Source organism: Pinus tabuliformis, chromosome 9, assembly GCF_031772625.1.
Source record: "Pinus tabuliformis cultivar Carrire ecotype Pingquan chromosome 9, CPIR1, whole genome shotgun sequence".
NCBI lineage: Eukaryota > Viridiplantae > Streptophyta > Pinopsida > Pinales > Pinaceae > Pinus > Pinus tabuliformis.
Genome location: NC_142307.1, coordinates 910,340,905 through 910,412,993, shown reverse-complemented (window position 1 = coordinate 910,412,993; position 72,089 = coordinate 910,340,905).

Genomic DNA, 72,089 nt, shown 5'->3' with positions numbered 1-72,089 from the left:
TTGTTCATTAATCTGATGTGTTTTGTTATTTTACATCACAGCTCTGTTATATTTACAATATCATTCTCTGTGACAGGAATGTCGTATTGTTCATTCTGACCTTGTAACACATTGTTGTTCTTTTAATCATTGATGTAACATTACTATTCCTTACAGAATGCTATTGCTGTTCAATTACAGAGTAATCGGGCTGTAACATTCCTAAGTTGGTATTACTGTATCCATCTATGGTTTATACTTAATCACAATTGTTGTTCAATTGAAATTGTTGTTCCATTACGAATTGCGATCGTTATCCTTTGTAACTGAGATTAATATTTGTGGTATCAGAGTCAGATTACTGTTTCTCTTCATATCAAGGTGTGTTGTGTGTGTTATTTATTTTTCTTTACTATACATTCACAATGGGCTCTAAGTGTTGTTCTATATTTCATTTCTAATCAGTTGTCGTTCTATTTCCATTTGTTGTCTGATTTATTCTTAGAGTAAGGATTACTATCTGATTTCTATAGGATACGATTGCTGCCTTTATCTTCGTAGAATAAGGTTTCGTTGTTTATAGTAACTAGTTGTTGTTCCATTTCCTAGTTGTTGTTTCAATTATAGTTGTTGTTCCATTTCCTGTTATTCGCATTGCCATTGCTTTAAATAATTTGAAACTGTAGTGAGCATTGACATTTGTTGTCTAGTTCCTAGGTTCATGATTTGTTCCTTGATTATCTTCAGTTACATCAGTTTACAGAGGGATGATTTACTATTACTGTACCCTTGACTGATAATTTACTTAGTTTTCTAGATGAATGATTTAAGTCTTAAAGTGTTTTGCTGTAAGTAGATCTTGTTTTAAGCATCCGTTTACTCTTGTATTTTGAGCACTATACTACTAGCATTACTCTAACAAATGACCGCCTCAAACTGAGTACACTCTTTGAGATAAAAAAATCGTTCCTGGATTGAAAAGTTAATGTGGGGTAAATAGAGGTGAAAAAGAACCTTCTTACGACTCGACATTTTGGCAACGTTGCCGAGGAAGAGTGTAGCCATTTGTTTCTTTTTCAAAGTAGTGTAAGAACCTGTTAGGAAATAACTGGGTTTTAAAAATGAAAGGTAAGAACCCGCTTGTGAAGTATGTAATAGCCTTGCTGCCCTACCCTCTTTCCTGCAGATTTGTTGCTATTTTGGGTAGAACTTAGCAGTTGATTTGAGTGCATGACTAAGTAAAAAAAGCCTAAAAAGAATCCCAAACCTCTACCCAAGCCCGATAAAGCTAAGGGGCTGGTGACCATTGGCTGATCGACCTTTATAGAAGAAATATTTAAAAAAGAAGAATCTCAGCCTTAAGTAGGACCTAGAAAAGTTACTTCTAGATAGCCTACTAGTTCCCTTCATGCCACAGGATCACGATCTGTAGTCTTTGCTAAGGTGCATAGTCAAACCGAAGAGTAATATTTTCAAGTAATTGAAAATTCTAGCCCAAAATCATTGCGAGAAGGGAACCTTAGCAATCTTTGTGAAGGAAGAGGAGAAACATGAGAAACTAAAGAACCAAAATCTCCTCTTGGGGTAATGCAGCCATTAAGCAGCCCAGATAAGGGAAGTGCTACAAAAATCATTTATCACGAAGTTGAAGAAACTCGAGAACCTAAACCTCCCAGACATTAGACACTCTCATCATCCCATATAAAGGAAGTGCTATTAAGGCCATTACTGTTAGGGCCATTCCTCCTCGACAACCTAGGAATACCCTCCTAGACATCCCAGAAGGTTATTGGCATATATTTGACCAAATGACCGAGAACCAGCCAAACACCCAAACCTCTACAATACAATATCCCATTTTGGATACTACAGCTAATGCACCTATGAAAGGAATTCCTCTATAGCATATCCCTACATTCCATGGCCTTACATCAAAAGATCTAGATGCATTCTTATTCGAATTTGACGTGCTATGTAGAGGATATGACTATACCACTGACCCCTAGAAACTGAAACTATTTCCCTTCCCATTAAAAGGGGCTGATCTAAGATGGTTTATGGGATTAGGTGGTGGTGTTATAAATAATTGGGACCAAATGAAAGAGTCTTTTCTAAAAAAATATCAGGACTATTGCAGGTCTAGAGAGTTAAAAGATGAAATATTTCAGATGGTAGCTAGACCAAATGAAACATTAGAAGAATATGTTGAACGTTTCCAGTATAATCTTCAAAGATCTCCTTATGCATCATTACCATTACCTAATAATGTATTAAAAACAACATTAATTAGGGGAATGAAGGAACAATGGATTGAAACACTAAATATTATGGGAAAAGGAGATATTTATCAGGAAAATTTTGCTGACATTATTAATCTATGTATCAGGAGCTCGAGAGGCAAGACAAGACTAAAACCAGTAGAACATGATCGGTTTGCAAGAGATAACAAAACTTCAGCAGAAGGAGTAACTCGTGCAAAAATTGTAAATTTATTAGAAAATTTTAAAACTGACATATTGGGGAAACTGACAACACAAATTGATATAATGCAAGCCAAACAAAAGCAAGCAGAAGCAGAACAGAATTTGGCAATCTTCTGTCCCAGATGCAGAAAGAAACACAGCCATAAGGAGTGTCCATTAGATGCAGTCCAAGTTTGCACCATTTGTACAAAAGACCACTCCACAGAGAGCTTCCCCTCACTTCCTGGATTGAAAGCAGTATACAAGGAAGCAGAAGAAGAGCCAGAATCAGTGTATCTACTTAATCAGCGCCGTCAATGGTAGCCATGACAATCAAGTATGTTTTCAGACCCAGTTCCTTCTTTTTAGTCTCCATGATATCATGCTCAACAATATAATACAATGTGGAAAACTCAAACTCCCTTCCCGAATTGGTCACAACAATCATTTCCTTCATCATCTCCATGGCCAAATCAAGCAGGCCAACCCAATTGGCCAAATTTTCCCTATACCCCACCATATTGGCAAAACAATGCATATCCAGCACAATGGACTCCTCGTACTTCACAAAGTCAAGCCTGGTAGACAAACTCGCAAAGACTGATGAACCAGCCAGTAGGAACCATCCCGCTCCCTCAACCTACACTGCCAGCATTACAACAAAACCCCTAGCCTAACTTAAGACTGCAACTCCTAGCCCAACCCAACCCTAATCCAAATAATAGACCGCTCCAATCGATTCAAATAATTAAGACACCAGAGATAGGAACCGATGTAAGGGAGTTTAATGACCTTCAATTAAGATCTAGGTGTATCATCAAAATAGAGGGAGATAAAACAGCTCAAGTTGAAAATTAATTACTTATGGAACAACCGCCACAAGAAGAGGACGTGATCAGACAAAAAATTCATGATCCAGCAACCACATCCTCTCCTCCATTCCCAGAATGCTTAATTATACCTCGACCTATACAATACCCTGATTTTGACATTCTGGGAGAACTACAAAATCTGTATATAAAAATCCCACTCCTCCAAGTCATTCAAGACATTCTGATATATGCAAAGACTATCAAAGAGCTATGTATAAAGAAACCAAGGAGGAAAATAACAAACAACCCAAAAGTCCAAGTAGTTGGCACTCTATCCGACTTATTATCAGGGAAAGAAACACCCGTTAAATATGAAGACCCAGTAAATCCAACAGTAACCATACAAATCAATGGACAAACCTTCTCAAATGCCTTAGTTGATCTAGGAGCTGCAATTAATATCTTAACAACCACCACTTTCCAAAAACTGGGCATTACATCAGTAGAACTGACCTCCACTTATTAGAACTAGCTGACCGATCTGTGGTTCGGCTAAAAGGAACACTACATGATGTCATGGTATCCGTTGACTCCTAGGAGTGTCCAATCGATTTTCTAATAATAAACCCAAAAAACCTACTTGATGGGCATCCATTGATTCTAGGCAGACCTTGGCTTGCAACTGCCAATACTTATATTGGCTGCCGACAAGGCAATATGACCATAACTAGGGGGGAAATATCAAGAATCTAGCTTTATATCCCCCAGCGCAGCCAAGTGTCACAATAATAAAAACTAACAAGCATCCTATATCATACCTCATCGAAAATATTAGATCTCCATTAACCATAGAAGAGGCCCTCGATTTCAAAAACCAAACAGAAGACGATGCCATTAACAATTTCATTAGCCAAACTAAACCCAGATCCCGCATACAATGTCACATGATAGAAGCAACATTTGATAATGAATTAGAAGAAGATCCTCTTAAAGATACACATGATCAAACAATACCTACTACCTCTGTCTCAAATAGTAAAATTGTAGAAATTGACCCAGGAAAGACTTTAAACATTAATGCCAACCTGACTTTTGAACAAGAAGAGAAGCTCATCCAGCTACTGAAGAAATACAAAGAAGCATTTGCATGGGACTATCTTGATATGAAAGGAATTGATCCCCAGTTATGTACACACCACATTTACATAGAAAAAGATGTGAGACTTGTTTTCCAACCACAAAGGAGGCTTAATCCTCATCTACAAGACATTGTAAAAGTTGAACTTCAAAAAATTTTAGATGTGAACTTCATCTACCCTATCTCTAATAGTAAATGGGTCTCTCCACTTGTGGTGGTAGCAAAGAAGAATGGGAAGTGCAGAATTTGTGTAGATTATAGAGAACTAAATAAAGCAACACAAAAAGACCTCTTTCCCCTTCCATTCATTGACCAAGTATTAGACACTCTAGCAGGAAATAAATTCTTTTCTTTCTTAGATGGCTTCAGTGGATACAATCATATTCAAATTGCCCCTGAAGACCAAGACAAAACCACTTTTACTTGTCCTTGGGGAACATTTTCCTACAGAGTTCTACCTTTTGGCTTATGCAATGCTCCTGCCACATTTCAAAGGGCTATCCTCAGCATCTTTTCAGATTTAATAAATGAAGGACTTGAAGTATACATGGATGATTTTACACCATACAGAGACAATTTTAACCCAGCATTGGACACACTGGAAAAAGATCTGCATGGCTGCATTACCAGTAGCCTCTGTTTGAGCCATGAAAAATGCTATATGATGATGACTGAAGGACTTATTCTAGGCCATTATATCTCAGCAGCTAGCATACAGGTAGACCTAGCCAAAGTTCAAATAATTTTGCTAATTTCCACTCCCACCACTCAAATAGAGGTACACAGTTTTCTTGGATTTTCTGGTTACTATAGAAGATTTATAGAACATTTTTTGCATATTGTTGCACCTCTATATGCATTGACAGGTAATGTTGACTTTCTTTGGTCAGAAAAATGTGACCATGTTTTCCAGGATCTGAAGAGGCTTGTGTCAACAACCCCAGTCCTTAGAGGTCCAAATTGGGACCTTCCATTTCAAATTTCATCAGATGCCTCAGATACAGCTATTGGAGCAGTCCTTGGGCAAGAAGAAGATAAAAATCCATATGCAATTTATTATATTAGCAAGAATTTATCCCTTGTTGAATTGAATTACACTGTTACTGAAAAGGAATTTCTAGTTGTAATACATGCTGTCAATAATTTTTGGCATTACATTACTAGATATTCTGTTATCTTGTATACAGATCATTTTGCCATAAAATATTTAGCAAATAAACCAATGACAAATGGTAGAATAACCAAATGGCTGATTTTATTGTAGGAATTTGATCCTATAGCTGACTTTCTCTCGCGAATGCCCAAACCAGTAGATGCAGCAGCAGTTGAAGATCAATTTCTAGATGAGCATCTATTTGCTGTCACTATTAAAACACCCTGGTATGCTGATGTTGCGAATTACTTAGTAGTAGGAAAATTATCGAAACATCTTATCCCCAATGACCAAAAACATATTGTCCAGCGAAGTGCTCGATTTTCTTGGATTGGGGGCTACCTGTTCCATACAGGAGCAGATATGCACATCAGGAGATGCATCTAGGAGGATGAAATTTTTGACATTTTTAAAGCTTGTCACGATGGACCATGTGGCAGACAGTTTGCCGATCGGAGAACTAGACATAAGGTGCTGCAAACAGGGTATTATTGGCCCACGAAATTCAAAGATGCAAAGAAGTTCGTTCAAGCTTGTGATAGTTGCCAAAGAGTAGGACGACCTGGTCAGTCTGATGAAATGTCCCTGAATCCACAACTGGTTATTGAACCATTCGAGTGATGGACACTCAATTTCATTGGTCCAATTAACCCATCCTCGAACCAGAAAACATATACTCTGGTAGCAATATAATATGTCACCAAATGGATTGAAGCAGAGGCATTGCCGAGAGCTACAGAGGATTCTGTCACACATTTCCTATTCCATATATTTGTGCGATATGGGCTTCCAAGAGACATAATTACTGATGGTGGACCATAGTTTGTTGGTAACTAGATTGCTGCAACAGTAAAGAACTATCATATCTAGCATAAAATTACTACTCCATACCACCCACATGCAAACGGTCAAGTAGAAAGCAGCAATAAAGTAATAGAAGCAATTTTAACAAAAAACCATTGCGTCACATAGACGCGATTGGGCTGCAAAATTACCAGAAGCCTTGTGGGCTTACAGAACAACATGGAGAAGCACTACTGGCTATTCACCATACCAATTGGTATTTGGAAAGGAACCCATTTTTCCCATAGAATTCAAAATCCAAACACTGCAAACAACACAAATAGTTGGTCTAGATCTAAACGAGGCACATATTAATAGATTACAGCAGATCAATGAGTTAGATGAGATCAGGCTTTCTGCCCTTCAACACACTGCATTAATCGAACAACGGCGAGCTAAATGGCATGACGCTCTCATTAAAAAGAAAGTCTTCCATGAAGGATACTGGGCACTCTTATATGATTCCAGGTTTCAGGATTTTCCCGGGAAGCTTCAGACTCATTGGTTGGGGCCATATGAAATCCAAAAGGTACATGATAATGGCACCCTTACCCTAATCACCATTGACAGATCTGGACATACCTTCAAGGCAAACGGCCACCAAGTTTGACTATACCGCAAACCACTTACTTGGGAATCCTTCTACCAGCAACTCCGTGAAGACTCCGACATGCAAATTTTGGTGGAGGAAGAGAAATCTTCCTCACCTCTGGTTCATTAAAGTGATTCAACTGTTCTTACATTTTGTACATAATTCTTTTTCTTTGTTAGTATAAATTATTCTCTGTACATTTTTTATTTTTTTTGCACTTTGTTGTTCCTTTTCGAAGAATCAACAATTCTATTGTTTTTGTTGTTCCTTTTAGAAGGAACAGCACCTTCACTATCTTGCTGATTCCTTTCTTTCAAAAAGAAAAGCTTGCATTTTTTTGTTGTTCCTTTTTCAAAAGGAACAACACTATTTTTTGTTGTTCCTTTTCTGAAGGAACAACATTTGTGTGCACTTTTGTTTTTTTGGTTGTTCCTTTTCCAAAGGAATAGCACTTTCGTTTTGTTGTTCCTCTTCCAAAGGAACAACACTTTTTGTATTAGCCATTCCTTTTTCACTTTGCTGTTCCTTTTCCAAAGGAACGACACTTGCGTTTTTTGTTGTTCCTTTTCCAAAGGAACAACACTTTTGGTTTTTGTTGTTCCTTTTCCAAAGGAACAGCACTTGCATTTTTTATTGTTCCTTTTCCAAAGGAATAGCACTTTCGTTTTTTGCTGTTCCTTTTCCAAAGGAACAACACTTTTGGTTTTTGTTGTTCCTTCTCCAAAGGAATGACACTTGCGGTTTTTGCTGTTCCTTTTCCAACGGAACAACACTTTTGGTTTTTGTTGTTCCTTTTCGAAAGGAACAACACTTGCGCATTTTTTTCTGTTCCTTTTCCAAAGGAATAGCACTTTTGAGGTTTGTTGTTCCTTCTCCAAAGGAACGACACTTGTGTTTTTTGTTATTCCTTTTCCCAAGGAACAACACTTGTACTTTTTTTTCTCTTCCTTTTTGAAATAACAACATTGTCGTATTCCTTTTATTTATGCTTGTTCTCTTTGCTATTCCAATCAAAGGATAACTATTGTTCTTCTCAATATATAATAATTTCGAGTCTTTTGGAGCACAGCTATACACTTATGCAATGGATACAAAACTAGAGAATACTAAAATCAATAAATTATATAGAATCGCTATTTTTACAAGAAATTGCTTTGAATTGATAAAAGGAAAGAGGAAAGGACACAATTATCCATCACTTGGCTGTCATTATCCTACTAATACTCATATGATTGGTTATCTTTATCATGGTGGTTCCTTTTTTTTAAATTCCCATAATCTTCTTTCATTTTTATTAAGGAATAAGAACAAAGGGTATATTTTTATATTAATATGTTAAGACTTCTTCCACCATCTACTCTTAAGGAGTGTTGAACCACCCTTTGTGTATACATAGGAAAGTACTTTATAAAAAAGAAAAAAAAGAGAAAAATGTTTATATAACTTATGGGTTGTCAAATGCAGGATAGGGGCTCTCATCAAGAGCCAACCTACCATTATCATAAGGAAGAAAGTGAAGTGGCATTCCCACTATGGCCACCACACCAGGGATATGATCCAAGAGGCACATCAGAAAAAATAAAGAGTCCTTGGAACAGGAGGTCTCATCACGAGCCGGCCTACCCACCTTTCACTCCTTCCTGGTGAATGGCATTATGGTTTAATGGTTACCAAGCCAGCATAATGGCCTCCATTTTGACATTTTATAGCACTTCCTAAGCATACAAAAAGGATCATGGTTCCATGGGTGAAACAAACAACTCTATCAAGGTTATGGACACCTGTCGGTAGTAGAGCTCTGCTAATGGTATTGAAGTCACATTCCTTATACACCAATAGTAATCATCAACACCCTTCTTTGTCTTATACCTTTGTAATATTTCACATAATATTATGTATATCATTTCCCCGAACCATTAAACACATGAAAATCTATTACAGCCAATCATGATGGAAAAATTTGATAATGACCGCATCGAACTTTTTATGCACGTCAGCTGTCCTATCCTCCCAGCCTCGCATCATATCATTACATTCTCTTATTTGTTAAGCGATCCTACTATAAACCTCGATTTCAGCAATCTAATCCTTTTGTAAAACATGGAATTTCGGCATACGTTGTTCCTTTTTGACTCTGTACTATGGAAATTTGACACATCGCTACCTCATTTGACGACCGAGGATGACTTATAACATTGCAGGGGGGAGGCAAGTGACCTCATAATTTGCTGGTATACGTGTCAGACTATTATTCAAAAAATTGTTTACTTGGAAATAGCAAGGCTCAATGGTATATTGTTTTTCAATTTGCATGGTTTGTTGTTCCTAATCCATTTCCATATTATGCTCTGTAGCAATTAGTAAGTGATCCAGGATTTGAACGAGCCCGACTGTTTCGTTATTTTCTCTGTATTTCTAACAGTTTGAACAGCTTGTTGTTCCATTGCACCTCTACGTTTTTACAGTGAGATAAAGCATGGGAGGAAGATCAATTCGGAGAGAACCACAGGTATTGACAGTTTCTTATGCTGCACGGGAAATCCTAGCAAGGGCAAGATAGCTAGTTTATCTTTACAGTTTACAGGAATCCAACGAGACCGTAGCAATAGAATTCGTGCAGAACTTGCAAGAATATCACTCCACAGTAAGGGGAGACACATAGCAGTCACCAATGACATAATTGCAGAGGTCTCGGCATTGCCAGTCACTAGACCTATGTGGACTCTAAAGAAGGAGAGACTGTAAAAGATCATAAAAATCTTCCAAGATGAAAGCCAGAACCTGACAGTCAGAGGAAAGGGAGTCCTACCAGCAGAATTGGGGGAGCCGTGGGAAGAACTGGCAAAGATCATCTAGAGCTACATCACCTGTGAAGGTAGGAAAGACGTGGTAAGACCATGACACCTTAAACTCTTAGCCGTATTAAAACAGAAATGCTCTTTGAACTTACCTGCATTTTTAAATTCATTACTTCATGATGTTGCCCGAAGTATGAAAAAATCGCAACATGTAGAATCGGTAGTAAGTCACCATGGGATGATACAACTAATAGTTAGCCATAGTCTTGCTCAGCAACAGAGCAGCTAGGAAGAGCTAATTGCCATGATAAATGGGGGACTGACTATGCCAGCCCCAAAACGTAACCATGCTACTAGTACACAAAATAGACCATTGAAATAGAGGAAATCAGTCAGATTGGAAGGGATTAGAGGGAGGCTCGAAAATTCCCAAGGGAATACTAGCCAACCAGTAGAGATAGATGACTCAGGGGATGAGCAATCCCCGCAATTAGAAGGAGAAGAGAATGAGAAAGGATTGGAAGGAAATGAGGAAGGAGAAACGGAGGAAGAGACCGAGCAGCTTGGGCAGGAGGAGGAAGAAACAGAGCAATGCAAAGAGAGCCCATTGCAAAATCCATTACAAGAGGACGAATTGGCCCAAATTCTGGCCAATATGGGCGAATATGCCCAACCTCTCAGCTCGCTATGCCTCCAGATTGAATAAGAACCAAAACATCATTCTGCGCAGGACAAAAATGCACTCGAGGAATTACATGACGAGGAAGTAGAAGAAGAGAATCACCCTATTCATGATGAAAGTATGACAGGAAAGAAAAGTGATGCAAAAGAGGAACAATCTGTTCCCAGCCAGACTACACTGAAAGAATTCGAGGAAGAAGAAGGGGTGGAAAAATAAGTCACCCAGGAAATAACACAACCAGCTAAGGTTTTTACTCCTAAGCAACCTGAACAGAGCAACAAAGGAGCACCCCAAGAAGAAAACTAGGGAATTGGCCAAGGTGATAGTCCAAGCCCGAGTAAATGGACAACTGTTCTTTCTAAGAAAATAGAAGAAATTAACAGACTACGAAAAGAACAACAAAGGTTTCTAAATGTGATAGCATGACTTCGACAACAAATCAGGGTTTTGAAGATAAGAAAGAGAGAAAAAATGACTTCAGGGGTAATACATGCAACCACTTCGGTGAGACCCCCCAAGAAAAAGGTTCGAAGGACTCACATCCAGCCTGCTGTTCAAAACCCTGTTGAGGAGCAGTATGTTGTTCAAAACCCTATTGAAGAGAAATCTGCCGTTCAAAGCCCTGTTGAAGTGAAGATTGTCGTTCAAAAACAAAAGGAACAACATTCAACTGTTGCCCACGTTGAAGTGCAAATAGATGATATATCGATTTGTGACAAAGAAGTTCAGACAGAGGCACAGTCCTCTGAAGGAACGCAAACCATAAACACGAGGCGACACAATAAGAAGATTCAAGTAAATCTTCCACTTGCCACGACTACGTGGGACAATGATCTGAGGATAGTAATCCTAGGAGAGGGTTTGATACAAGCTCAACAAGCAGTAGAAAAACTCACAAAACAAACAGTTTCTCGAGAAAAGTATGAAGAATTACAACAACAGCTAAGGGATGTCAATTTATCTAAAAGCCAGGCTTTTGAAGGATGGTGAAAGGAGGAAGAGAAAGTCGCAAAGGTAACCCATAGGCTAGATGTAGTTATCAAGCAGATGGATGCCTTATGCTCTTTGTACACTGACGCCCTAGCATGTAGAGCCCCTGCTAAGAATTATGCCTTGTTTTTAATGGAACGATATTTGCAATTGAAAATTAAGGCTGTCAAATTAGGAGCCCCTATACAAATTAATACTATTGATGATTTTATAAATTGTTGTAAGCACTATGGAGTAAAGGTTCAAAGATTATTGTGTGAATTATATCTGCATAACCTCATGTTAGATCAAGAGACAGAGCAGAACCCTGGCCCTTTCGTTGGGGATATCCAACTGCAGGTATTTGTTTCGTTTGGAGTTAATCAAATAAAATGGCTTAAAGCCTATAATTCCTTCCAAAGACAAGAAAATAGATTAGACTTATGGGTAAGAGCTGATCCTAGAGATCCATTACAGTTGTGGAATAAACATAGGAATCTCATGAGGACTCCGGGTGTGATTGAAGCATTAGGACCCATTCATACAGCAATCAATCAGCAAGGGATAAAACACTTATTTACCATAAAGGACCTTGCCGTTGCAGCTACTAAATTTCGATATCAGACCTCTAATCTGAATATCCAACTCAGGGAACCATTTAAATATGAAAACTTTAAGTTAGCCGCTGATCACTTGAGCCTCTATTGTCAACTTATCTTGAGGGCAGGGCCATCTTGGTTAGGATATAGGTTCAGGAGTCCGATTATTTGGCACCCTGCACCTGGGTACCAAGCCCTATATGAGATGCCTGAGGGTCAGACAGGCCATCTTTTTGAACACCTAGTTAGGCATCATGGCTGTAGACCACCACATGAGATCCTGTCTTCGGCTTACTCTCTCACTGCCTTACATGTCAACTACAACATTTTCATGAAGGCATGAAAAAGGGTAAGTAGGGGGGTCTATGGAGTACTGAAGAAGCTATGTTTTATTGATTATTTTGTCATCTTTTCTTTAAAAACTCATAATCCCTTTGCATCATGAACTAGGTAAATAATAAGAAATTATGGCAAAATCTATGAGATTTGTATGTAACACAAAACAACTAATAATCGCCATTTTCTTATGTAGAAAAAGGGAAAAACGAAAGATTGTTGGACCTATGGCAGGAAACCATATGCAGACAAGGCAATCCAAGTTGAAGCATATTAGCCAAGGAAAGGAAAAGGAGATATCGAATCGGCGCAGGAGAACAAAGGGATAACTTGAATTAACAGTTTGGTGAATCCCTCAGGATCCTTTGATCTTGAGGGATTGAAATCTTAACTATTTTTGCATCATTGATATCTCCGCTCGGCTGTTATAAAAAGGGGCAGCACTGCTAGCCTGGGGGAGACCTGTTGTTATTCTGATGTAATTTCTCTTTGTATTAGAAACTTTGATCATTGACTCTCGTTGAGAAGTGATCCACTATAATTCTGCTTGGATGCTTTAATATAAATCTGGTTGTTGTTCAATCTTTGATCCTGGAATAATCTCAAGCAGTGTCTCCTTGGAGGCTAAGGGCCCGGCCCTGGTGGAACACTTGCTCCCGTACCATTATCTTTAATTCGTGTGTGGTTTTCATTATCAACTTTGTTCAGTAATATGATGTGTTTCATTATTTTACATCACAGCTCTGTTATATTTACAATATCGTTCTCTATGACAGGAATGTCATATTATTCATTCTAACCTTGTAACGCATTGTTGTTCTTTTAATCGTTGATGTAACATTACTATTCCTTACAGAATGCTATTGCTGTTGAATTACAAACTAACCAGGGTGTAACATTATTAACTTGGTATTATTGTATTCATCTATGGTTTATACTTAATCATGATTGTTGTTCAATTGACATTGTTGTTCCATTACAAATTGCGATCGTTATCCTTTGTAACTAAGATTAATAGTTGTGGTATTGGAGTCGGATCACTGTTTCTCTTCATATCAAGGTGTGCTGTGTGTGTTATTTATTTTGGTTTACTGTACATTCACAATTGGCTCTAAGTGTTGTTCTATTTCATTGCTAATCAGTTGTCGTTCTATTTCCATTTGTTGTCTGATTTATTCCTAGAGTAAGGATTACTATCTGATTTCTGTAGGATATGATTTCTGCCTTTATCTCTGTATAATAAGGTTTCGCTGTTTATAAGAACTAGTTGTTGTTCCATTTATTATTATTCACATTTCCATTGCTTTGAACAATCTGAAACTGTAGTGAGCGTTGACATTTGTTGTCTAGTTCCCAAGTTGATGATCTGTTCCTTGATTATCTTTAGTTACATCAGTTTACAGCGGGATGAGTTACTGTTATTGTACCCTTGACTGATAATTTAATTAGTTTTCTAGATGAATGATTTAAGTGTTAAAGTTTTTTGCTGTAAGTAGATCTTATTTTAAGCATCCGTTTACTTTGTATTTTGAGCACTATACTACTAGCATTACTCTAACAAATGACCACTTGAAACTGAGTAGACTCTTTGAGATAACAAATTGTTCATGGATTGATAAGTTAATGTGGGGTAAATAGAGGTGAAAAAGACCCTTTTTACGACTCGACAGTGATGGTGGAATAAACTTTCTCAGGTGATGAGCCTCATCATTGGATAATTATATGGACCTTAATACACCTCCAAGATTATTAAAATCAACTTTTGTCATAATTCCTTACATATTTTAATCATATTTTTCTTAATGAGATGAGTAAAAGTAAGATGTTATGTCCAGTGGTCTAATGTGCATTGATTGTAGGATTTTGAGAACAAATCATGGCAATTTTGGCTAATTAAGGGCAGAAAATCGAATGAGACAAGGAGGAGAGATTGTAGGAGATAGATCCTCCTCATTTAATCCTCACTCATTCGATAATTCCTCCATCAAATCACACTAGCTGGGAGTTGCAAGTAGACGAGTCAAGAAGATCAAAAGGCAGCTGAGCCAGTGACAGTTAAAAGCCAGTTCATCTTGAGTTTGGGAGCCAAGACTGCCTAGATTTAAGGAAGTCACTAGATACTTCAGTTGTATAAATAAGAAGGCCTGGAGCCTCATTAGGATTTAGATTTTTTATGTAAGAGCACTAAGCATTTTTGAGTTCAAAACTTGTGGAAGAAATTGTTATGTAATTCTTCTAATATGATAATGACAATGAGAATTTCCTTGATCCAACACTAAGTTGACTTAGAGGTCTGAAACTCTTGGGTTAGGGCCCAACCCTAGTAGCAAAGGCTCCTCTTCTTGTACTTGTATGCTTAGTTGATTTCATAGATTAATGGTTGAATTGGTTTTAGCATTATTTCATTGCAAGTAGTTGTGAATTTGGATTAGTTTTCTTCCATTTGTGCTTTACTTTGGCAGTATCTTAGAAAGATAAAGGAATAACAAAATGTTGTTAGAAGGTGGACTTGGCCTCACTCCTCCCTTCAGGGACCATGGTTTGAGGAAAGAACTCCTATGCAACCCCAAAAAGATAGAATTCTGATTTCTCATGGAATTTAGGGTTTTCTGCTACTTAGGCGAGCATATTTTCAGTTTTCAAGAATAGTATTCAATTTTCATATCTGATATCTTCATACTTGTATTAGATGTCATAGTGTTTCACATTATTCTGCAAGTATTTCCATGCATGATCTAGTCAACTAGACAATGATCTAGGAAATGCCAGTGATTGATTCAGTGAAGGAGTTCCAATAGTGTAGGGAGATCTCATGACCAGCAACCACATCCTAACCTCATTCATCCATGATCATCACTTTTTTCACTAAGTCCCTCAAACGATTCATCCTTCCATAAGAACAACTTTCTGGGTTTGTTGAGAAAATCCAACCATCTTACAAACTCTATTTCGAGATCTGAAGAAGTCTTAGTCACTCCCTTGCCTTATTTCTCCCACCATTCACCTTCCCTAAACCCTACACCACCTTCCAATTCACTCCTATTTCTCTCGGTTGGATCCTATAGGAATACAGGGGATCTTGTAGGAAGCATTAGGACATCATGTAGGATGACCTGTACTGGCCTATTTTGAGGCCGCATTGTAAAAAAGGATCCAGGAAGACAGGAGAACACCCCTACTTGCCTCCCAAGCCATCTGACCTTTCACCACCATCTCTAACCTACTTGCCACATCACCAAGAGGATTTAGCATTCATATTTTTCACACAAAAAGGACAAAAAGGAAAAAGGAGTTATAATGTTCATTTACATGCACCGCAGTAGAGTGTTTGGTTATTTTATCATGCATGCCTAGGATAGTAGGATTACATATATGTTAACTTAGAATTATTTTGAAGAAAAGCCTCTTAGAAATTAGCTACATGAGTGGTGTGTTTAAGCATTTGATTTCAGTCTTTCCTTACTATAGTAGACAAGATTTCAGTTAGTGAAAATTTCCCCTTTTCTCATTGGTAATCAAGATTCTTCTGAATCAATAGATAGCTAGTTTGAGAAACCATAGTGGTCTATCACTAGCTTAACAATGACAAAGAGTGGACCCATCACATCTTCTTGTGTATATAGCACTATCACCTCGAAGTCTGTATGAACCCTCAGTTGATAAAGTAAAGTTGGTAGCCCTAGGAGTTGCAACATTCTTGTTTCAATACTGGTGCTCATTACTTTTTGGCACCATTGTTGGGGAGGTTTCTGAGTAATATGTGATTTCTACTTTATTTCTTCCATTTCTTATCTCTGACATTCTGCTACTAGCTTCATTTCTACAAAAGTAATTTTAGGTTGGTTTGATTTCTTCTCTATTTTTGAAGTGAGATTTCATTCATCAGTTAGTTTCCATTCAGTTTGTTATTTCAATTCTACAATTAGTCTCAAAGCTTGAAAAAACCATAAAATAAAACAAAAACACTTCTTTCATGCCTCATAGGAATAGGGATAACTTAGGAAAATTTCTACCAAATACCCCCACCACTTTAAACAACCAACCTTCCCTTTGAACCTAGGGAGAGTGAGGAGGAAGGAGAGGAAATCTTGCCTAGGGTGAATCCACCACCCTTTCCTGAGAGATTAACTCATATAGTTCAGCCTACCCCAGAAGAGAATGAAATTCTTGGTGAATTGAAAAATTAGTGTGTCAAAATTTCACTTCTCCAAGCCATCAAGGACGTACCTATTTACAACAAATTGATTAAAGATAAGTATTTCAAACATCCAGGGAGGTGAAAAAGAGACACCCCTACCATTAATGTCATTGGATAGTTGTCCGACTTAATGTTGGACCAGGTAATTTTCCCAAAGTATTTGGACCCTAGAATCCCTGTAGTAGATGTGCACATCAATGGCGCCATTGTCCCACACAACTTGATTGATCTTGGGGCTACCATTAATGTAATGACTAAGGACACCATGCTCAAGCTCAATCTCCAGGGTTCATTGAGAAACACCACAACAATCTTGCAACTTGGAGACGATTCCACAGTAGCCCCTGAGGGGATTGTTGAGGATGTGTGTTGGGTCCCTATAATAATAGTGATTACCCCATTACTATTGTAGTTATACCCCTTATTTATATTTTTGTGCCCCTATTACCCCCATATTGTTATTTCTGTGCCCCATAGAATCCATCTATTGTTATTTTTGTGGCTTTATATTATTATTGTGACTCCTTATACTCCTATATATAGAAAGGAGGTTTTGTCATTTGTATCATCCAAGAATTGTTCATTTATGTAATGTAAAGGAGGTTGCCCCCTCGAAGAGGCTGAATTCTAAGGCGTTGATCTATCTTTTTTATCTTTTCTTGAGCTGGTTTCATAACATTTGGTATCAGAGCTTTGGAATTCTAGGGTTTCGCTGCTCCAAACAGGTCATCGTGGAATTTTCGCTATAACTTTTTTTTCTGTGATGTTTCAGAAGTCGCAAAAAAAAACCCATTTGAGAAGAATTGGCGCTGAACCTTGGGTCTGAATTTTAGAGCTTTTTGCGTGATATTTTTGAAGATATGATCTGAGGAAGTTGACCTATTTGCAGACTCCTGAATTACATTCAAAACAGGTGATCTGGGGAAAATCGTCATAACTCTCTCTCTGAGGATCGGATTGAAATTTCGTAAAAAGGTACAGAAAGAGGACGGATTGTAGTTTCTGGTGTGTTTGTTTTAGATTCAAAGGTTGAAACAGTGACTCGTGGCACGTCGTACAAGTTTGCTCTACTAAACCAGTCTAAAAGCAAGTCACTGTGGGAGATTTCACATAACTCTTCCTTGGAGAATCCAATTTGGCTCAGACTTGTGGCATTGGAAAGAGGACGCAGAAGGCTACTACAGGTAGCAATTTCAGAACTGGATGATTCGAAATTACAGAGATACATTAGATTCAATATCAGGCTTCTATAAAGTGAAAAAAGGTGTGTAGTTTTTTTTTAAATTTTTGTGTAAGCTTGGTTTAACAGAATTCAAAGGGCATAGTAAAGCATTATTATCGGTAACTGATGCCCCGAGGAAAGAAAATGCAAACACCTAGTAAGGAACCTGAAAGCTCTAGCATGACCCATGAAGAAGAGGAAGAAATGCTACATGATATATCAAAATTACAAGAACAAGTGCAACAAATGTCACGCTCACAAAAGCTAACAGAAGCTAAGATAAGTGGCGTGGAATCTAAGATAAATGGCGTGGAATCTAAGATAAAGGGCATGGAAGCTAAGATGGATGATTCGAAGACAGACTTGAAGAGAGACATGGTAGATTTGAAGATAGATATGAAGACAGACATGGAAGAATTGAAGAAGTTGCTACAAGAAAGGGTCACTAATGGTGAACAGGTAGTAAAGGAAACTCATGATGAAAACAAAAGAAATTTTAATCATGATACCATAGATGCTAATGTTGGATCGAAGAATCACCATATTCCAAAAATCGATATGAGGAAGTTTGATGGCAAGGATCCCGCTACATGGATATTACAGATGGAGCAATTCTTCGATCTCAATAATGTGCAAAACACACAAAAGGTACGTATGGCAACTGTATATTTGGAACCAAATCAGTTTGTATGGTATCAATGGCTTTGCTCTCGTAAATAATATATCACTTGGGCAATTTTTACGGAAGAATTGATAGCACATTATGAAGATACAAAAAACAACACTTTTTTTAGCCAATTGATAAGTCTCAAACAAAAGGGTTCAGTAATGGAGCACATTGAGGAGTTCCAAAAATTGAACATAAGGGTAAAAGATATTCCAAAGGAGCATAGGGTTGATGTGTTCATAGGGTCTTTAAAGGATAATATCCAACATGATGTTCGCCTTTGGGAACCGAATTCATTAGAGAAGGCATTCAGGTTAGCAAGAAAAATGGAAAGCAAAATTATGGCAACCAGGAAGCATAGCACGCACAACTATAAAGACGGAAGTGTTGTTGCCCCTAGTCTTCCACAACCTATAAGTTTGACACCACAACAGTTGGAAGAAAAAAGAGCAAAAGGGCTTTGTTACAGTTGTGATAGCAAATACACTAAAGGTCATAAGTGTGCTGAGAAGAAATTATTCTACATAGATTGTGAAGAGGAAGAAGAAAAGGAGCAAGAAAGGTTAAAATAAGAAGATATAATCCAGGAACAAAGCCTAGATGAAGAACAAATAAATCTGACCATATCTTGTAATGCATTGGCGGGAATTACCACTCCTCAAACCATCAAGATAGAAGGACAAATCAAGAAGAAAAAGGTAATAGTGTTGATTGATTCAGGAAGCACCCACAATTTTATTAATTGTAGGGTAGCAAAAGAATTGAATTGCTTCCTATATCCAACACCAGAGTGTCAGGTGATGATTGCAAATGGAGGAACAATAAATTGCTCTGGAAAGTGCCATAATATCAAGCTATCCATGGGAGAATATGTATTGACTAGCCCAATTCTTTCCATTCCAATGGGAGGTGCGGATGTTGTACTAGGAGTCCAATGGTTACAATCCTTGGGTACAATAGCTTTTAATTTTCAAGAACTTTTCATCAAATTTTCTGCGGAAGGAAAGGAAATTGAATTAAGGGGTATTGCAGGGAAACCAGGAAAGATAATCAGCTCTCATGGTATGACAAAGCTTCTAAAAAAGGAGAAAAGAGGTGTAATTGCACAATTATGCTCGCTAGATGTTTCCACATTGGAATCATCTATTTCTCCAGATCTCCAAAAAGTCTTGGACAATCATTCCAAGGTATTTGAGACTCCCAAGGGTCTCCCACCTATGCGTGATCATGATCATGCTATTCATCTGATTCCAGTTAGTGTTCCTCCAAACATCAGGCCGTACAGATATCCCTATGTCCAAAAAAGTGAAATTGAACGTATGGTTGCAGAAATGCTAGAGGCTGGTATAATTCAACCGAGTCAAAGTTCTTTCTCAGCTCCAGTAGTATTGGTGCACAAGAAGGATGGATCATGGCGCATGTGTCCAGATTATAGGGAGCTCAACAAGCTCACTATTAAAGATAAGTTCCCCATTCCTGTTATTGATGAATTACTAGATGAATTGCATGGATCAATTTACTTCACCAAGTTGGATCTTCGTTCGGGATATCATCCAATCAGAATGAAGATTGAAGACATTCCAAAAATGGCATTTAGAACTAATGAGGGTCATTATGAAATTTTGGTCATGCCTTTTGGCCTTACCAATGCACCTTCAACATTTCAAGGTTTGATGAATTCAATTTTCAAACCATTCCTTAGAAAATTTGTGTTAGTATTTTTTGATGATATACTAATCTACAGCAAGTCTTGGAAGGATCATGTTGAACATGTTGACAGGGTGCTACAACTATTGGAGGAGAAACAATTATATGCAAAAAGATCCAAATGTTTCTTTGGAGTCCAGGAGGTGGAATATTTGGGTCATATTGTATCTCATGAAGGAGTTAAGGTAGACCCTAGCAAAATTAAAGCCATTAAGGAATGGAAAATCCCCACATCCATAAAGCATCTGCGAGGATTTCTTGGGTTGACAGGGTATTATCGCAAGTTTGTTAAGAATTGTGGGAGAATAGCAGCACCTCTAACAACATTATTGAAGAAAGATTCATTTTCATGGACTCCAGAAGCAACAAAGGCCTTTGAACATCTTAAAGAGGCAATGTGCCAAGCACCGGTCTTAGCTACACCGGACTTCACAAAAACCTTTATTGTGGAATGTGATGCTTCAGGAAATGGAATTGGTGTTGTTCTAATGCAAGATGAAAGACCCATTGCTTTTGAAAGTCGTCCAATCAAGGGAAAGTTTTTAAGCAAAGCTATTTATGAGAAGGAAATGTTGGCAATACTCCATGCACTTAAGAAATGGCGACCCTACCTAATGGGAAGACACTTCAAGGTAAAAACGGATCATGATAGCCTTAAATACTTTTTAGAACAAAGATTATCCTCTGAAGAGCAACAAAAGTGGGTCACAAAGATGTTGGGTTATGACTTTGAAATCATCTACAAAAAAGGGAAGCAAAATGTGGTGGCAGATGCACTCTCAAGAAAGGATGAGGATGTGGAAGCATTGTTGTGTGCCATTTCTATTATCCAAACAGATTGGATAAACGAAGCAAGGGAGGAATGGAAGAATGACGAAGAAGTGTGGGAACTTATTCGAAAGCTACAACAAGATTCTAGTACTTCTGACACATTTAGCTGGAAAAATGATTCGTTATGGTACAAAGATCGCTTATACCTCTGTAAGAATTCCCAGCTAAAACAAAAGATTCTTATGGAATTGCACACTTCTCCCTTAGGAGGGCACTCAGGACTTTTAAAAACTTACCACAGGGTTAAGAAGGAATTTTTTTGGGATGGCCTTAAATCAGATATTCAAAAGTTTGTGGCGGAATGTTTGGTTTGCCAACAAAATAAAGTTGAAACAATTAAGACACCGGGTCTATTACAACCTTTATCCATTCCAAGCCAACGTTGGGAGGAGGTTTCAATGGATTTTATCACAGGTTTACCCAAGTCCGAGGGAAAGAGTGTCATCATGGTGGTAGTTGACAGACTTACCAAGTATGCACACTTTTGTGCATTATCATATCCATTTAAAGCCAATACAGTTTCTACTGCATTTATGGAAACAGTTCAAAAGCTACATGGAAACCCAAAGATTATTGTAAGTGACAGAGATCCCATTTTCACTGGAAATTTTTGGACAGAATTATTTTCTTCTCTTGGTACTCAGTTAGCTCATAGCTCATCTTATCATCCTCAATCTGATGGGCAAACTGAGATAGTAAGCAAATGTTTGGAAGGATATCTTCGTTGCTTTGTATCTGATAAACAGACACAATGGGTCAAATGGTTGCCTCTGGCTGAATGGTGGTATAACACTTCCTTCCATACAGCAACAAAAATGACCCCATTTATGGAACTTTATGGGTATCAACCACCATCCATCACATCATATTTAAGAGAAAATTCTAAGGTTCAGGCAGTGCAACATGACATCGAACATCAACAACAAGTCCTCCAACTCTTAAAGGATAACCTCGTGTTGGCACAAAATAGAATGAAACAACAGGCAGATCAACATCGCAGTGAAAGAAGTTTTGATGTAGGTGATTGGGTATTCCTACGACTACAACCATATAAGCAAATGTCCCTTAAGCAAGCTAAGAAGGATAATAAATTATCACCAAAGTATTATGGTCCGTACAAGGTGTTGCAAAATATTGGTACTATGGCATACAAATTGGAGCTTCCTTCAGCTTCTCGATTGCACCCAGTCTTCCATGTTTCATGTTTAAAGAAGGTTATAGGTGACAAGCTCCCAATTCAAACAATATTGCCAGAACTTGATGAGGAAGGAAAAATTATATTGGAACCGGAAGCAGTCACAGAAACAAGAACTCGACAGCTACGAAATCGATCAATTTCAGACTATCTTATCAAGTGGAAGAACTTATCCGCTGAAGATTCCACATGGGAGGATGAGAATTTTATGCAGAAGTATCCAGAACTACTCAAGCGTTGAGGACAACACTTTTTTGAAGGAGAGGGGCATGTTGGGTCCCTATAATACTAGTGATTACCCCATTACTATTGTAGTTATACCCCTTATTTATATTGTTGTGCCCCTATTACCCCCATATTGTTATTTCTGTGCCCCATAGAATCCCTCTATTGTTATTTTTGTGGCTTTATATTATTATTGTTAGGTCGGCTGGATTATATTGTGACTCCTTATACTCCTATATATAGAAAGGAGGTTTTGTCATTTGTATCATCCAATAATTGTTCATTTATGTAATGTAAAGGAGGTTGCCCCCTCGAAGAGGCTGAATTCTAAGGCATTGATCTATCTTTTCTATCTTTTCTTGAGCTGGTTTCATAACAATGTGATGGTCTCCATTAACTCCTGGGAGTACCATGCATACTTCCTAGTTCTCCAGCCTAAGGCCAAGATTAGTGGTTATCCTCTCATACTTGGGAGGCCTTGGTTAGCCACTGCCGATGCCTACATCAGCTGCAAGGCTGGAAATATGACTATCAAAAACAGGCATCTATCCAATTAGTTGGTCTTATACCCTCTTGCTCAGCCATCTCTAGAACATGACTTACTTGTATGGCTAGACGAGGAGGAAGAAGATGAAATCTACTCAGCCCAACTCTATACCCTAGATACTTCCATCGGAGGAGGACAACCGGATGAAGAAGATTTGATTGAACACATACTCCAGAGTCCAACTCCCAGCACCTTGTCCTTAGAGGAAGTAGTAAAGGAAACCAAGAGAAACCATCGGATTGATCTATGCTTAATTGATTCAAACCCTCCCCATGTCAAAACAATAGAATTCGGCCCTAAGAGAACTTTGAAAATCAAGCCCTCTCTTTCTGTACACTAAGAAGAAAAGTTGTGCAACATGCTAAGGGAACATTTGGATGCCTTTTCTTGGAGTTACAAGGAAATTAAGGGAGTGCACCCCTCAGTGTGTACTCATGAAATTTATATCAAAGAATGTTGCAAACGAGTCCGACAACCCCAAAGGAGAATGAATCTACCTCTCAAGGATATAGTCAAAGAAGAACTTCAAAAGATAATGGATGGAGGATTCATTTACCCTATCTTTGACAATGAGTGGGTTTCTCCTTTGGTGTTGGTCAAAAAGAAAAATGGGAAGTGGAGGATTTGTGTCGATTACAAAGAGTTATACAAAGCAACAATGAAGGACCATTTCCCTGTACCTTTCCTTGATCAAGTGATAAATGGCCTGGAAGGGAAAAGTTTTTCTTTTTCCTAGATGGCTTCAGCAAGTATAATCAAATCTAGATTAGCCCAGAGGACCACGATAAAACCACCTTCACCTTTCCTTGGGGTACTTTTGCTTATAGGGTCCTTCCTTTTAGCCAATGAAATGCCCTTGCCACTTTCCAGAGGACAGTTTTGTGTATCTTTTCCGAGCTAGTCCATGATGCAGTAGAGATTTATATGGATGAGTTTACACCCTATGGGTGTGATTTCTAGGAGGCTTTGTCCAATTTGGGTAAGGTGTTGAACAAATGCATTGAAATTAGCTTGTCCCTCAGTCCTGAAAATTGTGAGTTCTTGATGACTGCAGGGACTGTTCTAGGTCATTCAATATCCTAGAAAGGACTGCAGGTGGACCCAAATAAGATAGACATCATCCAAAGGGTCCCACCTCCGCAAAAATAGAGGGATGTTAGAAGTTTTCTAGGTTTAGCTAGATACTATAGGATATTTATAAAAGACTTCAGAAAGTTATCTTCTCCTTTTTTTTGCTTATTGGAGAAAGACTCTGAATTTTTACGGTTAGAAAGATGTCAAGAGGCCTTGGACACCCTAAAGGACAAGTTGACCACTGCACCTATTCTCCAAGGCCCAAATTGGGCCATTCCTTTCCATATACATGCTGATGCCTCTCACAAAGCTGTAGGAGCGGCTCTAGGCAAGATAGATGAGAAGTTACCTTATGCCATTTACTTCATCAGTAAGAATCTGTCAAAAGCCGAAATGAACTACACATTGACTAAAAGGGAGCTCCTAGTTGTTGTGCATTCATTGAACAAATTTAGGCATTACATTAAAGGTTACCAAACATTTGTGCATACTGACCATGGTGTAATTAAATACTTGATGAAGAAACCTAATGTAAATGCCCAGATTATTAGATGGTTACTTTTATTTCAACAATTTGATCTAACTATTATTGATAAGCCTGGAAAGGAGAATGTTGTTGCAAATTTTTTATCTAGATTGAATTTTCCTACATGGGAGGAAGGAATGGTTGATGATCAATTATCGGATTATGGCCCAGGTAAATTCTAAGTGCAAACACAAACAATTCCTCTAGCTCGAGAGAGCACGTCTAGCCACAAACAAATAATCTATGGAAGATCTTGTTAAGCTAGAATCAAATAAGGGGCATACCTCTTAGAACGCTATTCTCCTTGGTGACGATATTGCTTCCTTACTCCAACTATCTTTTGTTTCCTTCATTCAAACACCTAAAACAAGTAAACAAAAACAAACAACAAACATGATAACATACAAATTTCATTTAGCCTAATAACTAAGTCAAGAAACATTAAGCCATAAATATGTAAGATGAAAATTCATGTAGGAAATCAATTGATAGTTGCATCTATATTAGTTCAAGAAGAGGTTACAACTGATGTCTTGATGTTGTTGTTCTCCTCCAACATATCCGGGTTCCCACACACTTCTGCTAGCATCTCATGGATAGCCCCAACAATGGTAGTCTCAAGGCTATTCCCTTTAGTCTTCACACCAAACCAAACTCACAATTCTCCCTTAAACACAAACTAGAGTGCTACAAACTATGGGTAACTTGTTGATTACTCCAAAATCAAAACTTCAACCAGAACTTAATTAGAACTAGCTTTTGCTTAGAAAGAAGAGAGGTTTATATAGCTTAGATGGAGGGGAGATGTTGCCTCTTCTCATGGCAGAAGGACTTATCTCTTGCATTAGTTCGATTCTAATAGGGGAAAGGAGCCCAAACTGACCTCCTCAACTCCATCTAGCCTAACCATTTGCCAGACTTCCATTATGAAGCTTCTAGAGCTGGAAGCTTTGGCTCCATATTTAAAAAAAATCCAAAAGAAGATGGACGTGACTGAGGAAGGGCTTAGTCGATCCAATCGGAGGGACAGTTGTAATCCTTACATATTGGCGTGAGGACATGGTTCATTAGCACTAGTCTTCTAGGATAAACAAAATATTTTTGGGAAATGGTGCAAAAAGGAATTCTTCTGCTCATGAAGTGGGACACAATGGGAGTTTCTTCATGATAGGAAAGAATGTTGGGTACACTGTATAGGTCCTCTAGGATTGTAGACAGGGAGTATAGGGATAGTGACAAAATCCTGTGTAACATATGCCCCCTAAAGCATGAAGGCCAAACTAGAGTGAGGGGCTTTACAACTCGAAGCGGGGAACCAGAGTCCATCATCAGAAAACCTATAAGCAAGAATAGATACATATACATCACTAAAAACTCTGAATAATAATACATGAATCGTGGTATGAATGCAACCATCGAGAGAATGATCATGTAAATGGATCCAAGGCATTGCCACAACCATCCAACAGAAAGGATCATAATGAAACCAAGGTATGGTTGTAGCCACCCAATAATGAGAAGGATCACATATAACAACTCATGGTATGGTCACAGCCATCCATCTAAAAGAGACATGTATATCAACATGACCATGTCACATCACCTTGTAACCTAGACTTGTGTAATCTTAGCCCAGGGTCTTGCACTCCAAATGACCCGATCAAAGTACAAATCCTAACATGTGAATGAATGTGTTGAAGTCGAACATGCTAAGAAGTCACTTGATTACCAGTCAATGATCTAAACTGTTAACAAGAACAAGAGAAACCACCAATAACAACAATGGCTCTCAAGGTACTGGCAGCACATTTCACGGAATGTGAATAAAGGAACCAATGTTGAACACCCATGAAATCACCCGATCGAAAGCCAATGATGTGAGCTTGTCATCAAGTGCAAAGAAATTTCCATTAGGGCATGCAAGCTCTAAGGTATTGGAAGGGAGTCTCTCAGCCAGCTTCTTGGATAATGAGCTGGAGTTGAGAGGAAGTGATTTTGTCGAAAGAGGGCCATGATATATCCCACATCATCGACATGAGACAAAGGCATGCAAATGATTTTAGATGATATAGAGAATCAGGAGTAAGTGTAGCTGCAGAGGGACTAACTCTTGAACATATCGGTGACACGATTTCGGAGTTTGGTGGCTTTTGGATCCATAGGATCGATGGTCATGATGATGTGGAAGAGACCAAATGGAAGGAAAAAATGAATGGCCCAACCCAAGAAGGTCAATGATGAAAGGAGGATATCCCAACCCGAAACGCAATAGAAAGTGTCATGTTCAATAGTGAGCTGCTGATGCAACTGATAAAATTTCCCATTTTTCCCTTACCATCTCTAGCAGGCACCCCAATTAGTTTTGATCACAAGCTTGAATGGGATAGCATGTGATCGCACTGTAAGTTCATCCTTCAGACGAATACGACCTAGTATGTTTAATGAGCCCTAAGAAGGAGAAGCTCACGTTCGTCATGGTGATGAATCCAATGTCATTTAATATTTTAACGAGTTCAACCAAGATGTAACTCGATATCTTTTTCATGTTTACAGAGTTTGAAAAAGACATAGAAAGGAAAACTCCACATGGTCCCTTTTCATACATTTGTGTGTTTCGAGCCCAAAAAGGTAGAAAATGATGCTTGAGAGAACCACTTGACCATTTCAGTCAAGGAGTACCTTTTTCGTAAATAGTGCATCCCAGCTCAAAAAAGGGGTAAACGTATACTGGGTGCACAACATTTCACAGCCTTTAATGAGTTCAAAATGAGAAGAGCTCAACAATATTTTTGGGTTTAAAGAGTCAGAAGAGAGCTTGAAAGAAGACCCCCCATTTTATTCTCTTTTACGAGTAAAAAAGGGAAAAATACTCGGCGATATTTTCATTTGAGATTTACGAGTCGAGAAAAGAGCTAAAACATGACTCTAGTACCATCATCGACAATCCATCACGTACGCTACACAAGAAAAGGTAAAGGCATTATCTAGTTTTGAGGCAAAATAGGTCAAAAATACCCAAAAACCCTAATATTTCATGAAAAAATGAATAAAATGGGGCAAAAGTAATTATTTTTAACCATTTACCATTTTACCTTTGTGTGAAGAGATTTTTACCCACTTGTACACTAATTCTTTCAGAGTAGATTGCAGGAGATCTGGGAGGTCATTCGCCAAGATGTTAGTTACAGGTAAGAGCCGAGACCTTAAGCTCCATTTTTATACTGATTTTTCCTGCTTTTATCCATTTTTGTGTTTCATGGGGAGATTTTGGAAAAACTTTTTCGCCCTCGGTTGGCGCAATTTCTAGACATAGAATCACATCAATCGAGGGAGACTAAAACTGCCAACTGCGTCGTCGTTGCCACTGTTTTTAAAATAGTCATGCCGACACCGTGAGAACAAATTTGCATATTCCTTGCTCAATTTATCCATTTGAACCCAAATTTTTCAGCCAAGGATGATCATTGACTTGATTACATGGTTTTCGCAGGAAGAAATCATGAAAAATGGTAGATTGGAAAGAATGTGAGAATGAGGATATTGATACTTAAGCAATAGTTGATCCAAATTTCTTGGAGGCTTTGAGGAACTGTGGGCTTCACAAATTCTTTCTTACACCAGGTATACGGGCCCAACTTGAGTTGCTAGGGTACCTGATTAGTCTCTAAGACATAAATCAAGAAATTTCATCATCGGTGATCAAGAGCTCGAGTTGGAGACCTCATACATTTATTTCATCACAAGACTATCCCGGAGAGGGGAACTAGTCAACCTATATGGGTCGAGGTTGATTGGGGCAAGTGTGACTATGTCACCTGCCGAACATTTCTCAAAATTTCTCAAATCCAAAAGTGCCAAGATCAAGATCATGACCATTCGGGATCTTATGTTGAGAGTTCTACTATTGACCATCAACAGAGTGGTTGGGTCCCAAGTGCCGTATGAGACCAACAAGTCGATGTTTCAGTACGCTATCGACTGCATGGATCCCACCATCTTTAATTCGGAAGAAGCAATGAAAATCAACATGAAACACCAGCTATCAAAATCTAAGGTAGGACACCTGAAGCAGTTTTTCTTTGGATCTATGCTAGTGACCTTCTTCTTGGACCGAGTTTCGTTATTCCAATACTAGCTAACTGAGGTATATCCATCAATGCCTCGAGACCCAAAGATGGTCCGTTAGAGCAAGTTGATGCCCAGGGTCACGGGGGGCCAACAAATTTCCTACAAGCCTGCCCTTTTCTTATGGCTATGACGATAGCTGATCATAGTGGAGGATTGGCCTTACAATGGTACCAACTTTTGCGGAGATCCGGATATGCCACTCCCAGAAGGGGAGGATTTTGATGATGGAGGTAAAAACAAACAATTTTTAGTTCTTTTGATGTTTTTTACTATTGTTGAAATATATGTGTTCATGACACTTCAATTTGATGAATGCAGATGTTGGACCAGAGTGCCCTATAGAATTTTTGTAAATTTTTTCTACAAATCAGCTAGCTTTGATATCACGTAGAACTTTTTCAGAAATCAGCTAGCTCTCATACCATGTAGAAATTCCCACCTGTAGATCACCTGATAATGCAATTTACTAAAGCAAAACACTTGATCTAATTCTACAAACAATTTAGTGGAAGCTTAATCAAACATGAGCAACATCAATAAGAACACATATAACTGATAAGAAGGAATCAATCACACATAACACAAAAGAGTTTACTCGGGGAAAGAACCTGCCTAAAACCCCATCTTTGTATTATCATACAAGTGTAAATATAGTCTGGATTACACAAAGCCTTAGCTCGAAAGCTATCTAGTTCTGAGTACAATCCCTCTGCTGCTCATAGACAGTCAAAGGCTTCTCACAAACCTTCTCCTCTGCCCTCCAAGCCTCCTATTTCCTTGTGCAGTTTCCTTGGGGTCCAGTGCTACCACTTGTGTTAACTAGCCTCTTCACACACTCACTAACCTCTGATCTAACTGCACAAACCTGAAGGAGATAAATCCTCATCATGGATGAGCTTCCTTTATAGGAAAAATATTCATCCAACTAATAGTACACTGTCCCTTCTCTAATCTCAACTAGGTCTCTATCTGAACTGACATGCATCAATTATCCATGAGTGAATACACAATTATGTGAAAATAATAGTTGCCACATGCATGCAAGCATCAAAAAACTATATCTCATTAATTTAAAAGCTTGTTAAATTAATCTAACTGAACTTGACTAAGTTAAACTAAGTCAACTGATCCTCTCAATATAGAACTCATCCTTAATTCCTCAATCAGTGGAACAAATCAAGGATACATTCCCCAATTAGTAGAGAAATAATTGCATGTTCTCACAAAGTCTTCAAGTTTTCTTTTGATTAACTAATTAACTCATGGAGAATTAATTAATTAATATTCCAAACTGCTGGTAAGACCAAATTCGAATTTACTTCCTATAGATAGACCATGGACTGCTATAAATAGGAAGGGACCCAGAAATTCTATTTTTAGAAGATTCTATTTTTAGCAGTTTCACCTCTCACCCAAGGTGGCCAAAATGCTCATTGGCCAAACTGCTATTTTTAGAAGTGCTATTTTTAGCAGTTCTATTTTTAGCACTTCCTAAATTTATCATTTCTTGTTGCACACTTTTCAACACGGCCTATTGGGATGTCCTCGATTGCCAGGTGTGGTGCTCAGTAGTTTGATGTCACTCCTTAGTAGGAGGTAAGCGACAACGAGGAGGAGATTGCGCGAAATATCCACGGTTTGACCAATGGAATCCTAGAGTATGCTTGGATGGGTGATGTACCATGCCAATACCAGAGGCATACAGTGGGGGTGTCAGATCAGATTCACCGACTGCTGACTCGCGTAGTCCATGCAGTTACATGCTATCATGAGCATCATGCTATTTAGTGGATAGGTCTAGCATTCCATAATTTTGAGGCCTGCGAGGCAATGATGTATAAGGCCTGCAAGCCACCGATGTATTTCGAACACACATATTATTTTTTGAGGTTTTCATGTATGAAAAACATTACCGGCACACACACACACACACACACACACATATATGTTGTACTTATTTGCTTACTATGGTACAAATGTTTTTGTTTTTGAGTTTCACATGTTTCACAAATGTCTATCCAACAGATAATTAGCTAATTCATTTGTTAATGTATTTATGTGCCTAGGAATATGATGATATGTATTGTAATCAAAATTTCTCTCTAGTAGACAAATATGTAGGTACATTCTCAATATCTGAGGGTTTCTGACGAAATATTGCTTGTTGAGTTCAAAAGAAACAAGTTGTGAATTAAGGTTGACAACCAATTTCCGGATGCCAAGAGTAATGGCTTCTGACAATAATTCGATAATCGCACTATACTCAGAAATGTTATTATTTGTTTGACCTATACATATACCTTGAGGATCAATCAACTCACCATGGGGGTCATAGATGGCCCATGTTGGGGATGATAGATTCTAGGTACTATAGCAAGCACCATCAACGAAACTGACGTGAGGGGACACCAACATCTACAAAGCATGCAAAAACATAATAAGAAAAGAATTTACCTACAAAATAACACACCAAACCACACTGTACAAAAATGAATGACACACTATTGTACAAAAGTAACCACGCAAGATGGCCTAAGCATAGTACTTTTTGAGATAAAAACTGTTGTGAGGCTTGTCTAAGGGATTGCCCTCATAGTCAATGAGCTCATAGGCCGCTTTCTCTAATACACATTTAACAATGTAGGGCCCTGTTGAAGCCTCTAAAATCACTACTTAAAACACGGGGGAAAACCACTCAGTCCAGACCTTGGTTGGAAGCTCCTTTTCTGTTTGGTGTAGTGGCTTCGACTAATGATAATGGGACTAGTTTCCCAATATAAATTATGATAGTGCTGATCGGGTGATATATGATAGTTCGTAGGGATGTCTAAGCTAAAAGTAATCTACTCTAAACTAATAATCACATGCATGTATCCTAAATTAAACACTAACTAGCTATGACTATACCCGGGAATAAAATCAAAGTATGTGATCTACAATAATGTCCTAGAGCAATTGGTAATAAAGATCATTCATATTAAATAAGAAGTCAAATCATTTTAACAATAATCGTTTCAGATAAATAATTAGCGAAAACGATTATGAAATATATATCACATAAGAAATTATTCATATATTCATCATAAAATTTAGGCCATCACTATACAAAAGTGCAATAATGCTAACCAAGCTATAAACTTTCATATGTAAACATTTTGAAGAAAAAATTATTGCTTAATACATAAATAAAACAAAATCACAAGATAAAAGTACCATTTGTAATAAGTTCTGCTCATGTGTTTCAGAAATATCAACCTACTTCCAATCAATCCAACACCATCTAAGAGTACAAAAGTGCAATTTCAATAGAATATGTTAGATAAGATGAAAATAAATCTTGTTCCATTCATTTCACCAGAACTTCCTCAAAGGGACAGAAGCGCATGTTTTTAAGATTGTTTCTCATAAAATTTCTGGGCCCCTCTATAAATGAATGAGAGGGGATTAAATGCTAAATTATAAATCCTAAGAATAGATTATTACAAAAATCGTTGAGGATGTTAGAACGACCTTCCTCAAATTATGCAAAACAAAACAAAAATAGAAATAAAACATGGTGACTAACTCCTTTGCATTTGATATTTGAGATCGCAGTTGTTTGTCATTAGTTTGAGCTATGTCGGTCGGCCCATTGCAGATTTCAACTGCCCAGTGAACATGACATCGGTCAGTGCTGGCACCATTTTCTGCATGGAAGAGGTTAGGCATCGTAGGGTCATCCACTGGCTTTAAGGTTTAACTAAATATTGTCAGTATGCTTCCCACTTTAACCTAGTCATTTGCCTAATTGCTTCCTCTTTTTCCCATGTTTCCTTCTTGCATTGTTGTTCGAGATGTTTGACATTCGGAGAAAAACCTCATACAGACTCTGCCACCAGGTTTGTGCTTTGTAAATTTTCATTTATGTTTTCAATAACACTATTCGTGCTGCTACTACAACCATTGTTGCCTTTTCTGCTTGTCTAAGTCGAGTTTCCTAGTCTGCAAATATAATTACTTTATGTGACTCCTCCAGTATAGGAAAATTGGCCTTCCTCCCATCCTCTGAATTCTTGTAGGTGATGACGTTGGAAACTCTTTTCAAGACTTCATCATATTCGAGTCTCATGTGAACGACTTGACTCATTAACTTGTCACTAGTCTCACAATAAGGGCTCAACTCTGAGACCTTCTGGCATAGAATTTCTTTTTGGTGCATTAGTTGGGAGTTAAGGTTGAGCGCTTCAATTATAAACTGATCAATATTTATATTGTCCTTATACTTGTATGCTTTTGTGTTATCTGCACTTCCTTTTCTGCTAAGCTCGCTTGATGTTTTATTTGCATCCGCTCGAATTCTTGCTGGAGCTTGGCTATTTGTAATTTCGCTTGTTGGTTAGCTTTTTCTTGCTCTAACTATTGTTCCAACAATAGAATTTTATTTTCCTTTTCTCTGAGCAACATTTTTACCTCTGTTGCTTAATCAATAGTCTTTGTAGCATAGGCTCCTGCAAACTACAAAAATCGAGTAAGGTTCTTAGATGGGTCGATGGGTGAATCTTTCTAGACAATATCCATCAGTTCATTATCGGGAGTAGTAGCAACTGTAGCATCTAACTTCCTCTTCTTTCTTTGACTTTTGACAACAGCTTTGTGGGTTGGGCTATAGAACATATCTAAAGGAGGAATCTCCTCAATTCTAAAAAAAAATTCAGAGGTAGGAGTGGCAGCAATGTGCTCTACCTCTTAAGCACTTACAGTTTTCTTTATTGTAATTTCTTGAGTTGCTTTGTATTGAGGAGTCTGTGGCTCAGGTGCTTGTCCCTCTGTATGGGGATTGTTAGTAAAATGCTCCCATTATTTCTTTTAATCAATCACCAGGAGTTTTGTTGACTGGGTGGAGGTGGAGTGAATTTCAGCTTGTTCTTTAGTTGAGGTTTTCTCAGCTTCCTTTTCTATAGATTCGGCTGTATCCTTTTCTGATTCCTTACTTTTATTTCCCCCATTCTGTGACTGTGGCTCTAGGTTATCTAACTCCGTGGTAGACTCTGTTTCCAAATTATCTTTATAATTTTCTCTAGAGCTCTCTTCTAGGCTTACACTTGGAGTTGGCTCCCTTATTGGTTCAATCTGTAATTGGTCCAATGGGACCTTTAACCATCTCCTTTCTCTGTATTTATGAAAGGCTTCAACATCTTCTGGGTCAAAAAGTAATGATGCCATGTGCTTCACATTTGTGAATGTTTCTTTTTGTAGGAAGACGTCATCAAATGCATCTTCCTCATCACTGAATACCTTCACTTTCACCATGGTAGTGAAGTCTTTGGAAGTGTCATTTGGGTCATACTGTCTTCATGGGAATTTAAGTAATTTTAGATATTACTTGATATTTTATTCTTTCAATGCATGCCCCAGATCATGCAGTGCAAATGACCCACACTGCAATGAAAATGTAGGCCAAGTGGCCTTTTTCACTTCCTCTAATCCTTTGCTCAGCCCACCCTCACTCGTTGTTTGATAGGCTATCTCTCTAGCCATCAATTTGTCAAGGACATAGTATGGGAGGACATGAAGTGAGGAAATGCTCCCAAATACTCTGATATATGTCAATGTTTCCTCCCCAAACCATCTGGCCAATGGAAGGATATCTACCTCGGCTTCCTTAGAAAACCTAGGGGAATTTCGGTTGTAAACTTGTTTATGGATAGGCAACATGACTCCATGAAATTTTTTGTAAAAATGCGGGTGAAACTGAGACTCCCACATGTCCTTATGATATATATGAATGGGAAGTGGATGTTTCATAGTCCACTTCCATCCTATGATAGGAAAGTTTGAACCAAAACAAATTGCGTCCATCACATAGGCACTCATAAAAAATGGTGCGTAAAACTTCGAAGATATACTCCTTTTTCTTCTATAATCCATTATTTCCTTTACTAAATTATCAGACAAAATTTGGGACCAATTCATTATGGTTTCGTTTACAATTGATTCTATTAATGGCAGCCATTTTGGGGAAAATTTAGTGCTATCGGGCTTGCCAAACATCCTACATAGCATTGTTGCTTCAAAACTATGGGTAGGAGAAATAGATGTAGTAGAGTACATACCCGCTTTGTCCTTTTTCATATTTCCCTCATTATTCGACCAAGTCTGGGTGACATCTGCTGGGTCCTCATTCTCTTTGGGAAACTTCTCAAGGAACTATTTGTTGTAGATCATTTGTGGCTCTGATAAGTGGTACATAAGCCATAGGTTATCTGGCGAAAAAAATCCCATAACCTCTTGGCTGCTATTCTTAAATTCTCTGTCTAAGATATCAGCCTAATCAATAATCCACTTGACCATATCTGTATAAGGGATTATCTTTGGGCATGTGGCTATGTGATGAAAAAATGAGCATGTTGTCTCAAAAATGGAGGCATCTGAAGAAACACATCCATCAGCTATGACCTTTGTTTCCGAAGGTCTTGGTTCCTCTTCTTCTAATAAATCATACATGGTTTCCCACATAGGGGTTCCTCCTTCTCTGCTGCATGTAGTATCTATGAATAAAGGAGTCATTTATGATTTCTCAGACACAACTACCTTTCCCTTCTTTTCCATTGCTCCCAAAGACTCCTTCTATGGATTCTTCCAGAAAATGGAGAAAAACAACGGCTATCGAATATAAAGAGATAAGCATGAACATAAGATGGAATAATATAGATAACTTGAAAAGGTGATAAGAAAGGAGTTTTATTTGAACGCAAGTGAGAAGATATCGTATCACGTTGAATGGATTTTCACACATAAATGCCATTAACCTTTACTAAATGCCCACTAATGGTTCGTTATCTCTTAGCTTTATTGCTCATTAATGTCCACATTGTAAGTCGGGAAGAAAGCTTCTAGGGTGGCGAGCCTTTAAATTGCGAAAATGTTGATTTTACGATTTGCGAAGCAATATCGCAGATCACATTATCACATTATGTCTGTACGCTTTCCTTCTTTTTTTTTTTTCTGCAAAATGTGAAATGTGGGCCGCTTACTATTGTTTCCAAAACATAGCTCATTTTTCAGGTTTTCTTGTGTAAAGTCCCTTTTATTAAGCAGAGAGCCTAAATACTTATTTGTGACGTATCTCGGGAGTGGGTCTGGGTCTTCAATCACATTTCACAATCTCAACGGATGGTAAGTTTGCGGTGTTCTTTTAAATGTGCAAAATTCAATGTGATAAGGGAAATGTTGTCATCGAAATTTCGCATCTCGCACATTTTAAGGTAATTCATTAAGGTGCGCCTTCTAAAAATTAGCGATATGCGATGCAGGCCTTAGTTTTAATAAGAAGTGTCTTCGGACTTAGTTTATATAAGAAACATACTAGTTTCGAATTGTTTTAGTGTGGAGTCCTCTTTTGATCACTTTTTGCTAGATTTGCTGGATTAGCAAGGCTTTCAATCACGCTTGATCATGCGATATGCGAGAAAGGTAGACATTTATTAGTTTTTGAAAAGGTTTTTGATTGATATCTTGTTTTATTCCAAAATTTAATAAGGAAAACACCTAAACGTTAAACTTATTTTTGGAAGTATTTTTTAAAGGGTCCCGATTTATTAATGTAATATTGACTACTTATATTAACAAATGGGGGGTTGTTGAATAGCACAACAATTGGTTATTCACTTGGAAAAACGAGTTATCTCTGAGAGTGTTTTGAAATTTCAAAAAAATTCCAAAATAAAGATGGTTTAGAAAAATAAAAATTACATGAAATATAAGGTAAGTCATACTGCTCTTTGAATATTTAAACAACATCCACTTGTTGGGCGCGAGATCCCCTAAGGCAAGTTTTGGGGCTTAAAGATGAGATTTTGACCATATATGATGTAAATACTCTACGATTTGTGGGCACGGAGCGTGAAGTTGTAATTGAGTCATAGGGTTGTCTACCCTTACTTTGGTAATGTAATGTCGGCTTGAGAGTTCTACCCATGGTCCGTAGACTGTGGAATTGTATAAATAGAGTGAGGCTCTAAGTGTAAAGAGATATCTAAGAATGGAACAATCTAAGAGAAGATAAAGCATTGAGTCTAAGTTTAAGTGTAAAGTCATGTCTTTGGGTCGTAGAGTAGGAGAAGGCTTTGCAGCTAAGTGCACAGAGGCCTAGTAGTTTGCAGCTAAGTGCGCGGACCCCTACAGATGAGTGCACAGGTTGAGTCGAGTCTATAACCGATTGAAGAAAATAATAAAGAGAATTTTCTTATCATTTTGTGTGTCTTTTTCCTATTTTATGCGTTGAAATGTATTGGGTATGAATTTAAAGTTTACTGTTTATTTTCTACGCGAACTTATATGAATGTGTCGAATAAGCGAATATACGATAAGTATCTATTTACATGAAGATAACTAACTATTATAGGAAGATAAGTAAGATCTGCGGTATAACTTGGGGAAATAGCATAGGTTGCTTCTTTAGTAGCGTGAAAGCACCTCAGCCCCTGGTTAGGGCTGCGTGAAGGTGAGTATAATAGATCGCGAAGGCCTTGTAGGTCAGGAAAGGGTGTGAAGTGACCTGCATGAAGGTATTCATAGTTGGACTAAATCGACCCCTCAAACATGTCAAGGGTGCAGAAACTTCATTCCATCATCCCCTCATAATGCTTCGGATGAGATCTCAGTCTCTGCTCCGCGAGCTATTGCCGAAAGGGCCAATAGTATAGGTATTTGTTTGGCTAAATAACTCCGAACCTAGGTCAGGCCCACTCTAGCCAGAAAATGGTTTCGTTTCCAGGACCATAATCTGCATAGAGATGTCTGATGTCATATCATTGGAATCCAAATAAGAAGGAAGTTGAAGGGTGGTTGGACAGGAGAATTCATGAGTTCGCGTGGCAGGAGAACAGGAATCCGCGACTAATGAAAGAAGAGTGGTTAGACTACTACCTGTACATAGAGATCCACAAAATTTTCTTCGCGTCTTTCCCTACTAGGCTGTATGAGTGGATCATGAAGCTAGCAGATAGCTAAGGGAGGTGGAAACTTGACAATCCTATTGTGTGGACCCCAGATTTGGTGCATAGATTGGAAGCATCGTAGGATAATATTGCACACATTGTTGATTACTAGCTCGATCAGATGATAGGAGGATTCATTACTGAGTTCGCGGTAGATACTTCAGTTAGCTATAGCAAGGCAAAGTGACGCTTTCTCAAAGGACCGTGAGGTAAGTACGTAAAGTCTCTGAATACTTGGATTAAAAAGTTATTTTGTGAAAAGAGGGTTATGTAATTACCTTGATGTCCAGAGCTACAAAAAGTGGAAAAACCTACAGAAATGAAGGAAGTAAGCAACTAGAGAATAGCCCTTTAATTTCACCTCCATGAGGGAATGAGGAGGAGCTCGTGAAGGTCTCACCACGAAGTGCAATCAATTTGATAAGGCAGAGGATTCCATGCATACTACCCCCACCCACACCACCACCAAATTCACTTCCTTCACCTCCATCTTCACCAGTACCACCTCCGCCACCACCATGATTCAATATGCCAAGCATGATAAAGTTGCCTGTGTTCAAGGGAGTAGGAAATGAAGATCCAGACCAGTTTTGGTTCATGATAAGGGCTGTATGGGAAGTAAAGGGAGTTATAGATGATAATACAAAGAAAGCGACATGCACTCTACAGGATCGCACGCTAATCTGGTATATTAAGCATTCTAATGACAATCCGAATGTAGGGATCGCGGATATCCAAATTGCGCTGAACAGAGAATTTAGCAGGACGAAGTTAGAAGCAAAGTTGATCATTGGATTCAAAGAGATCACAATGCTACCAAGAGAGAATCGTTGGGAGTTGGATCAGAGATTGAAGTGTACAATTCGCAAAGCTAATATGACTTTGAGGGATGGATAACACCGCGATGGTTTGTAGCATCGCTAACACCGCATTTGAGGAATGCGTTGTCGCAACCGAGGTTAACGACTCAAGAAGAGGCCTTGGAGATCACGATGAGGCTGCATGATACATCGATACAAGATCCTAACTTGGGAGTCCATCAGATCCATGTGTAGATGAAGAACCTATGCCTTAAGATGCATAGTCTGAGACAGGACAAGACAGCTCGCCCGGAAGTGCGCGAAGAGGTATCATGCATTAAATGGAAGGGTCAGGGTCATGATAAGGACCACTTCCTGATATTCGTGAATTACCTCGTGGGAGGAGTACTGATGCCGTTAAGACTAGAAGCACAGGAAGGACCTAGCGTAGCACCTGCTTTGTGGTGTGTGATTTTCCAAATAGGAGGAAAGCATGCTACGAACAACTGCCATTTATTACAGAAGTACACACAGAATTCTCAACAGTTGTTCTATAATTTGTGTAGATCGGTTGGACACGATGAGCGCACTTGTAGAAGCTATGAGATGATGATGGATAGAACTCCCACGTATAGAGTTCAGGTCAAATCACGACCCCTTGACCAGAACGCAGGAGTGGCGCAAACCAGATTTCAGGGGCGTGGGCAAGGCTGAGGTGGAGGAGGACTTGGAAGAGGTCACAAAAAACTGATATGTTACAATTACAAAGGGCCAATACATTATGCCCTTGATTGTATGAATCCAATGAGTCCATCATCTCTGTATTGTACCTTGTTTGATCATGAGATGAAGGATTCTCCTACGCTAATAGCTAGGATACACGACAAGGGAGTGCTACCACCTCCCCTGACTCAGAAGCTGCAGATGATGAGGTGTGAGCCGCGTGAGGAAGATCCAAATGTAAAAATTGTGCTACAAAGTGGAATCGAAACGGGAGATGGTAAAGGAAAACAACTCGAAGATAGTACTTGAGTTTGCAAGGCTCCATCGAAATAAGTAGAGTTTGATTTGGAGCGCACTAAGGAAACGTTCATGGAAGCTAAGAAGAACTTCAATGATGCCTCCACTTTAGGAAGAAAGGATAGACCAGAGCGGAAATGGACCCATCTATGCTTACAATGTTCCTAGAAACATGCATAAAGCTACTGCGCGATAGTAAGGCTATAAAAAGAATGCAAGAAATCACTAAAAGATGCACTGGGACGGTGCCAATACAACGATGCGTAGTCTAGAAGATTGGAAAGTGTGCGATGAGGACGGGAAGAGAAATGAGGCTAACTGCGCAGATTGGAGAATATGAGATGGACCAGGTAATTCTAGATTTAGGATCAGATGTGAACATTCTACCGAAGCAGACATGGGAGCGCATGGGAAGGCCTACATTACAATGGTCTCCTATCCAGCTATGAATGGTGAACGAGAAAAGGATAATGCCTATGGGGAGATTGCAGGGAATCACTGTGGATATTGAGGGAGCGAGCACGCTAGCAGAATTTGACTTGATAGAAATTGTTGATGACAAAAATCCCTATCCCGCGCTCATAGGAATTTATTGGCCCACTGACATGAATAGGGTGATTAATATGAAGAATCAAAAGATGATTTTTGAGAAGAAGTCTCTGCACATAGTTATACCCTTGGACCCTGCAAAAGGATTGTGCTATACAGAGCTGGTGCACGAATATGAAAGCAACGACGATTTGGACTACATCTATAAGATAACCGTGTGAGATCAAGACTGTGTAAATCCCACCACGGATGGACATATCTCATGGGAGCGCGAAAGTTTCTGTACTTCAGATTCAAATGAAGAGATAGAGCGACAACAGAACTAGTTGCACAAGGTAACCCTACGTATGATGGATTAGGTGAGGTAGATGCTTTCTTGGACAAATTTGAAAGACAAATGCTGAAAAAATAACACTTGAAAGCCTTGAATTAGGTGTTGCGTGCTATGCTCGCAAGGTGGTAGGGTACACACCAAGGAAGCTTTGAGGATTGGCGTGAATGCAAGAGAATGATGTGCACGCATTTTGGGAAGCCTAAGATGTGACTAACAAACAAGTATGACGGACAAGATGATCCACGCGCGCACTTGGCCAAGTCGACAAAGGTCTATGGAGAAGAGCCACAACCTGAGTGGGTGCACCTATTCTATCATACCCTAGATGTTGTACCCATGAACTCGTATATATAGATGGAGCTCCACTATGGGATGGGTGAATGGGATATCGTACGTGAAGGGTTCCTGTTAACCTTCACTTTTGAGGATCGTTGGTGGGACACCATTGATGACACACTACAAGCGGTAAAAGTAGTTATCTTTAGGATACCACAGGAGCCAATAGAATCGATTCAGCCTGAATGGGCTACTCAGCTGAGCTACACATTGGAATGTTATAATGTAAATGCTGAAGAAGACGATGAGGATCTTTGAAAAATTGACATTCCAGAAACAGAAGGCCATTGTGAGCTTCAAGGGCCACAGATTGAGGACCCCGGCATAACCGCGCCAGTAAAGACAAAGCAGATGAACATTGGTACGAAGATCGAACCTAGGTATGCAATGGTTTGCGACTACTGGGACAATGCAACGATAGATAAGGTCACTGAGTTACTCTGCGAGTACCAAGACTTATTCTCGACCAAGTTCATGGATTTAAAAGGAATAATCGAAGATTTAGGAATGATGAGGATCACATTAAAACCCGACACGAAGCCAGTTAAGTAGAGACCTTACCGCTTGAATTTGAAATACAAGGAGAAGGTCCGTGTAGAGCTAGACAAAATGCTCACAGTAGGAATCATTGAGACAATGGAAGAATTTGATTGGGTAAGCCTATGGTGGTGTAGGAAAATAAGCAGAAGGGCGAGATAAGAATATGTGTGGTTCTCAGGAAATTTAATGAAATGTGTGTGCATGACCCATTCCCAACTTTGTTCATAGATGAAGTATTGGAAGATGTCGGTGGGCAAGAATCATATCCTTTCACTGATGGGTTCTTAGGGTGCCACCAGATCAAAATCGTGCCGGAAGATAGGACCAAGACAACCTTCGTGTTTGAGTGGGGCTACTTTCAATACAATGTTATGTCGTTTGGGTTGAAGAATGCGTCAGCCATCTTTTCGTGCGTAATTGTTGTAGCATTCAAGGAATATATCCATAAGTTCCTGGAGGTTTATTTTGATGATTGGACCATATTTTGACTGGTTCAGCACCATGTAGCGAGCTTATGCTTGATGTTCGATACCTGTAGAAGATATGAAATCATGCTGTACCTCAAGAAGTGTACGTTCCTCATTCCTTCTGGGAACCTATTGGGACAAGTGGCTTACAGAAAGGGAATGATGGTAGACCCCATGAAGATTGCGGTGATTCTGAATTTGGAAGTGTTGGAAAGTGTGGAATAGTTGCGCGCTACACTGGGACATATGGGGTACTACGGGAAGTTCATCAAAATCTATGCCCAGATCACCACACTGATGGAGAAGCTGTTGAAAAAAGATGTCACTTTCTACTAGAATGATGACTGTAAGAAAATCCTGGATGTACTAAAAGAAAAGATGGCCTCTGTGCTGATCTTGGTCTTCTCGAAATGGGACGAGGAGTTTCATGTCCATGTTGATGCATCGTGTATAGCGTTAGGAGTGGTACTAACACATGATGGTGGAGATGGCTTGGATCACCCTATCATGTTCGTGAGTCACAGATTGTCTAAACTAGAAAAGAACTATTCCACCACTGAATGCGAGGGATTGGCTATGGTGTATGTGCTCTAGAAATTTCAGCACTATTTGCTAGGGGGACACTTCAAGATGTATACAGATCATTTGTCGTTGAAATACTTGGTCAATAAGCCTATGTTAGGGGGGTGCATATGAAGGTGGCTTTTATTGTTCCAAGAATATGATTTTGTGGTTGTTGTGAAGCCTGGACGACTGAATGCAGGACCGAATCACCTGTCAGGCATTGAGACAGGAGAGGAACCTACTAGTTTAGAGGAAGGATTACCTGATGCATAGCTCTTTGTTGTGCAGGTAGCAGATGAACACTTTGAAGATATAATCGACTTTCTCACAACTAGAACTACGCCGAAAGAGTACTCCGTCTAGCAGAAGAAGGAACAAGCTGTGCGCGCAACATGTTTTTATGTCATTGTGGGGCACCTATATAAGATGGGAAATGATTAGATACTGCAAAGGTATGTACCTGAATTTGAATGAAGCCATATCCTCATGGATGTAGATGGGGCACTGCGGGAGGACACTATGTAGGGAGAGCGACTGCGCAAAAGATTCTCCAAGTAGGGTTGTGGTGGTCGACCCTTCATCAGGATTCAAAAGCACATTGTAAGGCCTATGATGTATGTCGAAGAACAGGTAAATAATCATGGAGGGACGAGATGCCTTTGAATCTACAAATGATGCTATAACCCTTTGAAAAGTGAGTGATTTACTTCGCAGGACCTATCAAACCTCAACGAAAAACGAGTGTGAGATACACTATCACTGCGACAGATTACGTAACTCGTTAGGCACAAGCACAACCAGTAAAAGATTGCACGGCCGCCATGGCCATGAAGTTTCTGTTTGAACATGTATTGACATGATTTGGATGTCCAAACATCTTGATGAGTGATCACAATACACATCTCCTGAATGAAACAATCAACGCACTGACAAAAGAGTTTCAGGTGTATCATCAGAAAATCACACTGTATCACCCACAAGCCAACGGGACAATAGAAGCATTTAACAAAATACTGGAGACTATGCAGACCAAAGTATGCAACGTGCAGCGAAGTGATTGGGACCTGCGTGTACCTACAGTACTATGGGCTTATAGGACGACATGCAAGAAGCTAATGGGATAGACACCATTTTGGCTAGTATATGGAGTGGAAGCCATAATGCCAATGGAGTGTATTGTGCATAGTCTATGCATAGCAGTGCTCAAAGGTATGACAGACTGTGGAGCCCTAGAGGAGAGACTCACATAGTTGGAGGAACTCAAAGAGGAATCGCTTTTGGTTGGATTCCATCAGTAGGTACAAAAGAAGTGTGAAAAGGCCTGGCACGATCGACATATTAAGTTGCACACCTTCAAGGTGAACGATTTGGTGTTACTATATGATAGTAAGTTTGATAAATTCCCAGGAAAGTTCAGAATGCATTGGCTGGGACTGTATGTTACTAAGAAGGTCACAGACAAAGGTGTGGTGCAATTGGTAAAGCTAAATGGAGAACCTTTCCCAAGCAAAGTGAATGGCAGTCAGTTGAAGCCATACATGGGTGGCCCGACTATCTAACTAGCCAATAGAAGCATAGTCTTAGCACTCCAAGCAGCTGAAAGGGGGTGCGGGACTATAAACAAATGCGGGGAATGCAAGAGCAGATACAAGGAAGCAGTTCAGATACGACAGTCTCTGAATAGCGCGTAGAGGAGATACAACAGGCAGTTGCTCAATGCGTTGTTGATCTTGCAGCAGTTCGGACAGAGCTGGGAGGTCTCCGTGCGAAGATATCCGCACCGACAAAGTGACTCAAGGGCGAGTCACGATGTTTGTGTTGAGGGCCTGTTGGGCGCGGCATCGTACAAGGCAAGTTTTGGGGCTTAAAGCCCAGATTTTCACCATATCCAATGTAAATACTTTGTGATTTGTCGGCGTGGATCACGAAGTTCTAATTGAGTCATAGGGTTGTCCGCCCTTACTTTTGTAATGTAATGTCAACTTAAGAGTTCTACCCATGGTCTGTGGACCATGGTATTGTATAAATAGAGCAAGTCTCTAAGTGTAAAGAGACATCTAAGAATGGAACAATCTAAGAGACGATGAAGAATTGAGTCTAAGTTGAAGTGTAAAGTCGTTTCTTTGGGTCATAGAGTAGGAAAAGGCTCTACAACTGAGTGCGGAGAGGCCTAGTAGTCTGCAACTAAGTATGCAAACCCCTATCGCTGAGTGCGTAGAGGCCTAGTAGTCTGTAACTGAGTGCATAGACCCCTATAGCTGAGTGTGCAGGGTGAGTCGAGTCTGTAACCGATTGAAGAAAATAATAAAGAGAAGTTTCTTATCATTCTCTGTGTCTTTTTCCTATTTTATGCATTTAAATGTATTGGGTATGAATTGCAAGTTTACTGTTTATTTGCTGCGTGAACTTATATGAATGTGTTGAATAAGAGAATATAAGATAAGCATCTGTTTACATGAAGATAACTAACTGCTATAGGAAGATAAGTAATATCTGTGGTATAACTTTGGGAAATAGCGCAGATCGCTTCTCTGGCAGCGTGAAAGCACCTCACCGCCTGGTTAGAGCTACGCAAAGGCGAGTATAATAGATCGCGAAGGCCTCGCAGGTCTAGAAATGGCGCGAAGTGACCTACACAAAGGTATTCATAGTTGGACTAAATCGACCCTCAAACATCTCAAGGGTGCAGAAACTTGGTTCCAACATCCCCCCATATTGCTTCAGGTGAGACCTCAGTCTGCGCTCCGCAGGCTATTGCCAAAAGGGCCAGTAGTATAGGGATTTGTTTGGCTAAATAACTCTGAACCTTGTTCAGTCCCCCTCAATCCAAAACCACTTAGCTATTATCCTTTTGATTATCCTCTTACATAAGAAATTTACTTTGTCTACATCAGTCATTACTTGGTTTTAAAGATAAAAACAAGGAGGCTCTTCACAAATCCGTTTTTGGTATACTCAGTTGTCATAGGTAGAGCCTCTTTTGCCAGTAGGCATTCATAGCCTCGAGAGGGTTACCTTTTAACCAACAATGATTCAATATCCCACCTAGGTTAGAATACAATTTTTAAAGATAAGCTCAAATTTGTATACTTATTGCCTTTTATTTTATGAAATAATTATTTTTCTTCAATTTTTTTTTTTTAGCCCTTAAAGGACAATGTCTTGGTTTGGTGAGTAAAATGGACAATGCCATTCACTTGATTATAATGTAACTGAAGAAGTTGGCTCTTAATGAGACTCCTTGTTTTTTGATTAATACAATCTCAAGCCATTACCCTATTTTTATATGCAGTATTGGTAATGTCAACTAGTTATAACCTTATGATCATTGTAAGTCGACTCTTGATGAAACCTCTTATCCTTTAAGTTTAAGAATATTTTATAATTACACTCTAAAAATGTAAACTGAATAGATGGGGAGAATTGTTGGCTCCTTAAGAGCTTGTGGATGACAATTGTAGAGTTTAAAGATGCTTTTCTGTAGAGAGACTTTGCTTTGTTATTGATACTTTTTTCCACCGATGTAGAGGTAAGGCTCATTTCTAAAGTTAAGTTTCATAAAATATCAAATAATTTTGGCAGAGAACAAGTAATTTTAGAGAAACAGAACTTTACCCTATATTTTATGTGTGAAAGTCATTTTCATAATAATATTTACTTATATAAGAAAAAAGTCAAAAATAAAAAGAGACTATTATTTGTAAAGCCAAAAGTAAATATTCTTCAACTTGTATTATTCTTTCTAGAAAAATAAAATAAAGGCAATAATATACAGTGAATAGAAGAGATCATCTTCTATGGAAAATATTTCTTTAAGGTTTTCCCATTAACAAGTAGAGATTCTCTCTTGCCTGATAAATATTGCAATAAAAAGGTTGATGGGCCTATTTGTTCGACAATCTAAAATAGGCCAAGCCACATTTGTTGGAACTTGGTATGTTTACATTTTTCCTTGTGGGCTTTATCCCATTTCAATACTAGGTCTCCCAGCTAAAAATATTTTGAACTTATAGAATTTGAATCAAAGGAATCTTTGACTAACTATTGATGATGTGCGTGTGTGATTCTAGCCTTTTCCCTTTGCTCTTCGAGCTTAAGGATTTGTAACTATCTAACTTGCATAGAAGAGGAAGGAGTTTCTTCAATGAACTGAATGAGGGCTAGAGAGGGAATAACTACATTTGTAGGTAGGACAACCTCTTTCCCATAGACCGCCTTCTGAGTTATTCGATCTGCCCATAGAGAAAATATTGAAGACTTATGCCAGTTCTTCTGATTTTGGTCAATAATTCATCTAATAATCCTTATGAAATTTTTGTTTGTAGATTCAACGAACCCATTTTCCTGTGGATAATAGTTAGCAAAGTATTTAAGCTTAAAACCTCTTTTGAGAGAAAATTTTGTCATAGCATTTCCTAAAAAATAAGATGCATTATCAAACATTAGGGCAAATCGGAGACCAAATCTGGTAATGACAAATTGATCAATGAATTCAATGATGTTTTTAGAATTGGCTACCTTGAGTGGAATGGATTCCACCCATTTTGTGAAGTAGTTAGCTGTTGTAAGGATATATATATGATGCTTACAAGAATGAGGAATGATATCACCTATTATGTCCAATCCCCATTGCTCAAATGGTTGTTCAATATTGAGTGGTTGTAATGGTAATGTGGGTTTTCTCTATCTCGCAGCAGCTGTTTGACAAATTTTACATCTCCTTACATAGGTGTGGTATCTCCTCCAAAATCTCCACCAGCTGGTCCATCATGGAGTTCCTGCAACACCTTTTCTGCCTCAGATTTTTCAAGACATCTAAGAAAAATAGTATCATAATTTATTCTAAACAGCACATCATTGACGATTTGATATTGTCTAGCTTTTAGCCTCAAGGCCCTTCTCTTCTTATAATTTAATTGTGTTGGGGCATATCCATTTCTCAAGTAAAACATGATATTAGCATAACCTGACTCAGTGTCGTTAAGGCTTACCTAATAAACTTGTACATCACCACCTGAGTCTTGTAGTGTTTATAAATTAGATGCTCCTGCTAAAATCTTGCAAAAACCTTGATCTTTTACAATTTTTTCTGGTCTGATTTCAATGTCATATTATTGCAGAGTTGTCACCCAATTTTTTCTCTTCTCACCTACATCCCTTTGTATCAACATATTTCTCATTGTTGAGAATGACACTATTACTTTGGTGTGGGTTTTGGGGAGAAAAGGTCTCAAGTGTTTTATTGATTTGAAAATAGCAAAAGCTTGTTTTTCAACATTTGAGTAATTCAATTCATCTCCTTGCAAATTGGAGCTAAAGAAAGAGAGTGGGGCTTCAAATTTTTCTTCATTGACTTGTGTCAATATGGCTGCATATGATTTCTAAGAATTGAAAGTGTAAATAATGAAACGATTTGAAAATTTTAGAGTTGCTAAAGAGGGAGCATTAATGATTGCTTGCTTAATCAAATCAAAATCTTCATGTTCTATGTGTCCCCATCTAAAAAGAGAATTTTTCTTTATCATAGATTGAAGAGGTAAAAAAATTCATGAGAAGTCAGGGACAAATCTTTTAACAAAATTTATCTGAGCTAGGAAAGTTTGCATTGATATTTTGTTATGAGGTAAAAGAATTTTAGAGATTTCTCTTATTCTATCAAGGTCAATTTGAATCCCTACTTTGGATACAATGAATCCAAGGAGTTTTCCTTCACTTAACATGAAGAAAGATTTCTTAGGATTAAGAGAAATTCCATACCTTGGACAACACTCAAATATTTGTTTTAAATCTCTAAGATGATTATTGCGCTTTTTGGAATATACAGTTATATTGTCTAAGTAGATTACTACTGATTTTTTTACTAACCATTGAAGGCTATGTCCATGGTTCTTTGGAAAGTAGCACCATCATTAATTAGTCCAAATGGAAGCTTTTGATAAGCATAAGTGCCCCATTTTGTCCTGAATGTAGTTTTCAGCTGGTCATCTAGATGTACTAGGATCTAATTATAACCTAAGAATCCATCCGGGAAAGACATTAGTTCTGAGCCTGCAAATGATTGCAATATCTGTTCCATAGGAGACAATGGAAAGTTTTCCTTTTGACATGCTTTGTTTAGATTGCGGAAATCTATACATATCCAAATTTTGTCGTTCTTCTTTTTGACTGGGACAAGATTGGAGACCCACCTGGAATGTCTAATAGGGAAAACAATCTTGGATTTCAGTAGTTTGTTCAATTCAAATTTAATATGATCTTCTAAATTAGGATGGATTTTTCTTAATCTCTGTTGAATAAGGGAAGTGTCATACATTTTAAGATCTTCATAGTTCCTTGAGAAGACATTCTTATATTTCTTCAAACCTCAAAGTTGAACTCTGAATTTTTGAATTGAAGGGTAATTTGAACCCGTCCTTGATGTCATATAAATCTTCCAACTTAACGATAGACTTTGGTATACATTATTGGTTGTTTCTTGCTTAAGTTGGTTGTCATGTTGGTCTTCATCAACTATCTGGTCATCATAAGATCCTTCTGATGTCAAAAAAATTATGATATCCCGATCGTTATTAAAGACTCTCCAGTTGGTGATATTATCGAGAATAGAAGGCCTAAAAATAAATTTAATGGAAAAGCGATCAAGGCTATAATCTCCTGGTGGAATAAGCTTGGAAGCCACATTAGCTAAGAGATCAGTGCTTGCATTTTGGAGTCTCGGAATAGGGGAAATATTAAATGCTGTAAAGTGGGAAGTTAGGTCTTGGACTAACGACTGATAATGTTTCAAATGTCGATACAAATAGTGTATAGTATTTCTTACCTATTTTATCACAATTTCTGAATCTCCAAACACTTGGATGTGTTTGATATTCAGGCCAATGGCTTTATACAAACCTTGAACTAATGCTTCGTATTCAACAGTTTTGTTTGTTCAGTCATATTCAAGTTTGCATGCTAACTTAGTATTTTCCCCTTCTGGGCTAACTAATATGCATCCTATTCCTACTCCATCGTTGGATTTAGATCCATCAAAAAAAAAAATTCCAAAATAAAGAGCTAACCACAGGTTTATCTACAAAATTTAAACACTTAGAAGTATCTGTTTGGGAAAAGTTTTCAACTTGAGATACAACAAATATTTTCAAGAGAGGTGAAGTATAAGCATTAAAATTTCCTATAAATTATTCCACTGAGTAGTTTCCGATGATATTGTTTCTATACGCAACTAGTTCATTCTCTCCTTCTAGCTTTGTGACTATGTACTTTTGATGTCTTTCATGAACAACCCTTATTTGATTTGGCTTTCCATTATAGGGAAGACACATGTGAGACTAGTCAGTCGCAAAATAGCCACGAAGCTATTGGGCATGGAATCCCCTCAACGCATGTTTTGGGGCTCAAAGCCCATGTTTTAACCAAATGATTTTGTAAAGCCCCATGAATTGTGGGCGCGGAAGTATATTAGAGTCATAGGGTTGTCCACCCTATTTTGTAATGTAATTTCGGCCTACCCATGGTTCGCAGGCCATGGGATTGTATAAATAGAGTAAGGCTCTAAGTGTAAAAGATAACCAAGGAAGGAGAAGTCTAAGTGAGTGAGTCGTAAATGTAAAGTGTGTCTTGGGTCGTAGAGTAGGAAAAGGCTCTGTAGCTAAGTGCACAGAGGCCTAGTAGTCCGCAATTGAGTGCGCAGACCCCTGTAGCTGAGTGTGTAGGGTGGAGTCGAGTATGTAACCGAGGAAGAAAGTAATAAAGAGAAGTTTTATCTTAATTCTGTGTATCTGTTCTTGGGTTATTACATGTTTGATATAAATTTCAAATGTACTGTTTATTTACTCCGCGCACCTCTATGAATGATTTATATTACTAAGTATACTTGACACATGCAAATAAGCTAAGTTAGTTAACTAACAACGGAATACTAGTAAAGGCTTGGGTAATAACAGCGTTCGGCCCATGAGTAGGGTTGCGCAAAGGTAGCATCTCAGGTTGTGAGGTACGGGTAAGTGCGCATAGTGACATGCGCGCAGGGTCGAACCGCAGACCGCTTGAAACTCATCAGACATCTCTAGGGTATGGAAACCTGGTTCTAGCACCCTCGCATACTACTTCAGATGAGACCTTGGTCTGCGCTCCATGAACTATAGCCAAAAGGGCCAGTGGTACCGAGATTTGTTTGGCTAAATCAACTCTGAACCTAGGTCAGGCGCCAACAAGCTAATAAATGGTTCCATTTCCAGGACCGGGATTTGCATAAGAGATGTCTGATGTCGTGTCACTAGAATTCGACAAAGAAATAAATTGAAGAGTGGCTGGAAATAAAGATTCACGAGTTTGCAGCGCAGGAAAATAGGAATCCATGAGTATCGAAGGAATAATGGTTAGAGCACTACTTATATACAAAAATCCACGAAATTTTCTTTACATCCTTCCCCTCTGAGTTGTACGAGCGGATCGTGAAGCTAGTAGACAGTCAAGGAAGGTGTAGGCCCGACAAACTGACTGTGTGAACTCTAGAGTTGGTGCACAGACTAGAAGCCTCGGAAGATAAGATCACGCTCTTTGTGGACCATTGGCTCGATCGAATCATAGGAGGGTTTATCACTGAGTTCGCGGTAGATACTTCAGTCAGCTACAACGAGGTAGAATGACGTTTCCTCAAAGGACCGTGAGGTAAGTACATTAAATCTTTGAACACTTGGATTAAAATGCTACAGTGTGAAAAGTGGGTTATGCGAATAAATTGACGTTTGGGGCTACGTGAAGTGGGAGGATCTATAGAAATGAAGGTAGCACAAAAATATAAACTAGCCCCTTGATTTCGCCTCGGCGAGAAAGTGAGGAAGAGCTCACGAAAGTTTCACCAAGAAGTGCGATCAGTCTGATAAGGCAGCAAATTTTGTGCATACCACCCCCACCTACACCACCACCAGTTTCACCATCTTCATCCCGATCTCTGCCCACACCACCTCTGCCACTGCCACAGTTCAATATGGTGAGCGCAATAAAATTGCCAGTGTTCAAAGGAGTAGGGAACAAAGATCCATACCAATTTTGGTTTGTGGTAAAGGCTGTATTGTAAGCGCAAGGAGTCAAAGACGACAACATAAAGAAGGAAATTATGGTAAGTGTGTTGCAAGATCACACACTGACATGGTACATTAAGAATTCCAATGACAATCCAAATGCAGGGATCACGGATATCCAAGATGCGCTAAACAGGGAATTTAGCAGGCCAAAATTGGAGACAGTCGATTATCAGATTTAAGGAAATCGTGATGCTTCGAGGCAATACCCACTAGGAGCTAGATCAAAGACTGAAGGGGATGATTCGTGCAGCCAACACGACCTTGACGGATGGATAGCACCACGCATGGTTTGTAGCATCATTAACACTGCATCTAAGGATGGCGTTGTCACAACAGAAGTTATCGACCCAGGCCAAAGCTTTGGAGATCGCAATGAGACTACCTAAGACCCCAATACAAGATCCTAGTTTGGGAGTCCAATAGATCCATGTGCAATTGAAAAACTTGTGTCTGGAGATGCAGAGTTTGAAACAGGACATGACAACTTGCTTAGAAGCGTGCGAGGAGGTATGGTGCATAAAATGAGAAGGCTAGGGACATGACAAGGATGATTGTCCAGTTTTCGCGAACTACCTGGCAGGAGGAGGGCCAATGCCATTGAGACCAGAGGAACAAGCAGGACCGAGCGTGGTGCCTGTACTATGGTGCACGATTTGTCAAATAGGAGGGAAGCATGCTACAAATAATTGCCACCTATTACATAAGTATATGGAGACGTCCCAGTAGTTGTTCTGTAACTTCTGCAAATCAGTAGGCCATGATGAGTGCACCTGCAGAAGTTATGAACTAATGATGGATCAGACTCCTACCTACAGAGTTCAGACCAAAACACGAGCCCTTGATCAAAATGTAGGGATGGCATGCATTAGATTTCAAGGCTGCGGACAAGGTAGAGGTGGAATGGGACCAGGAAGGGGTTGCGGACAACTGATTTGTTACAATTGCGGAGGGCCAGGGCATTATGCCCATGATTGTACAAATTCGATGAGAGCATCATGTTTATATTGTACCCAGTTTGATCAGGAGATGAAGGACTTGCCCACATTAATAGCGAGGTTGCACGATAAAGGAACACTCTAGCCTCCCCCGACTTAGAACCTACAAATGATGAGGTTTGAGCCACGCGAAGAGGACCTGAATGTAAACATTGTGCTTTGAGGTGCTATTACAATAAGAGATGACAAGGGCAAGTAGCCTGAAGAAAGTGCCTGGGTTTGCAAGTCTCCAACAAAGGAACAAGAGTTTGATTTGGAGCATGCAAAGGAGACATTCATGGAAGCTAAGAAGAGCTTCACCAAGGCCTCCACTTTAGGTAGTAAAGACAAACTAGAACCAGAGATGGACCCATCAATGCTTACTACCTTTCTGGAGACATGCATGAAGCTATTGCGTGACAGCAAGGCTGTGAAGGGACTCCAAGAAATCATCACTAGGTGTGCTAGGTCAAGAGAACCGCGCGTAGTCTGGAAGCTCAGGAAGCACACAATGCAAAGAGGAAGGGAGATGAGATTGACTACGCAAATCAGGGAATATGAAATGGATCAAGTGATTCTAGATTTAGGATCGCACGCAAATGTACTGCCAAAGCAGACATCAGAGCACATGGGCAGGCTCGTGCTACAATGGTCTCCTATTCAATTGAGAATGGCGAACGAGCAAAAGATCCTACCGACGGGAAGATTGTAGGGAATAACTATAGATATGAAAGGTGTGAGCGTGCTTGCAGTTTTCGAAGTGATAGAGATTGTTGATGAAAGCATCCCCTATCCCACACTACTGGGAATAGATTGGGCCACTGATATGAACGGAGTGATAAATCTAAAGAAGCGCAAAATTATTTTTGAGAAAAAATCACTGCACGTAGTGGTACCTTTAGACCCTGCAGAAGGATCGCACTACGCAGAGCCTGTACGCGACAACGAGAGTGACGAAAATATAGACTATATCTACAAGATAACCACGCGAGAAAAGTAATCGGTGAATCCAATAGCAGATGGTAGGATTTTGTGGGAGCAAAAAAGCTCCTGCACATTAGATTCGGACAAGGAAATAGAATGATGGTAGAATGGTTACACGAGGTAACCATGCTCAATTGCAACATGATGGTAAGATCACTGCACTGCATGACAACAGAGGTAAGGGATCTGCCTATGTATGATGGGTTGAGCGAGGTGGATGATTTCGTGAAAAAAATTGAAAGAGAGGTGTCAGAATAGCAATGGTTCGATGCTCTGCAATGGGTACTGCATGCTACACCCACAAGGTGGTGGGGTACACACTAGCGAAACTTTAAGGACTAACGGGGATGCAGAAGGATAATGCACCTATGATTTGGGAAACTGTAGATGTGGCTAACAGGAAAATATGATGGACGGGATGATCCATGTGCACACCTCGTGAAATGGACTAAGGTCTACGGAGAAGAGGCACAACCTGAATGGGTGGATTTCTTCTGTCATACCCTAGATGTCATACCCATGAATTGGTATACTGAAATGGACCTCTGCAATGACACAAGCAAATGGGATATCTTGCACGAAGGATTCTTGTTAACCTTCACATTTGAAGATCGTTGGTGGGATACTATTGACGATGCACTACAAGCAGTAAAAGTATCCATCTTAACAATACCCCAAGAGCCAATGGAAGTGCTTTAGCCAGAATGGGCGATCCAGTTGAGCTACGCGCTGGAGTGTTACAATGTAAATATTGAGGAGGATGTGAGGATCCATGGAATATTAACATTCCATAAACTAAAGGCTGTCGCGAGGTTTGAGTACCGTTGACTGAGGATCTTTACATCACTGCATCACTAAAAAAAAAGCAGGTAAACATTGGGACAAAGGCAGAACCAAAGTACGCAGTGCTCGGTGACTATTGGGATGATTCCATGTTGGATAAGGTCGCTGAGTTACTCCACGTGTACCAAGACTTATTCCCGACCAAAATTACAGATTTAAAAGGGATCATTGGCAACTTAGGGATGATGAAGATCACCCTAAATCCTGACATGAAGATGGTTAAGCAAAGGCCTTACCACTTGAATCTGAAGTAGAAGGAAAAAGTCTGTGTAAAATTGGACAAAATGTTCATAGTCGGAATTATTGAGCCAATGGAAGAATCCGACTGGGTGAGCCCTTTAGTAGCACAGGAGAAAAATAAGAAGGGTGAAATAAGAATATGCGTGGACCTCAGGAAGCTGAATAATGCCTGTGTGCATGACCCATTCATAACAACTGTTCATAGATGAAGTATTGGAAAATGTTGGCGGACAAGAAGCATACTCGTTCACGGACGGGTTGTCAGGGTACCGCCAGATCAAAATTACACTAGAAGATAGGAGCAAGATGACCTTCGCAATGGAATGGGGCTGCTTTCAATACACCATTATGCCATTTGGGTTGGAGAACGCACTAGCCATATTTTTAGGCACTGTTGTTGTGTCATTCAAAGAATACATCCACAAGTTCCTGGAGGTCTATTTGGATGATTAGATTGTCTTTGGATTGGTTAAGCACCACGTAGCAAGCTTACGCTTGATGTTGGATACTTGTTGAGGAAACTGGATTTCACTGAACCTTAAGAAGTGCACATTCCTCATTCCCTTTGGGAAACTATTGGGACATGTGGTCTGCAAATAGGGGCTGATGGTGGACCTTGTGAAGATTACCGTGATTCTAAATTTGGAAGCACCGCGAAGTGTTAAACAGTTGTGTGCTACGTTGCAACACACAGGGTACTATAGGATATTCATCAAAAGCTATGCCCAAATCACCACACCTTTGGAGAAATTACTGAAAAAGGATGTCATATATTGCTGGAATGATGATTGCATGAAGAGGCTAGATGTCCTAAAGGGGAAATTGGCCTTCGCTCCAATCCTAGTCTTCCCAAAATGGGATGTGGAGTTTAATGTCCATGTTGATGCGTCATGTATCGCGCTGGGAGCAGTGCTCACACAAGAGGGCGGAGAGGGCTGCGATCATCCTATCGTGTTTGCAAGTCGTAGATTGTCCAAAGCTGAGAATAACTATTCCACAACTAAGCGTGAGCGGTTGGCGATGGTGTACGTGCTCCAAAAATACTGAAACTATTTGCTAGAAGGACATTTCAAGATGTATATAGATCATTTCGCGCTAAAGTACTTGGTCAATAACCCTGTGTTGGGGGAGCGCATATGTAGGTGGCTCTTATTGTTCCAAGAATATGACTTTAAGGTCGTGGTCAAACCTGGATGCTTGAACACAGGACCGGATCACTTGTTGCATATTGAGATGGGCGAGGAACCTACTAGTTTGGAGGATGGATTACCTGATGCACAGCTCTTTGCGGTCCGCATCATAGACAGACACTTCAAAGATATAATCCACCTTCTAACAACAGGGACTGCGTCAAAGGAATACTCCTTCCAACAGAAGAAGGAATTGGTGGTGCACATAACAGATTTTTCTGTCATCACAAGGAACCTATACAAAATGGGAAATGATGAGATATTGCAAAGATACATACTTGAATTTGAATGAAATCAAATCCTTGCGGAAGCACATGGGGCCACTGTAGGAGGACACTATGCAGGATGTGCGACCACACAAAATATTCTTTGCGTAGGGTTATGGTGGCCAACCCTTCACCAGTATTCAAAAGTGCACTGTAAGGCCTGCAATATATGTCAAAGGATTGGAAAACCATTGTGGAGGGACGAGATGCCATTGTATCCACAAATGACACTGCAGCCGTTCGAGAAATGGACAATTGACTTTGTGGGACTTATCAAACCTTAGGGAAAGTCAAGTGTGCGCTACATCATCACCGCGATGGATTACCTGATACGATGGGTGGAAGCATAGCCGGTCAAAGGTTGCATGGCCGCTACAGCTACAAAGTTTTTTTTTGAAAATGTGTTGACCCGATTTGGCTCTCCAAAAATATTAATGAGTGATCGTGGAACACATTTCCTTAATGAAACCATTAGCATGCTCACAGAAGAATTCAACAAAATACTGGAAACTCTACTGACCAAAGTGTGCAACGGGCAATAAAGAAATTGGGACCTACGTGTACATGTAGTGCTATGGGCTTACAGAACAATGTGTAAGAAACTGACAGGACAAACACCTTTTCGGTTAGTTTATGGTGTGGAAGTTGTCATGCCAATGGAATATATCGTCCCTAGTCTGTGCATAGTAGCACTCAAACGAATGATGGACCACGAAGCTCTGGAGGAAAGGCTCACGTAATTGGAAGAACCTGAGGAGGAATGGTTCTTGGTGGGTTTTCATTAGCAGGTCCAAAAGCAGCGTGAAAAGGCCTGGCATGACAGCCATATCAAGTTGTGCACCTTCAAGGTAAACGACTTGGTGCTTTTTTGCAATAGTAAGTTTTAAAAATTCCTAGGAAAATTCAAATTGCATTGGCTGGGACCATATGTGGTTAAGGAGGTTGCAAATGGAGGCACAGTCCAGCTAGTCAAACTAAATGGAGAACCCTTTCGAAGAAAGTAAATGGCAGCTGCTTGAAGCCCTACATGGGTGGGCCAGCTATCTGACTATCCGGCCGAAGCATAGTCTTTGTGCTCCAAGGAGCCAGACAAAGGCACGGGACTATAAACATATGCAGCAGCTACTGGTACGGATGTATGGAAACAAATTAGACACAGAGGTCTCAGAACAACGGATGCAGTAGATACAACAAGCAATAGCTCAGTGCGTTGTGGACCTCAGTACAGTTCGAGAACAGTTGGAGGGACTCTACGCCAATATTTTCGTGCCGACAGAGTGACTCAAGGGTGAGTCATGATGTTTGTGTTGGTGGCCTATTTGGCATGGATTCCCCCCAAGGTATTTTTTGGGGTTCAAAGCCTATGTTTTGACCAAATGATGTTGTAAAGCCCCGCAAATTGCGAGCACGGAAGTATGTTAGAGTCATAGGGTTTTTCACCCTATTTTGTAATGTAATGTCAGCCTACCCATGGTCTGCAAACCATGGGATTGTATATATAAGGCAAGGCTTTAAGTGTAAAAGATAACCAAGGAAGGAGAAGTCTAATTGATTGAGTCACAAGTGTAAAGTGTGTTTTGGGTCGTAAAGTATGAAAAGGCGAGTCTGCAGCTGAGTATGCAAAGGCCTAGTAGTCCGTAGCTGATTGCGTAGACCCCTACAACTAAGTGCGCAGGGTGGAGTAGAGAATGTAACCGAGGAATAAAGTAATAAAGAGAATTTTTATCTTAATTCTGTGTATCTATTCTTGGGTTATTACATGTTTGATATAAATTGCAAATGTACTGTTTATTTACTCTGTGCACAACTATGAATGATTTATGTTTCTAAGTATACTTTACACATTCAAGTAAGCTAAGTTAGTTAACTAACAGTGGAATACTAGTAAAGGCTGGGTAATAATAGCGTTCAGCCCCCGAGTAGGGCTGCACGAAGGTAGCATCTCAGGATACGAGGTACAGGTAAGTTCGCGTAGCGACGTGCGTGCAAGGTCGAACCACGGGCCACTTGAAACTCATCAAACATCTCCAGGGTGTGGAAACCTAGTTCTATCACCCTCCCATACTACTTCAGTTGAGACCTCAGCCTACCCTTCATGGACTATTGCCAAAAGGGCTTGTAGTACCGGGATTTGTTTGGCTAAATCACCTTTGAACCTAGGTCAGGCACCAACAAGCCAACAAAAGCTTTTATGACCAGTCTCTACTAAGGATTAAGTAATAGAACTCGGGAATATCAGCTACAATATTGTCAATGACTTGACAGAATTTGGGATTTGACGAGAGTCTGTCGGTTACTTGATTAATTTGCCCAACAACTTCGACTTGAGATCGATCTAATTGCACAATGCGTACAACAGATTTTTGGTGCTGAACATTCAACTTTGCACAAACTCTTCTAGGTAAAATGTTAGATGAAGCTCCTGGATCAACTAAACAGTTGTGTAAGTTTCTATTAAAAATTTCAAAAATAAGGAGAAATTGAGGAGTCTGGGATTTATATCTTCCTCTAATCAGAGCTATGTCTATTGGATGAAATTTGTTTAAGGAGGTGCTAGGGGATCTTCCCATTTCTTGGGCAGCTTGTGAGATCACAGCAGTAGGAAGAGGTGAAGTAGGTACTTCTTTAATCTCCTTAAGGAGTAGATTTTGCTGATGTTTCAACTTGCTAAGCTCATAAAAGGTGATGTTTTCCCTAGTCTTTTTCATATCATCAACAATATTACATTCCATTTCATCAGATACTATCAGGGTTTTGGTTGAAGGTGAAGAATTCAATTGAGTAGGAGTAGTTTGAGTGGATTTTGGTGAATATTTCTTAACTGTTTTTTTTCCTTGGGAGGTGGCATTGAAGCCTTTCTGCTTTGGATTTGTTTATGGAAAATAAACAGGGTTTTTACTTCAGGTGACAACAGGCAGTGCTTCTTGCATTTCTTCATTGGGAAGTATAAAATCCCACATTCCTTGTAACTCTGCCACTTCTTCATCATATGTTTGTTCTTCATTTGTTGAAACTTCATCTTCCTCTCCATATTATTTAGCATTTGATAGAGAATTTGGAGGTTTAGGATCAGCAGGGGAATTCCTTTTAAAAGTTCTAAAAGATTTCTTAGAGGATGTCTCTGCTACTTGTTTTTTAATATCAACCATTTCATTAGACATGGTCTTGAGGAATTTCTACAAACCTTCAAGATCAAAAGGATCTTTTCGTGATTTCTTCTTATATTCATCCCTAAAAGTCACTTTCTTGGATTTTCGTTCTTCTAATGCGTTTTTCTTATCTACGGCTATAATGTGTTTTTATATAGCTATTACCTCTTTCATATTTTCTGCCAAAGTTGGTTTGGCAGCTCTATTGATGAAAATAGTTGTGTTTGAATGGAGAGCAGAAATATACCACTCATTTTGAACCTCATTGTTGGGCTTAGATGCCACTAGTATCTTATTCAGTAATTTATTGAAGCGAGAGTGGAAGTATTTTATTCATTCTTTAGGTTCAACTTTCAAATTGGATAGATCATTGATTAGAGTAGCCGTGGATCTATCATCTCCAAATTTAGTTAAGAACTGCTCTTGAAAAGCATCCCAACTATTAATAGAACCTGATGGTAATGAGAAGTACCATGATCCTGCTGCTCCTTGCAAAGTATATGGAAATAATCTTACAACTGCATCTTCTTCTACTACTTCATTCAAGTTAATGGACAACATAAAATTGTTTATGTGTTCCTCAGCCAGTAGGCCATTATCAGGATTGAACTTTGGTAACCATTTCTCTGGATGGGTTGGCAACGGATGTAAAGGTGCAACCATCCTAACAGCTCCTAGATTTTTCCATGGCCTTTGAGGAGGTTAAGCCATTATTGGTATCTGAGAAGAGGAAGATGTGGCAGTGGTTGAAGGTGATTGGGTAGAGGAAGATGGAGTTCTAGTACCTATGTGAATCATGATCTGGAGTGGTGAGGTGGATGATTGGTCTTGTGATGATATGGATGGAATGAATGAAGATGATGATTGTGTTGATGAAAGAACCTCACTGTGAGATTCAGATGGTGTCTTCTTAGCTTTCTTATAGCTTGGTAGAGGGAATTCGAATGGTGGGATTCCAAACTTTTCTCTCTGTGCTCTAGTTAACTGTTGAGATGGGGTAAACTAAGAGGTAACACTATCTTGGGATAACTTAGATTCCTCTTGAGATATCGAAATCCCCTGTAATTTATGAATCAAAGATTGGACTTTAGGGGCTTCAATAGAAGAAGAATGATCTGGCTTCTTTGGGATTTTAGCAGTGGGCTCTGTTGTTGTTTTTACAACTTCTCACTTAGGATTAGGAGATTTGGAATGCGATCAAGAAGTTGGAGGTGATGGTGAGGGAATATTACTCTTGGAATGGTCTGTTAATTTGGAATTACTTTCCATTCACAGTCAAGCGCTCCTTCTAGTGCCAAAATGTTGAAGCCTCGAAAATCATTGATTACAACATGGGGGAAAACCACCCGGTCTAGACCTTGGTTGGAAGCTCCTTTTCCGTTTGGTGTAGTGGCTCCAGCTGATGATAATGGGACCAGTTTCCCAATATAAATTATGATAGTGTTGATGGGGTGATATATGATAGTTCGAAGGAATGTTTAAAATAAAAATAATCTAATCTAAACTAATAATCACATGTATATATCCTAATTTAAACAATATCTAGAGATGGCTACACCCGGGAATAAAATTGAAGTATGCGATCTACAATAATTTCCTAGAGCGATTGGTAATAAAGATCATTCAACTGCAATAAGAAGTGAAATTATTTTAACAATAATCGTTTCAAATAAATAGTTAGCCGAAATGATTGTGAAAGATATATCGCATAAGAAATTATTCATATATTCAACATAAAATGTAGGTCATCACCATAAGTGCAATAATGCTAACCAAGCTTTAAACTTTCATACACAAACAATTTGAAGAAAAAATTATTGCTTAATACATAAGTAAAACAAAATCACAAGATAAAAGTACCATTTGTAATAAGTTATGCTCATGTGTTTTAGCAATATCAACCTACTTACAATCAATCCAACACCATCTAAGAGTACAAAGTGCAATTTCAATAGAATATGCCAGATAAGATGAAAATAAATCATGTTCAATTCATTTCACCACAACTTCCTTAAAGGGATAGAAGTGCATGTTTTGAAGATTGTTTTTGATAAAATTTCTGGACCCCTCTCTAAATGCATGAGAGGGTTTTAAATACTAAATTATAAATCCTAAGAATATATTATTACAAAAATAGTTGAGGAGGTTTGAACGACCTTCCTCAAATTATGCAAAGCAAAACAAAAATAGAAATAAAACATGGTGAATAAGTCCTTTGTGTTTGATCTTTGAGATCGCAGATGCTTGTCATTAGTTTGAGATGTGTCAGTCAGTCGATTGCAGATTTCAACTACCCAGTGAACACAAAATCTGTCAGTGCTGGCACCATTTTCTGCATGGAAGAGGTTAGGCATCTCAAGGTCATCCACTGGCTGTAAGATTTAAGTAAATATTGCCAGTATGCTTCCCAGTTTAACCTAGTCGTTTGCCTAATTTCTTCCTCTGTTTCCCCTGTTTCCTGCTTCCATTATTGTTCGAGCTATTTGACATTCGGAAGAAAACCTGGTATAGACTCCACCACCAAGTTTGCGTTGTGTAAATTTTCATTGATGTTTTCAATAACAATGTTTGTTGCTTCTACTACGACCGTTGTTTCCTTTTCTACTTGTCTAAGCTGAGAATCCCAGTCTGCAAATAGAATTTCTTTATGTGACTCCTCTAGTATAGGAAAATCGACCTTCCTCCCATCCTCTAAATTCTTCCAGGTGATGAAATCGGAAACTCTTTTCAAGAATCCATCATATTCGAGTCTCATGTCAATGACATGACTCATTAACTTGTCACTAGTCTCGCAATAAGGACTCAACTGCGAGACCTTCTGGCATAGAATTTATTTTTGGTGCATTAGCTAGGAGTTAAGGTTGAGTGCTTCAATTATAAACTAATCAATATTTGGATTTTCCTTATACTTATCTATTATTTCTTGTATTTGCGCTTCCTTTTCTACTAAGCTGGCTTGATGTTTTATTTGCATCTGCTCGAATTCTTGCTGGAGCTTGGATATTTGCAATTCCACTTGTTGGTTAGATTTTTCTTGCTCTAACTGTTGTTCCAACAGCATAATTTATTTTCCTTTTCTCTCAAAAACATTTGTACCTCTGTTGCTTTATCAATAGTCGTTGTAGCATAGGCTCCTGCAAACTGTGATAGTCTAGTAAGGTTCTCAGATGGGTCAATGGGTGAATATTTCCAGACAATATCCACCGGTTCATTATCGAGAGTAGTAGAAATTGTAGCATCCAACTTCCTCTTCTTTCTTTGCCTTTTGATGACAGCTTTGTGGGTGGGACTATAGAACACATCTAAAGGAGGAATCTTCTCAATTCTCAAAACGATTTCAAAGGCTCGAGTGGCAGGAATGTGCTCTACCTCTTGAATACTTACAATTTTCTCTACTGTAATTTCTTGAGTTGCTTTGTGTTGTGAAGTCTATGGCTGCGATGCTTGTCCCTCTGTATGGAGATTTTTATTAAAATTCTCCCATTCTTTCTCTAAATCAATCACCTGGGGTTTTGTTGACTCAGTGGAGGTGGAGTGAATTTTAGCCTCCTTTTTAGCTGAGCTTTTCTCAGCTACCTTTTCTGTAGATTTGGATGTATCCTTTTCTGATTCCTTACTTTTATTTCCCCCTTTATGTGATTTTGGCTCTGAGTTCTCTGACTCCCTGGTAGACTCTACTTCGGAATTATCTTTAGAATTTTCTCTGGAGCTCTCTTCTAGGCTTACACTAGGAGTTGGCTCCCTTATTTGCTCAATCTGTAATTGGTCCAATGGGACCTTTAACAATCTCCTTTCTCTGTATTCATGAAAGGCTTCAAGATCTTATGCGTCAGGAAGTAATGATGCCATGTGCTTCACATATGTGAATGTTTCTTTCTATAGGAAGACATCATCAAATGCATCTTGCTCATGACTGAATACCTTCACTTTCACCATGGTAGTGAAGTCTTTGGTAGTTCCATTTGGGTCATATTATCTTTCTTGAAATTTAGGTAATTTTAGATATTGCATGATCTCTGATTCTTTGAATGCATGCCCCAAATTGTGTAGTGCAAATGCCCCACAATACAATGGAAATGTAGGCCAAATGGCCTTTTTTGCTTCCTTTAATCCTTTTCCCAACCCACACTCACTTGTTGTTTGATAGGCTATCTCTCTAACCATCAATTTATCGGGGACATTGTATGGGAGGACATGTGGTGAGGTAATGCTCCGAAATACTCTAATATATGTGAATGTTTCCTCCCAAAACCATCTGGCCACTAGAAGGATATAGACCTCGTCTTCCTTAGAAAACATAGGGAAATTTCAGTTGTAAACATATTTATGGATTGGCAACATGACTCCATGAAATTTTTTGTAAAAATGAGGGTGAAACTGAGACTCCCACATGTCCTTATGATATATATGAATGAGAAGTGGATGTTTCACTGTCCATTTCCATCCCATGATAGGAATTTCAAACCAAAACAGATTGTGTCCATCACATAGACACTCATAAAAAATGGAGGGTAAACCCTCGAAGAGATACTCATTTTTCTCCTATAATCCATTATCACCTTTGCTAAAGTATCAGACAAAATTTGGGCCCAATTCATTATGGTTGCGTTTACAACTGCATCTATTAATGGTAGTCATTATAGGGAATATTTAGTGCTATTGGGCTTGCTAAACATCCTACATAGCATGGCTGCTACAAAACTATGGGGAGGAGAAATGGATCCAGTATAGTACATACCCACTTTGTCCTTTTTGATGTTGCCCTCATTATTCGACCAGGTCCAAGTGACATCTGTTGGGTCCTCATTCTCTTTGGCAAACTTCTGAAGGAATTGTTTGGTGTAGTTCGTTTGTGGCTCTTGTAGGGGGTACATAATCCGTAGGTTATCTAGTGAAAATGATCCCATGACCTCTTGGCTACTATTCTTAAATTCTCTGTCTGAGATATCCACTTGACCATATCTATATAAGGGATTATTTTTGGGCCTACAGCTATGCGATGCAGAAATGAGCATCTCGTCTCAAAAATGGAGGCATCCGAAGAAACACGACTGTCAGCTGTGACCTTTGTTTCCAGAGGTCTTAGTGCCTCTACTTCTAATAAATCATACATGGTTTCCCACGTAGAGGTTCCTCCTTCTTTGCTGCATGTAGTATCTATGAATAAAGGAGTCATTTTTTATTTCCTAGAGGCAACTACCTTGCCCTTCTTTTCCATTGCTCCCAAAGACTCCTTCTATGGATTTTCCTTGAAAATGGAGAAAAACAACAACTATCGGATATACAGAGATAAGAATGAATGTAAAATGGAATAATATAGATAACTTGAAAAGGTGATAAGAAAGGAGTTTTATTTTAATGCAAGTGAGAATATATCGTATCACGTTAAATGGATTTTCACACATAAATGCCATTAACCTTTACTAAATGCCCACTAATGGTTCATTATCTCTAAGCTTTATTTCTCATTAATGTCTGCATTGTAAGTCAAGAAGAAAGCTTCTAAGATGGCGATCCTTTAAATTGCAAAAATTTCAATTTTGCAATTTGCGAAGCAATATTGCAGATCACATTATCGCATTATGTTTGTACGCTTTCCTTTTTGTTTTTTGCAAGATACGAGATGCGGGCCACTTACTATTGTTTCCAAAACATAGCTCATTTGTCTGGTTTTCTTGTGTAAAGCCACTTCTATTAAGCAGCGAACCTAAATACTTATTTTTGGCGTATCTCCGGAGTGGGTTCGAGTCTTCAATCACATTTCGCAATCTCAACAGATGGTAAGTTTGCGGTGTTCTTTTAAATGTGTGAAACGTGATGTGATAAGGGAAATGTTGTTATCGCAATTTCGCATCTCGCACATTTTAAGGTAATTAATTAAGGTGTGCCTTCTAAAAAATAGTGATATGCGATGCAGGCCTTATTTTTAATAAGAAATGCCTTAGGACTTAGTTTATATCATAAATGTACTAGTTTCGAAGTGTTTTAGCGCAGAGTCCTCTTTTGATCGCTTTTCGCTAGATTTGGTGGATTAGCAAGGTTTTCAATCACGCTTGATCGTGCGATATGCGAGAAAGGAAGACATTTACTAGTTTTTGAAAAGGTGTTTGATTGATATCTTGTTTTATTCCAAAATTTAATAAGGAAAATGCCTAAATGCTAAACTTATTTTTGGAAGGATTTTTTAAAGGGTCCCCATTTATTAATGTAATATTGACTACTACTATTAACAAATGGGGGGTTGTTGAATAGCACAATAGGCCCATGCCACATAGGTTCGAACTTTCCTTCCCCTATCTTATCATTAACCTGATCATACAGAAGAACCAAATCGACCTCAAAAAAGGCTTGAGGAGAGACAGACTGATCAAAGTGGGATTTGACCCGCCTTTTTTGTGCTTTGATCACTAGAGCAGTAAGATGATGAGTCTCATCAAGTCATTCTAGGTACAAGAGACACTCTTCCAGGGGTGAGGTCTCGGGGAGAAGTTTGACAACCATCTTGAGGGATGGAATTTCACACTCAATCAGTAAATTTGATTCCAGACCGTAGACTAGCTGAAATGGTGTGAATCCAATTACGTCCTTGATCGAGGTTCGGTAAGCCCACAGAGTTGAAAAGAGCATGAGATACCAATTTGACTGGTTCATCCCAATGGTGCATTGAAGCATCGTGACCAGGACTTTGTTCACTACTTCAACTTGGCCATTGGCCTGAGGGTAGTACGGGGTTGAGCCATTGTGGTGCAAGCCCAACGTAGAGGTCAGCTCAGCCATCAAATAATATCAAAAATGGGAGCCATGGTTAGTGATAATGACGTGAGGCACTCCAAACTTGGAAATAATGTGATTGAATAGAAATTGATCCGTCGTTTTACCTTCTGCAGAGTACTTAGGCATCGCTTTGGCCCATTTGGTGAAATAGTCCACAACAACGATAATATACCCATACGCCCCGACCGAAAAAGGGTTACAGGTCATATAGTTGATGCTCCATTTTGAAAAAGGACCGACAATAATAATGGGGAGTAGGTGAAAGGGTGGGGCGCACATCTTACGCTGATAAATTTGGCACTCATGGCACTTATGAATGACGAGGATGAAATCCTTGAAGATGGAGGGCCAAAAATAACCAGCGCAAAGGATCTTTTCAGCAGTACCATATCCAAACATATGACTGCCAAATGCCCCTAAATGGAAGTCATTCAAAACTCTCTCAGTCTCCTCGAGAGTAAGACATCTACGAAGAATTGAATCGACACCAACACGGTATAAAATATCTCCAATAATATGGTAGGGTTGGGATTGATGCCAAACACGTCAGCAATCATCCTTAGTCAACGTAGACTGAAACGTGGATGTCTGGAGATACACGATGATATCATCGTACCATGGGTCTAGGGTGCCAATCAGGAAAAGAGTCTCGTCTGGGAGCTGCTCATTGGCACCAACAGGAAGGGATGCAGAAGGAAGGGAGAAAATTAACTCGGTAAAAACCCATGATTTCTTATATTTCGTAGTAGTAAACAACAAATCAAATTCTTGGAGGATAATAATCCTCTTTGAATTTTTCCCCCTAGCAACTGATGAGTTAGGATGTAGGTCATGGGGTTGCATTTCGAAATCACAGTGGTCATGCGGAGGAGAATGTAGTGCCGAAAGTGTTGAACACCCTATACGACAACCAAAGCCAACTTCTCGACATGAGCATAATGTGTCTGGGTGTCAAGGAGATTGAAACTGAGGTAGTAAATAACATGTTCATTTCCTTCATCATTGTCCTGTACCAGCGCCATGGCGATAGTAGTAGAGGCTGCAACTAGATAAAGGAAGTAATCACGATGATAGTTCGGGCGATGCAACAAAGGAGGATTGATGAGGATAGTCTTTAGGTCATCGAAAGACTTTTGAGCAACCTCATCCCAGACAAATAGGGTTCCTTGCTTGAGCAACCAGGTGAACGAAGGAGGAAATTTTCTTTTCATTGTTCGATATGAAACGAAGGAGGAAATTTTCTTTTCCTTGCAGACTCTGTAGCTAGTGCAATGAAGATGGAGGGGGTAAATTAACAATGGCTTCGACTTTAAGCGGATCAAGGTGAATACCTTCATTATAGACAATAAATTAGAGTAGTGGTATGGATTTAATGCAAACGACACATTTATGTAGATTCAACCGAATGTTGTAGTGTCTAGAGCAAAGGAAATTTTTGTCTGGTTATATCTTCCGGATCCATCGCATTTTGTTATTTTATGTATCAAAATTTCGAACAATCCTCTGTGGTTCATCATCAGGAATTTAGATGTGTGAAGAAGTCAAATAAAGATGAGTGATAAATAAATAAAGGTTATGGTAGGTACTGTAAAGAGCCGACAGGTTTTGCCGGAGATGCTCAGGGTGATCATGGCACTTACAAGAATAAGTGGGAAGGTCATCCAAGTAAGGCTAAATGATGTTTCGAATTTCATGGAACGCATAAGATATCGCTCTCTGAAATGTAGCCCCAACATTCTTAAGGCCAAAAGGGAGCTTTTTATACGCGAAAGTACCCCATGGGCAGACAAAGGTTGTTTTTTCTTGGTCAGCCGGCACAATGTTAATCTGGTTGTAACCAGAAAAATCGTCATAAAGGAAACAATTTCACTCCCACCACATTCATCAATGATCTGATCAATGAAGGGAGGGGGATAGCTATCTTTGGGATAGACACGATTGAGATCACGATAATCGACATGAATGCAAATAGTTCCTTGTTTATTTATCACCGGTACAATATTTGACACCCAATTTGTAAGAGGGATCAGATAAATAAATCTAGCTTTGAGAATTTTTTCAACTTCACCCTTGATGGCGGCCACTTTTCTAGGGTGTAATGGGTGAAGCCATTGGCGAATGGGCTTCGCATGAGGGTAATTTAGTATTTCGTACATGACTATACTTTGGTCAATGCTGGGCATTTCTTAATATGACCACACAAACACATCCCAAAACTCTTGGAAAAAACGAGTATAGAGCTTGACCTCATCTATAGAACAAGTTACCCCGATAGGCACATTTTCAATGATACAAGGCTTTCCAGAAATATCAATTGGCTGTTGGCATTATGATTCAAGTGTTGTCCTTGATGGCAACTCTCTCAAAGGTTGGTACAGGTGATGGCAACTTAATCAGAAGATAGATCTTAGTACAGCATGCCAAGGAAGTTCATATACGCATGTTCGTTAAGCCCAAGTCGCGTGTACACGCTAGTTGGATTCATAAAAAGCGCGTGTATGTGGAAAAGTATCTTTGGTCCATGGTGGTTAGTCCTTGGAAGTTGTGCCTATGATTTCGGACCATTGTGTCTCGACGGGCGTGTCGATCCCTAGTTTTGAAGTTGATGGTATTGTGTTACTATGGTTTTGGCTCTTGGTATTGAGCTAGGCCTAAGACTATATAAGGAGAAGAAGATCATTAGGCAAAATCATCTTTTGACAAGGCTTGAATATCTAAGAGAGAAAGAGATCTGATATGCAGGTTCTGGGTTGCTTGATCTAAGCCAAGGAGAGATCACATCGGTTGATGGAAGACTAGATCTAAGGATAGATCGGGATCTAATGGTTTGAAATGCACTATCATGATATGGTTGATTATGCGTATTTCTAGATCTGCATATTGTCGCAATGTTATGTTCTGGGTCTAACTAATGTCTGGTACAGCTGCAAATTGAGAAAGTTTATTTTTAGATCTGTACGCAGGTTGGCTTCGGTAAAAGCGCGTGTATACACGGGTTTTGCTCATTGAAGTAGCGTATATCTTTTGAAGCTTGATTTTGGGTTTACAGTGGGATCTGACTGTTATTGCAGAGTTCTGTAGTCTGCTCTGTGTTCTGGTAACTGGTGATTGACAGGGTTCAGTGGTTCAGTGATTCAAAGTTTGGTTGTTTTATGCTTCAATGATCTGTTGTGGAAATTGAATGAATTGTGGTCTTCAGATTGCAATGTTGTGCTTCAGGAATATCCAAGTCTGAAAATGTATGAAAAGTGATACCTGAAAGAAAGAAGATTGTAGGTCAGCACCTACGTACTAGTATCTTGGCTAGTACAAGAGCAAAGGGGGTTGGAGCTCCCTTCCAAGGAAGTTTGGAGAACGAGAGAAGGTTGTAGCCTTCTGCAGGTTGTAGCCTGCGTACTGGTATAAGGCTGCACCAGTACAAAAGATTGTAAACTGAAGTTTCATATTAAAGAAAGATAGAGACAACTTGCAGCAGGTGGTTTTCACCCACATTGGGTTTCCACCTTATATCTTGGTGTTCATGTGTGTGGCTTTTGATCTGTTCTGTTATACTGCACATGTTTACTGTTAATGTGGTGAATAATGTCCTGATGCACTTAACTGAAGAATAAGCTAACTAAATTGTGAGTTTTCTTCTTATACGCTGTTTTACTTAGTCACAGTAGCGTGTACACGCTGGTTCACTTAACTGAAGTAGCGTATATGTTTCTGAGCATTGAAAAGTTTGATTGATCTGATAATACTGATTCACCCCCCCCTCTCAGTATTATTTCCAACAATTGGGATCAGAGCAGGTCCTTCAGAGAAGCTTGATCGCTTGAAGGTAGATCATTCATCATGAGCAACTATGAGAAAGAAGCATCAATCAGGCCACCGGTTTTTGATGGAACAAATTTCAATTATTGGAAGGTAAGAGTTACTGCATATCTTCAATCTCTTGGTACAGAAGTTTGGGACATTGTAGAAACAGGCTATGATTTTCCTTCAGCTACTCCTACAGATCCAGCTGAGAAAAAGACATATGAAACAAATGCAAAAGCAGTCAGTACTCTATTAGGAAGTATATCCCAAACAGAATTCATGAAGGTCATGCACTTCAAATCAGCAAAAGAGATATGGGACAAAATGATCACTAGCTATGAAGGAGATGAACAGGTAAAGCAAGCTAAACTTCAAACTCTCAGGATTCAATATGAGACTCTCAAGATGTATAATGATGAAAGTGTGGCTAATTATTTTCTTCGGGTAGATGAGATTGTTAATTGTATGAAAAATTTGGGTGAAGAAATAAAAGAGACTATAGTAGTTCAAAAGATTCTAAGATCATTATCCCCCAAGTTTGAATCTAAAGTGTCTGCAATAGAAGAAAAGGAAAATCTCAAAGTTCTCACTATGTCTCAGCTACATGGAATTCTAACTGCTTATGAAATGAGAAAGGGAGGTCCATCAGACAGAAGGGAAGCTGCTTTTAAGGCATCAGGAAAAGAAGATTACTATGAAGCAAGCCATGTTCCAGAAGAAGAGGAAGAAGAATCAAATTTTGTCAGAAATCTTCAAAGGGGTGCTGGAAGGTTCAGAGGTAAGCTACCTTTCAAATGCTTTGCTTGTGGAAGAGTAGGTCATTATGCTGCAAAATGTCCTTTTAAGGATAAAGGAAAAGAACCTGCTAGATGGAACAAGAAACAAAGTGCCAATAAGAAAAGCTACTACACCCATGAAGATAGTGATGGCTTATCAAACAGTGATGAAGATGAACAAGGTAATAAATATAAGCTGTTAATGGCATTTGAAGATGATGATTATGAGGATGCTGTAGATGTGGATAATCTCTATAATGAAATTACTAGACTCAAGAGATGCATAGAAGAAAAGAGTGTGATCATTGATACTTTGCAATTTCAAATTGATGAAAAGGAAAAACATCTTGAAAAACTAGAAGGTGAAATTGTTGGTCTCAGAAAAGAAATTGAGAAAACAAAAGCTATTAATCTTAAGTTTGTCAAAGGATCTGAAACTTTGGATGAGATTATCAATGTGCAACGGTCTCCTCTAAACAAGACAGGTTTGGGCTATAATGGAGAAACCTCTCAAGCATCCACCTCAAAAAGTTATCTTGATGCAGCAAGAAGAAATGAGCAGAAGAACAATGAAGATAATCAGGTAAAGCAGGGACGAATTACAAACAGAAACTATCAGGGACAATCCTTCTTAAGGGTGAACAAAAGCTACAACCAACCACAGGTAAAATCTTCTCAGTTTGGCACAAGAATAGATGAAAATAGAAATTACAATCAGTTGGCTGGTAGATTCAATAACCGCAGAAGCTTCTTCAATGGACAATGCTTTTCTTGCCATAACTTTGGTCACAAAGCAGCTCAATGTGTTGCATATAAAACAATCATGACTAGGGAAGCTCAAAAACAAAGAAGTATGACAGGGATTACAAAGAGGACCTATAACAACTTTTCGGTTCTTGAAAATGAAGTTGAATGTTCTATTTGCAATAATTTTGGTCATAAAGAATCTGAATGCAGAAGCAGGTTTTAGGAGAAAAAGGAACAAGCCACGAGCACCAAAAAATGGAGAATAAAGGAACCTCAGACAGAAAGATGTGGGATAGCTTTTTATGCAGAAGGACAGGAAAATCTATGGTACATTGACAGTGGATGTTCGAAACATATGACAGGTGATAAAGAAAAACTTGAATCTTATTCTACTTTAGAAAAGGGAAAGAAAGTTTCTTTTGGAAATGATACTCCTGCAACTATAAAAGGAAAAGGTATTGCTCCTTTGAAAGAAAAGGTCAAGGCTGGAAATGTTTTGTATGTTGATGGATTGAAGCATAATCTACTAAGTGTCAGCCAGATGTGTGATCAAAAAACCGAGGTTATTTTCAGATCGAATGGATGTCTTGTTCGTGATCTTGATACAGGTAAAACAGTTCTCAAAGGCAAAAGAACTCCAAATAATCTGTACATATTTGAAGAAGGACAACAACAATGCTATCTTAGCAAGGATGAAGAGCACTGGTTATGGCATCGAAGGTTGGGACATCTAAGCTTCTCACAAATAAGGAAAGCATGCAAATATCAGGCAGTTCGCGATCTTCCAGATATCAAAATTCCAGACAACACCATATGCAAATCTTGTCAGTTTGGAAAGCAAACCAGAACTAACTTTCCAGAGAAGGAAGGATCAGCTAGCTTGCCTCTTGAGCTAGTCCATACAGATGTATGTGGTCCATTTAGGAAAAGGACACCTCGAGGAGAAGAATATCTGATATTATTCATTGATGATTTCTCAAGGTTT